Source organism: Podarcis vaucheri (genome assembly GCF_965113315.1).
Source record: "Podarcis vaucheri genome assembly, chromosome: 8".
Taxonomy (NCBI): Eukaryota; Metazoa; Chordata; class Lepidosauria; order Squamata; family Lacertidae; genus Podarcis; species Podarcis vaucheri.
In genome coordinates, this window is record NC_138766.1 from 74250877 (window position 1) to 74322965 (window position 72089).

Here is a 72089-nt window from a genome sequence, read left to right on the forward strand (position 1 = left end):
GGGCCAGCGCTGTCCGCAGACACTTCCGGGTCACGTGGCCAGCGTGACAACGCTGCTCTGGCGAGCCAGAGCCGCACACGGAACGCCGTTTACCTTCCCGCTGGCAAGCGGTACCTATTTATCTACTTGCCCCCGGGGGTGCTTTCGAACTGCTAGGTGGGCAGGCGCTGGGACCGAGCAGCGGGAGCGCACCCCGCCGCGGGGATTCGAACCGCCGACCTTTCGATCGGCAAGCCCTAGGCGCTGAGGCTTTAGCCCACAGCGCCACCCGCGTCCCTCCCAGACAATCAGAATACCACCATGCTATTTATATTCTTTATATTTCTATACTACCTTTCTACCTTCACCACAGCCCTGTAAAGTAAGCTAAGAGTCAGTGACTGTCTCAAGGTCAACCAGTGAGCTTTATTTTATTTTTTTAAAAGATATTTTAAATTGAAAATTTTTAGAATATAAACATACAACATACAAGACATGCAAAACATGCAAAAATAAACATACAAAATAATAAACAATTAAAAACACACATCAATTTTCAGTAATATAACTTCCATATCCTTATTTCCTCCGAGCTCCTCATACTTCCCTTCTTTGTATTCCAGTTCAGTTTGTTGGTTCAGCAAATCCTTACCATAGAACTTTTACCCATTTATAGTCCTTTTTCTTCATATCTCCTAAAACATTACAGCCGGAAACCACTTAATTTCTATCCAACATCTTTCTAACATTCATTGATTTTACAATATTTCTTTAAGTAGTCTTTAAATTTCTTCCAGTCTTCTTTCACCGACTCTTCTCCCTGGTCTCGGATTCTGCCAGTCCTCTCTGCTAGTTCCATGCAGTTGATCACCTTCATCTGCCATTCTTCCAGAGTGGGTAGATCTTGTGTCTTCCACACCCAGTGAGCTTTATGGCTGACTGAGAATTTGAATACTGGTCTACTCCGCTGGCAGATCAGCCCATGCAAACGCGACATGGAGGCTGGCAACATCAACCCCGCCGTGTGGGAATCCCTTGCAGACAACCACAGTGCCTGGAGACAGACAGAATGTGTATTCACAGCAGCGACCAAAGGAGGATCGACTGCCGGGAGGAGCACAGAGAGAAATGCCACGGTGCATCTGCAGCAGCACAACCAGACACCTTCATCTGACCTAGCTGCAACAAAACATGTCTCTCTCATATCAGTCTCTACCTTGGTTCTCAAACGCCTTAGTACTCAAACAACTTGGAACCCAAACACTGCAAACCCAGAAGTGTTCCGGTTTGCGAACTTTTTTCGGCAGCCGAATGTGCTCCGTTTTGAGTGTTACACTTCCAATTTGAGGGCCACACTTCCAGTTTGAGTGTTACGCTGAGGTCTGTCTGGTTTTGCTATTTATTTTGTGTTTTTGTTTTGCGGCTTTTTTTGTGACACTGCGGAACCCAGTTCAGCTACTGATTGATTGTGTGACTGCAGTACATTTTTTATTGCTTTCATTTTATGGATCAATGGTCTCATTCATGTTAAATTGCTGTTTAAGGGTTGTTTTTAAAAGTCTGGAATGGACTAATCCATTTTTCCTTACTTTCTATGGGACAGTACGCCTTGGTTTTGGAACGCTTTGGTTTTGGAACCGACTTCCAGAATGGATTAAGTTTGAGAACCAAGGTACCACTGTATGTGAAGATGTGTGTGTGTGTGTTCAGATGAAGGAAAATATCCTTTCAAATGCCCATGTTTCATATCTTAATAGTATTTAAAGTCATTATTAGTGTGATTCAATTTCAGTTTAGAACGCTGTACTTCTACATTAACAATTTTGGTTTTCTGTCTTGTGCTTTTGGTAGTGGCTCTCTTCTGCTGTTAGCATAGTAACATGAACATGAAATTTATTGGTCAGAGACCAGCTTGTGATAGCACAGTAATAAATTCCACCTTTTAATAAAGGCAAGGGTAACACGTAAAGGCTCATTCAAATGCATCATTATACGTTGTATTCATTTCGTCTCATGTAAATAATAACCCATGAACAGGTGGGTTTTACATAGACAGTTTCTCTTAGGCAGCATACAAAAGAAAACCTCTGAGAGTTCTGAGCCATTCAGAGCCTAGCACTCCACTCACCAATGAAGATGAGTTGGAATTTAAAATTAGAGGAAGTGGTCAGGCTTCAGAGTCTCCTTAGTGTTGATTTACACCTGATAGAAGATCAAAACAAATGGGATAGTCTAAATGTTCTACATCCTTTATTAAAATGGAATAACTCAAACCTGTTTTCTTAAATAATAAAAAAGGTCAGCATTAGAGTGGTATTTTTAGAAATGAGCCGCTTTTTGATAGGGAAAGTATGTTGGCAGCTTCTCGCAGTGTTTACAACAGCATTCCACTTTAATCTCATTTTTAAAAGGGGGGAAAAGAATCTTTAAATTATTACACAAGAGCGCTTTTGTTGACTACAATCAAGCAGTGATGTGAAAATTACGCAATCCAAGTTGCTTTAATGCTTATTTGGCAGTTATATAATAGGCCTGGATCCAAAGAATGGACATCTGTGTGCAGGGAGAGGAGCCACAGACATGGCTAGCGCTTGTTTAGCTGCAGCAGATCACAGCCCCAAAGAAACAAGCTGCTTTTTAAGAAGTGAGAGTAACTGATCCACAGCAGTAGTCTCACTCAGGTATGCATACTTTCCTTCTCTAGAAGGTAGAACCTGGAACATGGTTCATCCTTCCATGTTACCAAGAATAAGTGTGTAACCTTTTATTTTCTCTGACCTTTTAAAGAACTTTCAACTTTCAATATTATTATTATTACTGTTTAAAATCAGCTATGTGGTTCCTACAGTGTGCTTTCAGTGCATGTTGAGTTTCATTTCAAGAAGTGTGCATGCACACAAAAGCTGATACCCAGAACATGAAAGCTTATATCCAGAACAAACTTAGTTGGTCTCCAAGGTGCCACTGGACAATTTTTATTTATTTTGACTGTGTCAGACCAACACAGCTACCTACCTGAATTTGAAGGGAAAGATTAACTTCTGTTAAAACCTGAAACCTTCTTAAAATATGGTTAACAGAATAACTAAGAAATACAAAGGCACTAGCTGTATCGCAAGAGTGGGGAAGTTGTGGCCCTGCAGGTGCTATTGCACTTCCAACTCTGTGACTCCCCACCAGCATGGTTAGGGGTTATGAGAGCTATAAGGCAATAACAACTGGAGGGCAACATGTTCCCTACTTCTGTTGTATAATGGATGTGCATTCCACTAATCCGATGCCTTTCCTTATGAAATCAGGGTGGCTATCCTGTGATCTTCCAGTTGCAAGTACAGCTACCATTATCTTGCTTAGCTGGCCTTGCTGGCTGGAGCCGAGGCAAGCTGGAGTCCCACAACTTTATTAATGTTTGTATTTATACCCCACCTTTCTCTCAAATTCAAGGCAGCTTACAACATCCAAAAACAACACTGCAAAATACACAGTAATAAAAACACAATAGTTAAGAACAAGTTAAAATGCATTAACATGTTTAAAACCAACATTATAGTTTGCCTGGCAAGGCTACCACTGTAAAAAGAAACCCCCAGCTAAGAATTAGTCTTTCACAGCGGCCATGCACTATTTTCAGTGAGCTATCCCCAAGGTATTCCCTTGGCTAGCTATCAACAATTCAACCCCCATCAGTGTGTGTGTGTTAAGGAATGAGAGTGCAGCTTTACCACAATTGAACTACCTTTGTTGTTTTGTTGCCCATATATATATAGAGCTTTCATTCGAGAGTTTACATTATCCTGAATAATTCAGCATCCTTTGCAAATGTGGCCACCATACTGTTCACCTCCAACTCCACATAATTTATGAAGTTAAAAAACACACATGCCCCTAATATAGATCCTGGGGAAAGCTCATTTCTTAATGCAAGTCTCACTGCACAAAAATCAGCAGCTTATGGTAGTAGTCATTATAGAGTATATAAAAGAATAATTACACAGGTTGTATAGACTTCCTTGAAAGAGCAGCTCACCCCCATTCACTCTTCACACCCTTTGATTTTTATCCTGTTACCTGTGCAGTAAATAAACAAACATTGCTTATTGCCCTGGTAATTTCAGTTTCCTTTTCAAGATATAACACCACGCAGTAATCTACATGTAGATTCACCTATAATGGCAACAAATGTTTCATGATAATACTTTTTCTACCTGTTGCTGTGAAACTCTTGTGACAACTGCAACACATTAGATGTTGGCCACTGGTTTCTATAAGACAGGCTACAAGGGAACAGCAGGCATCTCTGTTGAAGGGATGTCTTAAATCAAGGGTACCATTTTTATTTATTCTTGGAAAGAATAAGACTCACACCCACTGTCCAAGTATATATAAATCTAGTGCTCATACACAGCAAATTTGATTCTTTATTAAAATAATATCGAATGGGAGCTTAGATGGTAGGTTTTTTTTAGCAATTGTACTTGGAAGTTTAAGCGATTCCTTTAAACTTTAAATTAGATTTCTACAGCTTCTCATGAATTGCTAGCTTTGCTGCCTTGAACAAAAACCTTTTACAAATCCAATTATAAAGATAGACAACCAGTCAATTAAAAGTAGCCAATTTTATTCAAATCAATATGTGCTGCAAAGTCCACATAATTGCCACCTCTTCAAAACAGTACATAATTAAAGTTCTTATCAAGTTGTCTTTCTTCCCGAGAAGTGTTTCAGTAGAAGCCAGAGTCTTGAGTAGCCCAATTAGGTGCCTTTAAAAAGAAGAAGCAAATTTGAAATTCAGGACACAAAGTGTTTGGCATTCAAAGCTAATAAAAACTAATTATTTGGAAAACATTTCTAAATCTGCTTTAGTCAGAGTAACACACATTGCTGTGGATAACTTTAGCAGTGTATACATGAATCTACTTTCCAGAACTTTAGGGCACTAGACTTTCTTCTTTGTTGTGATGTCCACCATGTGGAATGCTCTCCCAGAGACCAAGGGAGCAACGGCTGCAGGGGGTGTTTGTTGCCAGTTGAAAACACCCCTCTTCATGCAGGCTTTCCATGACCTTAATATTATTAATGCTGCTTTCTGTGATTTGTACTGATTATTGCTTCTACTGGATTTGTTACTCTCCCCCCCCCCCTCTGAATCATTTTGGTATTTCTTTCCATAAATGAAAAGTGGTATAGTAATCTTTTAATAACTAAATAAAATAAACCTATTCCATATTCCAACCCTAGAGACAAGCAAGTTATATTTAACCATCTCACTGTAATTCTTTATGAATTTCCATTTTGGAGATTTCTACTTAAATTAATAATATACTGGCAGGACAACATGGACTTACCTCAGCCCTACCGCCTAGGTTCAGTTTTTTCTCAATGTTCATAGCTAACATCTGACTCCGGAAAGACAAGCTTTTGGTCTTTTCAATCACTTGCTGATAAGGTGATACTGCATTGTTTCCCATAACAACATGACCCTACAAAAAATATATACAAACATTGCCTCAAATGCTGAAAACAGGTTTTGTACGGGATACAAAATTTACAGGGTATTATTTGCCTTCCTTATGGAAGGAAACTTATGGGCATACACATTGATGGAGATTTTATTCCCTTCATATTTACGTCATAGATGAACAGGGTTGCCGTTAACTTTCTAATACTCTTGATGTTTAGCGAATGTTACAAAATCCATCTCACCCCATTTTATACTTGGTAAGTATGCATAGGGCATATGTAAATTTTCTAGTACTGTATTTATCCTTCAACAATTTTCTGATCTGCATCTCAACCCATCTCTAAATGTACCAATTAATTTGGGACAAGAGCTGAAAACAGGTGAACACTGGGGGGGAAATCACCTACCCCTGGAGATTTGGTCTAGCACCAAATCTCTGCTTAAATGCAGGGAGTCCTAACATATGAGAATGTGGGGGGAGGGTTGGGGGGGAGGAGACAGTGAGACTAGGAAGATGCTGAAAATAATTATAAAGTGCTTATCACATCCTTGATCTTCTATGCCCTCCCCCAGCTTCAAAACCTTGCCCCACTACATTATAAGCAAATTCAGAGCAGGTTAACAAGCTGAAACATAATGCGTCTACACAAAACAAAATAATAATAGAGGCAAATCAAATATGGCCAAAATAAACAAATCCATTAATCTGAGATTGTATCTAAAATGACAACATCCATGCATAAGGCAGAAGTAGCAGCAGGCTTGGGGGAACTTATAGGTTGGCATAAGTCCAAAACCCTCAGGAAAAGCCCTGCCAAGGCGGTGGGGCAGGGCGGGAGAGAACACAAAGCAGCCCAATAAGAACTGAGCATGGTCAAGAGTTCATGAAATGCAGAGCCTGACACCCTGAGCAGCATTTTGTTGCGTGACCCAGGTATACATCTAAAATACTCATCTAAAGCCACCCACTCCATGCATCTTGGAGTGGTGTACTCTTGGTTCCTCATTTAAAAAGTGCTAAAGGTCATTTTAGTATAAAATACTGAGCTGCAGGGCCATGGGGAAGGGGGGAAGATAGCAGGAGTCAGCAAGAAGCCCTTCACTAAAATCCAGTTGGGCGACAACTGTATTAAAGGTAAAGGTACCCCTGCCCGAACGGGCCAGTCTTGACAGACTCTGGGGTTTGTGCGCCCATCTCACATCTATTGGCCGGGGGCCAGCGCTGTCCGAAGACACTTCCGGGTCACGTGGCCAGCGTGACAACGCTGCTCTGGCGAGCCAGAGCCGCACACGGAACGCCGTTTACCTTCCTGCTGGTAAGCGGTACCTATTTATCTACTTGCCCCCGGGGGTGCTTTCGAACTGCTAGGTTGGCAGGCGCTGGGACCGAGCAGCGGGAGCGCACCCCGCCACGGGGATTCGAACCGCCGACCTTTCGATCGGCAAGCCCTAGGCGCTGAGGCTTTAACCCACAGCGCCACCCGTGTCCCTTGACAACTGTATTAGGAACAACCAAAATGTCACAAAATAAGTGACCACATTTTCAAAAACATGGAACCCGTGGCCTTCCAAATAATGGGACTACCACTGCCATCATACTTGACCATTTGCCATGCTGGCAAGTACTGAAGGGAGTTGCAACAGGTTCCCCATTCCTGGGCTAAATGTTACTCAATGCAGCAGCAGCAGAGGGGGGGAAAGCCAACAAAAATACAGAATTAGCCATGAGATCTTGCAGCTAGTAATGAGTTTTAAGAGTTCCCCTTAATAAATCAGATTATGCCGTGCAATGCAATGGGAAACCTACCAATTTTGAATCTATCTTGGCATCAAGCCTTGCGTTCCGAATTAAATTCACAATCCATCGCTCAGCTTCTTCAGGGGTCATATTTAACTTATCTGCCAACATACTGAAGAAGAAGAAGAAATACACTTAATAAAGTTTGAAACATTAGAGAACATGTTAAATAACTGTAAATAATATGCCTGATAATTCCAGCATCTTTGCAAATTTTGCAGTGTTTTAGTCTGTTTTAAACACTGGTATTCTAACAGCTGACAGCAACAAGAGAGGGATACATAGAAAAGCGAAAACACCTTTTTGCACCACAGAATATTCTTGGTTAAAATTCATCCTAACACATATAAAGGCCCTTTAAATTTAGCATCAGGGAGAGAACTGGCCGACTGTTTACAATTCATAAGGTTTGATCCACTGTGGACTCATCTGCCCATTTACACTACAAAAGAAAAACAAAACAACTGAGAGGTATTCATAGAAATAAGCTGATGTTATTGTGTGAAACACTTCACTGTCCGTCTGATTCATGTTGAGAGCAGCTAATAACACGACCCTTTAGAAATGAGTGAGATTCATAGATCATTTCATGTACACTGTTAAAAAACCATGTTACACTAGTCACAATAGTTTAAATTTATGAAGGAGAAGGCCAATTATAATGGGCCAGAAATTAGAAGGAATTAGATTTGGTTAGGTAAGTAGCTAATCATTAGGACAGCAACACACACTATAAAAGGACTCTCTACACTACTTTTCATTTGCTAAATGTCTGCCTGCTTTTTGACAAAGTAAACCATTGCAGGGATGGGTCTCATGTTAATTCAATTAGTAATAAAGCACTGGGCAGATGGCATTTCTATGTGTTGCATCAGAACACTTGTTCCCAATATCTGAGAGTTAGACATAGGTTTGTAACAATATGATCACTCTTTCAAGGAGGTCACTTTATGTCCAATGTTTTCTCAGTTTCTTATTCTTTACAAGAGCCAGCCCAGATCTGCTGCTTTGTCAACAGACACTCTGCAGATGGCATTTCCTGTGGCTTTCTAATAGGTTTTGGGCTCTCTCCTTTTTGGTGCTTCATTTCCTTGAGAATTATAAACTTCAAAATTCCCCTAGCTGCTGGACTTCAGAAATGCTCACTGTTTTTAACCTGAAACCTGGCCAATATGCTACACTGGAACCTCTGTTTTAATCATTCCCTAATGCAATCTCTGTCTACATTCTACTGAAGTTTAGTTACTTTGCCTTCTGGCTGCCTGTGTTAAGACAACATACTTTTAAGTTATTAAATTTGCAGGATTATTCTCTCAGCCGTGGAACTTCCAACTACCCAGTAATTTGTTAAAAGTGTTTCCCCCTCCTCAGGTTAAAATCTTACACATGAGACATCTTGCTTTAAACTAATGGTGGTTGTGCATTGGCCAGTGAGCTCACACAGTATCACTGAAAGGGCAGGGCTGCCCTCACATCTTTCTGCTTGCCCCTTCAGATGTTCAAATTTGTTGTCTGAAGAATAATATGAAAGACCATATGGAAACAGTAACTCTGAAACCAGATTACGCATATTTATTTACGAATTTTTATCCTGGTCCCTAATATTGAGGTTCCAAACTGAACTGCTAATCAGTTTTAATTATTTTATCTCATTTTAGAAAAATATCTCATACTCCCTCAATAGTTATCAGAAAACAGTTTTAAATATATTGACCGAGCTATTTATTTTTAGGTGTGGGGTTGCATGAAAATTAGGGTTTGATCTGTGTCCCTTTGGTTTGGGGTGCTGTGCTGTTGTTGAAAACAAATTGTACCATCCATTGGGTTACAATGACTAATCAAGCAAGAAGACTCAGTCAAACGCACTTGCTCCCAGAACTGCATTGATTCATTCATATTTCTTCCCCAACAGTCATGTCTATATACACTTAATAGCTTCAATCACTGCTCTTGTCTGAAGCCAGGAACCTAGTGCAGAGGAACTGCATTTTTAAGTTTGATCCTAACAGGTCAGCATGATGTGGCAATCTTGAGAGAAGATCTGAAATTCACATGCCCAGCCTCTCACACACTGGCTGACTATAAGGGTGAAGATGAAAGAGAAAACTTTCAGGATGTGTGGTTTATGACTTCTGCAATAAAGCTCTGAAATATTTAGTAGAAGGCACCACACGAGACATGGGAATCTCTGCTCTCCCTTCCTGGTCAGGGCTACTTATATGTGCCTACTGTCACAAACAAGTACACACAAGCAAGTTAAGATGAGGAGATAGTATTTTCAAAAGTTTTGTCGGAATGATACCCTTTGGGATCATAATGGCACGGAACAAGATTTTCTTTCCATTAATTTTTCAGAACATTGAAGGCACTTAACAAGTCTCCAACATCTAAAATAATTTTAACTCACTGCTCCTGTAGGTAGCCCACGGTAATTTCAAACTTTCTGTGTTATTTTTAAAGGTATAATCAGTTGTTTCTGAAATATACTGCTTGTATATTTGATGGGTGGGCTGGTTTCTTTGCTGAATTTTAGATCTGTCAGTAGTTCTTATGGTTCCCATATGTTGTTTCAGATTACATCAATGTTTAAGGTGTCATGCAACTCTTCTTATCTAAAATGTTACTGTTGTATCTTTGTGGCATTTCTAGGATACAAACCACTGAGATTTCTTTGAAATATGAACTAGTATACAACTTATTCAAATAAATAAAACAAGGACCTGCAACTGCACAACTTCAAGGCCCTTTATCCCTCAGCTGTTCCCTATGGGCTAGAGGGAAGAACCCAGATCCCTGGATGAAAGCTAGTTACAGGACGCCATCAACCCTGGTTTAGTACGATGGCTGAATGTTGCCATACTGTTAGTTCTTTTTAGCTTACAATCCAACCACTATTGAAGCAACTCCACATTATCCGTTAATTACCAAACTAAGAGAGTTTTCCTACTGAACTTCTAGTTTTCTTACTTTATGCTGATGCACTGATGGATGCGGCAGAAAGTCTCAAATATAAAGAGACGAGCATTCTCAATGAAGTCTTCCAGACATGCCACCAAGAAGAAATCATTCACAAGAACCTGCAAGAAGCCATACAGGAATTAAAAGGGTGAGAAAAACGCCAAAGCTCTGACAATCACTCAGTTACAAATGCCAAGCCCTTAAAAATATCCTGAAAGGAAAGGTAAAATTAGGACTGGGGATTCACAGTATGAAACATACATACCCTTACCTCAATTAACCTCTTGAATTCTCCCACAGGCCACTGGGAGAAAGAAGTAAAAATACCCTTCAAAACACTGTACTGATGAGACTGAGGAAGTTTCCAGCTCGCCTAGCCCCAGACAATCTAGCATTAGGCTGCTGAGGTTGAAGATTAGATGAGCAGGATGCTAATCATGTAGCCCCAGATCTGAGCCATCTAAAGCTACTGTGTTACTGGTAGGGGCACATTTCCCCAATATTCCCAGCTCTCTCAAACATTAATTGACACTTTAAACAAGAGATTATGAATACATGGAGGTCTTTGTTTTTCGGCAATATAATGAATCTGTGGCCAACATATAGGCCCTTTGTTATTAACAAGTGTAGTATTTAACAAAACTCTTACCGATTCACATTCTCTCAGCTTTTTCTGAGCTCCATCAAAGTCGAAGTTCACATACAAACATTCTACAAACTCCGTTATTGGGTCCTTATAGGTATAGGATTCCTGTATAGTGAAGAATAGTTGTGTGATTAACTCCAAATTCTACCCCCAAACATTTGTATCAAAAATCACTTATTGCTGGAGTCCCCAACTTGGCAGCAATGGGTACCACAGAACTCATCCCAATTATAATAAGCTCTTTACAAGCTTTTGATGTTGCTCCTAAAAACAAAGTTTCAACTTGGTATAGGTGCTTCCAGGTGGCTTGTTAATTGAGCATTCATCCTGATTTGTTTGCAGAGAGATTAGATCCTATTGCGACAAATCAAGTGCTATCCCATACTTTCCAGCGGATTTTCCCATTACTTCTTGTATCATAAAAAGTCTGATCTTTTGAGGAAGCAGTTTTGTTGTGCCAGACCTCCTAATCAGTGATAATTGCACAACATGAATTTGTTGGCATGTGACTGATCCCACCCCATAATAGCAATGGTCTGGTAGGGCCCACAGCCTCTGTTCAAATACAGTCATACTTAGAAAGTAGGCTTTTTATAATTAGCAGTATGAGCAAAGTATGCCTTACCTGCTGAATAACCTTGACTAAGTCTTTCAGCACTTGCCTACGTTTCCGAACATCTTTGTTTGTTATTACTGCTGTAGTCAGATATCGAAGAATATGTGGGCACATTGTCTGAATTGCATTAAGATACCTGCACAAGCAGAACGTTTTGTAGAGTGAGAAGCAGAAATTTTGAAGGAAACGAGAATATAAGAAAACCCAGGTTCTTCACCTGCCAGAAAGTCAGAAGAGGAAAAAGCCTTGCCTACTGGAGCTCCAGCAGCTTTTTTATACTAGCAGCAGCAGCAGCAGTAGTAATTTATTACTTATTCCCCACCTATCTGGCCAGGTCTCCCCAGCCACTCTGGGCAACTTATGGGCCAACTCTGAGCCAACAGAATATTAAAAACACAATAAAACAACAAACATTAAAAGCTTCCCTAAATAGCTTTTGTTTTTCTCATCCCACAAAAAACAGGAAAAAGTAGGAAGTTGCCAGTGTCTCTTACAAGATCCTGTGCGCTGGCATTTGCCCATAAATGCCGATCCTTTTGTTTATATTTTTATCCTCGTTGAGAAAGGCCCGTTTTTACATTAAGGATGGCATTCAATTAAGTTTTACTCCCAGTAGACCCAGCAAAATTAATGGACCAACTTAGTAATGTTCATTAATTTCAATGGTCCTGCCCTGAGTAAAACTAAGTTCAATATTGTCTCCCATCAGTTAGAATCAACTGATCACAGATCAAATCAAGCTCTCGTTGTAATATTTGAACTCTGAGGCAAGTTTACCAATATAACCATCAGCAAATAATGTTTTTGAACTCTCTATAACAAGTAAGACTATTGAGCAGGAGTATACAATTTCAAGCACACATCATAAATATTTTGTTTAAGGTAGACAGCAGAATTGGTGGTAATATTTGGCTGCTTTTCAGTTTGTTGCAAATTCAGGACATTTCCTTAATGGGAATGCTATGTTATCATGTTACTTAAAATTGGTTACTCTCATAAAACATTATCAATTTCAAAGAGGTTGTGCTGTATGCTAAATGCTATAGGAATGTTTTTAGCTACTTTTACTTGTTTTTTCATGTTTTGTTTCTGTTGCCATTCCTCCACCCTAGGCTGCACTGGAAGGAAGGGCAGAATGTAAATCAAAATCATCATCTCAAACCAAATTGTGAGATGGTAAATGATATACACTAAATTCCACACAAATTTAACCTCCTAAATTGTAATATGGGGTTGCACAAAATATGAATTCAATGGCATTAGCAAAAACAGTATTCCAGAACAAATCAGGATTGACTGCAGATGGAAAATGGGTGCAAACTTAAGTGAAAACAGTTGCCATCATAATAAGAGTGCAATAAAATTCAGTCTTGAGATTAATTCACACATACTGTTTGTCTATAATGCATATAATGGCTACAGCAGATGAATCATATGTCCTTGAAAAACACTAGAAGATGGCAATGAATCAGTGCATTACCTCATGCAACACTGACATCACCACCCAACTACACTGAAATAGACTGTACTCTTAAAATTCTTTGTGGCAACTTTAAATGTAATACAATATCAGAGACATCATGCCAAGATGAAGTTACCTATGAAATAATGCCTCTTCCAAGTTTATGGTAGTTGCCACTAAAAGGATTGTACCTGTAATATTCAGCCCTTCAGTATTTGATGCATCATAGTACAGCAGAAACCTTTAAACTTGGCACATCAAGTATCGAATTGCTAATCACATAGCTAAGTTTCTACGGTAATGTAACATGAAGCACTTTCTATTAGTACCTTTCATTTTTGTCAAGAGTTATAACTTCATAAATGTAATCAAATTTCTATTCAACTCCTTAGATTTAAGAGTTTACTTCTGTTTCCTAAATGTCTGGTCCTCACATGCTTCTAGCCGGATTCTATGCATGTTTATGCTGACATACCAATTTTAAAAAGTGTAATAGTATATGGAGCTATACTGTAGCCTCAAAACCGTGGAAAGGATACAACCGTACATTTCACTTCAAAGGCATAGAACAACCTTCTAAAGTATGTAGGAATGTTTAACATCATCAGGGCAGAAAACTGGATTACTGCATTCTTACACATCCCCTTTATTTTTGTAGGTATATATCAACTCACTGAGGCTGATAGAGAAAAAGATCAATTATGTTATCTCTGCCTTTAGGATGGTTGAAGAAAACGAAGAGAGACCAGTGAATGAGCCATGTTCTCTGCTGAAGAGATTGGAGAGGAGAGCTGACGGACTGAAAAAATAGAAAGGTATTTTACTGAACAGTTTACATTTAAGGTATTTTAGTTCTTGGATCCTAAGTAAACTTATGTTGACAGGAAGGACACCCCCCCCACCCCCAGCAAAATGCCCACATTTTCCAAGATAGTCTCCACCCCTGTGAATTCAGAGGTAGCAGTGGCTACAGGGGGTGGAAGGGACAGAAAACTCTCGTGTAATTTTATCATCATCATCATCATCATTTTATTTAATAATAATTTATTTGTACCCCGCCCAACTGGCTGGGTTTCCTCAGCCACTCTGGGCGGCTTCCAACAAAATATTAAAAAATACAATAAACATCAAACATTAAAAACTTCCCAGTTATCCAGGCATAATGGTTTCTAATTTCTCTGTTCTAGCCCATTTTAACCCAAGATTTCTGAACAATCTGAATTTGATTCAATGGGAGTGCCAAAAGAAACTAGCCATATAAATTGCCACTTAGCTCTGGTGAGCAGTACATTGGTTATAAATTGTGTTGGGCTGCCCTGGGAGAGATAAAGCAACTAACTGATGATGATGATGATAGTTGAGTGGCAAAACTCATCAGTTATTTCCCCCATTGCCACAGCACTGAGCACAATTTCCTGGCTTTGGAAAGGCAGAAAGCCAATTCTATGTATTCTGGCCTCCAATTGTTAGTAGGCTAGACAACAGAGTCCCAAGTACAGGTCCTGCGTGAGCCATGAGCCACCATACTATCCAAGAAAAATCATTCAACATAGTGCCCAGCCAGTACCATAACTCTGCATACTACTGCCTCCTCTGCCTGCAAGCAATAGCAACGCGCTGCTGCAAAACTGCAGAGGCGCAGCTCATGATGCCACCCCAGGATGCCTCGGCCATCACAACAGCTTCCTGACATTACACAGTTGACAAAAGTCAGAGGCAGCATGAGTTCTGAAATGTGTAGTCGTATGGTATAGTTGAGCAACATGTTTTGCATGCAAAAGATCCCAGATTCAATCCTTAACGTCTTCAGGTCAGGCTGGTAAAGGTGCCTGTCTTAAACCCTTCAGAGCCTCTACCACTTACAAGTAGGCAACCTTTAGTTCTAGTATCCTATGGTAATACAGTGGTACCTCGGGTTACATACGCTTCAGGTTACATACGCTTCAGGTTACAGACTCCGCTAACCCAGAAATAGTACCTCGGGTTAAGAACTTTGCTTCAGGATGAGAACAGAAATCACGGGGCGGTGGCGCATTGGCAGCGGGAGGCCCCATTAGCTAAAGTGGTGCTTCAGGTTACGAACAGTTTCAGGTTAAGAACGGACCTCCAGAACAAATTAAGTACTTAATCCAAGCTACCACTGTATGAGAACAGAAATATGCCCTAAAAACACTCTTTCTACACAGATTTTAAACTTTTATTGTATCTTGCCACTTGCTACTCCCCTTCTGAAAGCCAGATTCCCATTTGTTTTAAGCAATAGGGAATCATCAACAAATCAGTTGATTTAGCTGACTTCCCAGGCACATCATGAAAAAGTTGCCTAAAAAAAAAAGACTCCAAGAGCACTGCTAACCATAACTATTTTGAGCAAAATGTGAAGTGATATTAAATATTTGCCAACATCCACCAGCTGCAATTCCTCTTCCCACACCAGCTATCTGTCAATATGTAAATAAAAATAAACTCACATTATTGTCAATTGTCTCTTTCAATCTTGTAAGGTCCTCCATGGCAGCATCCCAGTTCTGCATCAGAATTTCAGATGCCAGCTTTCCCCAGAGTGAACTCAAAGCATTTCTATCTGTTGATGGAACCTGTTTTAAATAAGTGAATCCAATTACAATAACCACAATAATTTAATACTTCTCTAGGTCAAACATTTTGATTAGAGACTTGCTGGCACCAGTAGAGAGAGAATATGCCACTGACATGCTTGTTCCACAATTTTGGGAGAATGAGCTGTGTTTCATTTAGCAAATCAGTTTTGATTTTCTAGGAAACAATCAGCAGCACTAGGCATTTCCAAGGAGATTCAGCTGGAGATTTTAAAAACCAGGAAAGCCTGGAGAATTGGCAGCCACAGCTTCTGCACAGAACTTTCAATACAAGCAATAAGGATTCCTTTGTCAACAATACTTCAGTGTAGTTTGGGGTTTCACGCACTAATTTAAAAGGGTTTAAAGCTTAACTAATAAAACCACCAGCTCTACAGAAAACCTCTGCTAATCAGAATGAGGAAAATCTATAGCAGACTACTATAGTCTAGAGTAATGGCTTGTACAGACTGCTTAACAGGGATGGCTATGGGGGTGTCATGACCCTTTCTGTAATTTCAGCTTAAGATATCATTATATAATAGAGAACTCGTAGAATTACAATATGCACCCTTACAGCTGAGCATGGGTTGTTGCAACACATTTATTCTTTCTTACTATTTATAAGACACCCTGTAACACAAGTCCACATTTGTGGCAAAAGAAAAAAATACTGTACTGAATTTCAAGTTAGGGTCAATCAGCTTTAGCTGACACAGGGCCAAACGACAAGTCATTCAGAGAACAACACTCTAGCCTCAAATCCATTACAATGGTACTTTCATAGCATGTGTTTCTCAAAAATCTCACTTATCAACAAATTTCTTCTCAAAGACAAGTAAACTAGCTTCCCTCAAAACATAAACAGTTGCATATTTAACCATTATTTTAAAACCTACAGAATATAACTAAAATTCTGAAAGACTAAAGAGAAAATACCTAAGAAATTCTTATTTTAAAAAGAAAGAAAGGTTGGATCAAGCACTGCACATTGCCAGGTCTCCAGAAACTGGATTTCCTCTGCCCTTGAAGTTTCTGAAATTTGAGCATCAACTACTGCCTCATCAGCTAGTTGTCGCTGTGCCTTGAATGCTACCTCATTATCATTATACTTCCATCCCAGTAACAAGCTTTGTCATTTAACTGAAAGCTGTGCTCAGAAAGATCAGAGAGACTAAATTTGTTGAGGATATCAAATAATGTCATTCATACACACTCCAGAACCCTCAAATAATATTAGAACCATACGTATTTTCATCCCCCCTAGCAGAGGGTGGGGAAAGATGATGACATTAGTTTGCTCAAGTTCGGGGCACAAGGTCATACATGCCATTTTTTATTCAGCTCTGCACAACTTCAGTTGGCACTGCATAGTAACATACTTTCAGGTAAGGCTATATTAGAGTAGACTAACTTCAATATGTTAGTTTACCCAACCATTAATTTCCATTTCTAAACAGAATAAAACGTTCATTCAACCAGCCACAAAAAGTTCATGGCCCTAGATCTTCTCTTACTTTATCACCACACAAAGTGACATGAATAATCAACTCTTCGTGTTGTTCTAGGTTGCTGCATTTGTGAACTATTGGTATAAGCCATTTCCAAAATACAAGACTACTACTCAAAGTCTTTTATGATAATTAAAAGGAAAGACTGACAAAATTCTCAAAAGCAACCACTAAATTCAGCATTACCATCTAATTCCTTCACTTTAGTTGTGCCTCAGCACTTTTCTGTTTCTGTAATTAATTTAGAAATTAAATGTTCTGCTATGTATTTTATTTATTTTCCTACATTTAAGCCCTGTTGCCAGCCCAAATGATACCTCAAAGCAGCTTATACAATACATACAGCAATAAAATCACAATGAAATAAAACAGTATTAAAACAGTGAAGCAATAAGCTACAGTCATGAAAAATAAATCATCCCCATCTCCATACATATTCATCAAGTACAATAGGTAAAATGAGTCTGCAACAGCTTTGTGGCTAGATCTCACTGGCTGGACTGGTGTGGTATTTGAAAGCCAAGTCAGCATCTAACTTTTCATGTTGCAGTTACAAAGACAGGACTCAAGTGAGGTAAAGACTAAGTTAATTGCAGCAGTGCCATTCTAAGGAACAGTTTTGTTTCTCTTTAGGCAGGTACACTGTTTGAATACAGCTGTGTTGAAAGAATAAGATTTCCAACTTGCTCTCAAAAATCACACACACACACACGGAACAGTAATTCTGCCAATAATTTAGAGGTTTTGCTAGAAAGTGTCTACCCTGAAAGGAGGAATTTATATTCATATTAGCAGTCTCAAAATTAAAAGCAAACTCATATGGACATTCAATTTAGGGCCCACAAACTTTTTAAAAAGTATAATCTTAAATTATTTATATATAGAAAAAACTTACCAATACTCTAAAGAAGTACAGGTATTCTGCTGCTCCTGAATAGTTGCCACATTCATACTGAAATTTTGCATACCTGTAGAGTGTATCTAGATACTCTTGCCTAAACTGCAAGACAAACAGAACAAATATCAAAAATGTTTCAAGAAATTGTTTTGGAGGTAGTTCAGTCTTGTCTAAATATGCAGCGGAATAATGTAGAGGCAAAGTTCTCAGGGCACAAAATTATTGATGGTGAGGGCTCATGAATTCTCCCCAAGTGCAAAGCCACCATAGCAGGGAGCATGGTGGAATAGAACTTATTTCTCAAATATACTAGATTAGTTTTTGTTTAACTTGCAGGAAGTCTGTTACATTGCAGAAACATTCAAAAAGTTATACTTCAACCACAACAATGAAGCCCTCATTCTGTGCATGCTTAGACAATGCTGAAATGGACACAATCTAATTAAAACTTGACTTTGTGAAAAGGTAGAATGAGATTTAATCAGACTTGGCATTAGTAATGTCAGCCAGCACTGACAACCAGAAACTGTTCCCAGGTGACTAGATTGTGACTCAGAGGCCTCAGTTTCCCCTTTTAAAAATTCATGCCCAGTTCAGTGCTGACTGAATTCTCATCACTTATCTAGCCAGTAGATGTCAAAGCCTTTAGTTGTATTTGCCAGAGGGCTTTCCAGCTTGCATGCCTTTTGAACCAATCAATACACAGGGTTGTATCTAACTAAGTCATACTCAGAGTAACTCCTTTGATTTCAATACCCAAATAGAATGGTTAACTTATGGCCAATGGAATTACTCTGCTCCCACTAAACAGACATCTCTCTCCAGCTCAGTGTGAGCCAGTGTGGTGTAGTGGTTAAGAGCGGTAGTCTCGTAATCTGGGGAACCGGGTTCGCGTCTCCGCTCCTCCACATGCAGCTACTGGGTGACCTTGGGCCAGTCACACTTCTTTGAAGTCTCTCAGCCCCACTCACCTCACAGAGTGTTTGTTGTGGGGAAGGAAGGGAAAGGAGATTGTTAGCCGCTTTGAGACTCCTGAAGGGGAGTGAAAGGCGGGATATCAAATCCAAACTCCTCCTCTTCTCACACTGTGAGACTAAGCATTAAAATAGCTGCTCACCATAAGTTTAGAACCATTACATAAAAGAGGTATATGATTTTAATATTTAACTGTGCTTTTATAACCCGCCCTGGGACCACTCAGTATAGAAGGCAGGCTACAAATACATACATCACAGAAGGACACAATCAATCACATGACCAGTTCTCACATCTGAAGTCCATTTATTTTGCATCATGCATACTTAATTTTACATATTTAGTAATTGATACCTACACCATGTTTGTCAGCTAAGTAGTCAAATAGCATCCGACCATCCCTGTAATAAAGAAGAGTTCACTGTAGTGCTATAAATCACACAAAAACATTACAGAGATAAACATTTCTGTTCACTGAAAGCAAATTCATTTTTCTACATTTCATATATGAGCAAGTGAATTAGTTTTCACTCAAGGCCAACTCCTACATTGCTGCAGCATGCATTTTTGCATGCCACCGGCTGGGTATTATTTAACTTTCAATAATATGGGCACAGGGTCCAATAATCCTCCTCTTCTTTTATGGAGAGTGTAAGGGCAATATCTCTCTGCCTTAGACAGCATCCTATTATGTCCTGTCACTTGTAATCCTTTTCCCTCCACAGTAGAAATCAGCACCTGTCACCTCTTAACCAAATACAGCCCTTTAGGGGATAGTACCTAGCTCTGCAATCCCCAAACCAGATGCTTTAAAAAAGGGTATGGAAATAGTGGCAGATGCAGCAGTGGCACTTTCTATCAGGTTACCTCACAGACATGGAATAAAGACATCACCATCATCATATGTATCCCGCCCATCTGACTGGGTTGCCCCAGCTGGGTTGCTTTTAACATAATATACAAAACAACAGAACGTAATAATAGTTAATAATTTTTTCTTTTCACTGAATACGACCTCCATTCTGGCTTTTAAAAGGTAGAAGGGGACTTACAAGCACAATCCCAATGATATCTACTCAGTAATAAGTCCAACTGAATTTGATTAAGCTTACTCCCACATAAACAGGATTAAGGAAACACCCTTAGCAAGTCCAGGTACATCGATGGAAGTTTGGGGGAAATGATGGAAGACTGCAATAAAATTTACTGCATGTGTGGCAATTAAAGAAAATTATGTGAAAATGATGTATAGATGGTACCTAACTCCAGTACGTTTAGCAAAAATGTATAAAAATAGAGAAAGTAAGTGTTGGAAATGTAAATCAACAAAAGGGACATTTTTTCATATGTGGTGGGATTGCAAAATTGCTAAGAAGTACTTGGAAATGATTTATAATGGATTGAAGATGTTCAAAATAACGTTTGTTAAAAAACCAGAAGCTTTCCAAGCTTCTGGTATTTACAGGAGTGGATATGACAAGACCGCAAAAAGATTTAAGAGTCATACCTCATGTTACATCCGTTTCATGTTACGTCCCGCAGCGCCCGGAAGTACCGGAAAGGGTTACTTCTGGGTTTTGCAGCTCAAGCATGCACAGAAGCGCAAAATGACGTCATGCGCAGAAGCCGCAAATCGCAACCCGCGTGTGCGCAGACGCATCGCTGCGGGTTGCATTCTTTTCATGTTGCGAATGGGCCTCTAGAACGGATCCCGTTCGCAACCAGAGGTACCACTGTATTTAAGTATGCAACGACTACCGCACGAATATTATTAGCACAACATTGGAAAGAAGTAGGTGTCCCAGCTAAAGAAGACTGGCAAGTGAAGTTAATGGAATATGCGGAAATGGCAAAATTGACTTTGAAATTAAGAGGAAGAGATGAAAAGGAATTTAAAGAAGATTGGGAGGACTTTAGTGCATATATACAGAAGCAATGTACACAGGTTAATACATTAGCAGGATTTTAACAAGACTTGTAAAGACATTATGCCTGGACAATAAGTAATTTTAATGATTTAAAATGGACATGCGGTATGATGATAAAAGAACCAGGGAAGGAAATGGGGGAAGTCAACTCTACTTTTTTCTATGTTTGAATATGTATTGTTGCTTTTATTTTTTGTTGGTTTTGGAAAATTAATAAAATATTTTATTTTTTTTAAAGTAAAGGTACATCTTAGATCCTAAGGCAATGGGATACGATTGTCGAAATATCTGACATAACCTTTCCCAAATGTTTCTGGCTGCAACTCTGAAGAGCCCCAGCTAACATAGCTGTGGTGGGCCTGATGAGAACTAGAGTCCAAAACATGTGGAGAGCACCAGATTGCTCTAGTCTAGAGAATGAGACATGATTAGCTAATTGGAGGTTTAAAGACTCAATTTCCCATGTGGAATACATGTCAATCTCTCTCATCTGAAAGAACTTTCAAGTTAAGAATTTCAAGCATGTTTGAATTAGGTTTCACGAATTAAAATCAACAGAACATCAGCTGCACACAGGCAGAACTATTTCCATTTCTAATCTAGACGATAAACAATCCTAGTGACTACATAGGCTACAAGCCTACATACACTTACATGGTATTTACAACTGGGAGACTTACTTCTGAGTAGGCATGCATAGGATTGCACCGAGGCTCACGCAATTAGAAGATCAAACTTGAAAAATTATCCAATTACACTCAAGTAGCAATTCTGCAAACTTTTGCAGGAATGCAACATCCAAAAGCATTACCTAGTAGACTGCATTTGCCGTGTAGTTTCTGGGTCTTCAAACATTTTGACAATAGGTTCAGTTTCTGCCTGAAGCTGTTTTAGCTGTGCAACAACTGTGGTTCTCTTTTCACGCAAAGCTGGTGAGAAAAACAGAAAAACTAAGTTAAGTCATCTATACAAAAAGTTCTGTCAGCAATAGTCAATCAAGCAAGATAATACTGTGTACCCTAGAATTCTCAAATTTTATTCACCTAGGTCCTAATCAGTTAGATACAATTGATTATTAGGTCAATAAAATCATTTGTTTAAATGTGTCTTGCTACAACTGATTGTATCTCAGCAGAGTAGCCCACAAGCTTCAAGAAAAAGATCTAAACACCCATTCTGAATGCAATGGGGAAAAGAGTATAGTGAAGTTTTCAAATGGGCTCAGACAAAACAAGCAACAGCCAGAATAAATCAGAAATACTACTTGCTTACCAAACTTTTAGAATATTTATGGTGTCTATTTTTTTGAAGGAGGAAAAAAGCTTAACTATAGCAGTTTAGATGTTTGAACACGTGACTCCAGCTCCACAATACTAATAAATATTTTAGGCCATAAACATTTTATTGAAGAGTTTGGATATAAACTCAATCTATGCATTGAGAAAATGAATGTGAACAGATTTAAGTGGGAACATTTTAGACCAGAAAAAGTGTGACAAAATCCCTCAGTGACAGATAGATCCTGGCAAATACAAGAGACATTTTCCAGGGAGCCCCAATATTCCACCAATATGCATCAAGTCTCACCTCCTACCCCACTGCATAAAGAAGAATGACTTGCCTGATAAGGAGGGCTCCAATATAGATGAACTATACCCTGTTTTAGGGAAATCTTGTCATTAAAAGAAATATAGAAGTAGAGAAGAGCCATCTGGTTAACACCACTTCTTTGTAATATTTACATAATTCTAACTGAAGGCATGTCAACTTTGACAAGTGGGGAAAGGAGTGGGACATTGTTCTAGTCCTTTTCATTCCCTACTCTTGTTATTCTCTCCACCCTTCCATTCATCACTGAGGTGACTACCTCTACCACAGCAAGAGATAGGCCAGAACTGTTTTTTCAATGTGGCCCTTCCCCACGCCCCCAAAGCAGACATAGACTCTAGGCCTTGAGGATAGACAAATGCATCTCCCTTTGTCTTTTGTCTTAGAATCTGTGTTGGGATGGGAGGAGGCATGCAAACCAGTTCCTACAGTGGGACTCAGAAGCCAAAACATTAAAATATATGAATAGAACTGAAAAAGAATTTTGGTAGAACAAAATGACATTATTTTTTAAACAAACAATTTGGATTTAGTCAACATTAAAGATCAGTATATGATAGTAACTTAAAGTCGTTGGCTTTATTATTTTTAAGGCACGAGGGCTGACTGTAGATCCTGTCACAGTTTTATTTGTAAGTAGATAGCTTACCATGAGGAATATCATCAGAATAAAGGTTTTTGTAGACATCCATAGCAAAGTCCACCATATTGGTGTCACTAAGGAGATCCAGTTTTCCTTGAAGTAGTTCCTTTTCATTGTATATCTGAAAGAAATAAAATAGTAATGGTTTTAAATATTACCTATTACTTTCTATTTAATTTAAAGTTTGTGTTTAAACATTTAGATGTCACCCTTTAGTTTGCACAATTACCAAGGTAGCTCACAAAGTGCTGAGTACAATGAAGTCAGAAGAACAAACAGAGCTCTATAATTAGACCCTGCCAATAGTAAAAATATTTAGTTCAGACCTTACCCTGCTGCCACTTAAAACTTACTTATAGCCCTTCAAGATAACAAGGTGAATGAATTCATACAGACTTTGAGAAGTATATTATTGATGGCACAAGGGGAATTTAAGAGAAATGAGATCATGCTCCAATGTTATTGGCTTATAGATTGTATGGTATATATTTCCAATCCTAACCAATCAAAATGACTGAACAAGGGTATCTGAGATCCAACAGACACCATCTGCCCCGTGGGGAGGAAGTAGAGACTGAGGGAGGGAGGTGAAAACAACATTAGACCTTTATCCAGCCAGAATGTGCCCTCCTCACCTGGCCAATTTTACATGTTATATCATTTCAGTCCTTTAAAATTCTAAACTGCCTTGGGTACCTTGGCAGAAAGACAATATATTAATGTAATGAATAAATTATTTGCTTCAAGTACCCCAAGAAAGGTTTTATCCAAAACTCAATCGTTTTTCAAGAATGATTTCTTCTACTATTTTTCCATTCAACAGACATTCCTGAAATGCCAACTAAATACTTTTAGAATGCATTGATTCTAATAATAACAGGAGTCAGTTTATTCAAAACAAGGCAGGCACAAAGTGCATCAACAGAGTTATATTTTACTGGAACAACTGGTATTCAACAAATAACTTGCAGGTATTCAAGCTAAACTAAATATAAGTACACCCTTTCTCCAAGTCAGTCAAATAAAGGACACTATTATCCAAATGTCCTTATACAGCTCTGTTCCAAATGTCTTGATACAACTCTTCTACCTTTGCATTTAATCAGCACATAGACAAATCAATATTAAAAAGTACTTGATGTCATCTGCTGTTCACATGGGAAAATGGAAAGGTTTTTCATTCGAACTACAATTGTCATCAGAATCATCTTCTCCGAACTAAAGGCTCAGAATGAGACCGTGCGGGTGGCATGTTCGCAACCAGCAGTGCTGCGTCTGCGCACACGCTTGATGTGATCTGGCGCTTCTACGCATGCGTAAAGCGTGATTTAGTGCTTCTGTGTGTGCACTGAAACCCGGAAGTAACCCGTTCTGGTACTTCCTGGTTTCGACACGTCCAAAACCCAAAAACGCACAACCCGCAAAAATCGCAACCCGAGGTATGACTGTAGTAGTCACATATTGCAGAATGTTGGGGGATGAGGTGTGCTAGGACTGAAAGGAGGTCTCAAGATGGATAAAAATCATTGGGTTCTTCTTTTAAAAATTTGATTTTTTAATTTAAATCGATTTTTAAAAATTTAAATTTGATTTTTAAAATAAAATGCTTTTGGAGGAAAAAGCTTTCTAAAGATAGTTTTCTATTTAAGTTACATTATGGTCCAAAGGCTATTCATCAGGAAATAAGGATTTGTTTTAAGTTTTTCATGTGTGCTAAAACTCAAGTCTGTTTTTTTAAAAAAAACCGTTTAACCACATCAGTTAACAAACATGGATACATATGCTATAATGTTATTGTTTTAGTTAAATTGTTTAAGTTGTTCTTAAGGAAATGATTATTTTTCTCCTTCCAATAAAGTACAGCAGAAAAGTTGTCCAAATATAAACAGTTAGCTTATTAAACCTCACACTAATTTCATAATTATTTGCTTTTGTATTTCAAATAGTATAACCAAATCAGTAATTTTTGATATGAGTGTAAAAACTACTCTGAAAATTTATCATTCCAAAAATGAAACCTTCATCTGGTTGTAAATACTAAGATTATACCAGCAAAAATTAGTCTTTCTGTAAAAAAATGATTTAAATCAAGACCTGGAAGGTTTCCAAATGAGTTTAGAGCAAAGGCAGAAATCAAAGTGGAAACTTATCTGTTTCCTAACCAACATGCCACAGCAGATCTTGTGGGCTGCATCAAGTATTGTGGTATTTCAGGAGATGCTAGTCCAGTTCCATTTGAGGAGCACTCAGGCAAACTATTGACTTGAAACACACCAGGGCATAATGCACTTCATTAGTTTCAGAGTACTCTCCAAATCATGAAAAGTAAAGCTAGCACTTTACATATATATAGCCTTTCAAGCATTCAAAAGCACTTCATGTACACTAACTGGTTGTAATCATTGCAATAACCAAGTGCGACAAATTATTTATACTTCTTACACACCACCATTCCTCCTACTCACAGGTGGCTAACAGTTCATAAAATGATACATAGATACAGAAGCCTAAAATGAGATTACAACTAAAACATACAAATTAAAAAAACAGCAGCAGCAAGCAATATACTCTCTCAGCAACAGTATGCAATTAACTAACAAACGCCAGGCAAAATAAGGTTATAAGGTGGCACCTAAATGCCATTCATTCAGGGGACAATATTATGTCCATCACATAATATTGGCATGCTTGGCAGGGGGTTGGACTCGATGGCCCTTGTGGTCTCTTCCAACTCTATGATTCTGTGATTCTGTGATTCATCACAAGGAAGTTCCATAAACAAGGAACTGTCACAGAGAAGGTACTGGCTTGTGCCACCACCCCAGAATTCTCACTCATCAGCAGCAACATCAACTCTGCAGAGCTTAACAAACAGGTCGGGCCATATTCAGGGGGGCACCTCTTCAACTATTTGGATTCTAGGTTGTATTTGGTGTTACACATCAGTACAAATACTTTGGATTGGTCTTGATGCCTAACATAGTCTGTACAAAGTTCTCAGAATAGGAGTGATATGTTTCCCCCTCACTGTCCAAGACAGCAAACTAGTGGCAGCATTCTGCACTTGCATGAGGACTCCACACTTTCTTCAAGGGCAGCCTCCTATGGAGGGTGGTGCAATAATCCAGGCTATTTTAGTTCAGGAATGGTCATAGCTGACAAACCAACCAAATATGGACTTAAACATTCCTTGACACTGAGGCCACCTTGGCCTCCAAAAATACCTTCAAATCAAGGGGTACTCTCATGTTATACACTTACTCCTTCATGATGAGTGCTACTCCATCCAGAACAGACCATCTCCCTAATTTCTAGACCAGGGAACCACTGAACTGCAGTACCACCATCCTATTAGGATTGTTTGTTTACTGGCTTTCATTCAGCCCAACACTGCCTCCAGATATTGGTCCAGCACATGTGCAACCTCTTCTCATTCAGATAAAATGAAGAGAAGCTTCAGGTGCCATCTGCATATTGAGGGCACTGCACTCCCAAATCTCTGGATGACTCCTCCCAGCTGTTTAAACAACATGTGAGACAAGATGAATCCCTAAAGGAACCCATATAAATGCCATGGGGTCAAGAAGCAGTCCTACAGAGATGAATGGAACCACTGCAACAGTGTCTCTCCAAGAAAATACTATGGGCAATGGTATCAAACACTGCTGAGAGGATGGGCAGAATCAACAGGGAAACACTCCCCTCTCTCCCAAGAAGGGTAGTGAACCAGGCTTTTTCAATGTTCTACCAGGCTTGAAGCCCAAATGAAGTGAGTCTAGATAACCTGCTTCCTCCAGACACATCTGCTAGCCACCACAGTGATCACACTTCTCAATCAACCTGCCCAAAAAAACATCTGCAACTAGACAGCAGTTATCTAAACCATCAGGGTCCAGGTCCTCATTTTATTATTTCCCCATATTCCAGATGGGGGTTTGAGTGGCATGGTTCGGACAGTTAAAAATAAACTATGGTTTAGCAAGGAGCGGCATGCTGCTGCACCCTGCTAGAAAGTGGACACCACACTCCTCCTTCCCTTCTGCTATTGCTGAGCTAGGAACAAAACAAACCTGAGACTAGTTTCCTGTTGCCTAGAGAGGAAGGAACTATGAATACTGGTTCACATGCAACAGGAAGTCAGTTTTTGGTTTGTCTTCTCCCTGGCACAGCAACGTCAGGAATTGGGGCTTCCAAGCATGTTGTTCTCACGTTAAACCATAGTTTATTTTTAACTATGGTTTAATGTGACATCCCTAAGAGGAGTTCGTGACAGAGGAGATTTGAACCAATGAGTTTGATTTGAATCCCAGCCTCTTATTTATTTCATTTAACAAAATGTATATACTACCTCATCAACAAAGCTCTAAGTGGTTTACAAAAATGATATAAAACACCAATAAAATGAAACTTTAAAAACAAGTAAACACAGACTATAAAAATATAGATAATTAGCCTCAACTAAAGAAAAAAGTCTTTTTTTTAATAGATATTTATTCAAGTTTCAGAAATTATATACAAAAGAAAAACAAACAAAACACAGACAAAAAAGAACAAGTATAATTTCAATCCCTTATTTTCTTATGCCTTATGAAATTAAGGGAGAGGACTTGCTGAATAAATATTTTGAAATTGGAATACAGAAAGGGGAGGTAGGAGGAGGTCAGCGAAGTAAAGAAAAAAGTCTTTAGCCAAGTTTTTGAAAACAATACCAACAAAGCCATCTGCCTAATATTAATAGACAGGAAGAACCAGAAAGAATATGGCACCACATTACAGGCTTGATTCCATGCAACGATAGAATGAATGTTATGGGGCACTTATAAAAGTGTCAAATCAAAGCAGTTGGATATTGTGAACTTTCAAGCCAACTGACTCCAAGCTGTGAAGGACTTTTATGTATGAACATTTTGAATTTGCTCTGAAAACTCAGAAAAGAGTGTAATATGCTGAAAGACATTCACTCCTGTCAACAATCATGCAGCAGCCTTCAGTACTAAGTGCAGTTTCTAGATCAAGCACAAGGGAAGCCCCACATAAGTGTTTGGCAGTAATCTTGACCAACGCCTACTGCAGTCGGACTATCCCAGTCCAAATCACTACATCTGTTGTGCTAGACAAAGCTGATAAAATGCACTCCTAACTACCCAAGCTACCTGGGCTTCCAGTGACTGTAACTAGAAGCACCCCCACACTGTACGATATGAGTTGTGTTATATCAGCATATTGAAGGCATATTGCACCAAATGCCCTGCTCCCAACAGCTTCATATAGATATTAAATATTACTGAGAATATAATGTATAGCTACCAGGGAACCAAGAATCACACTCCCAACAATACTTTGGGACCAGAACCACTGCAAAGCAGAACCCCTTGTTCCCAATACCACAGTCCACGAGGACTGATGGTACCAAAAGCTACAGGGAAATCAAAAAGGCAGAAGGACTTCCCCTGCCTCACTCTTAGTTAAAGTTAATCCTTCAGGACAACCAAGGCACACAGTCTGATCTGAACCAAGACTGCAATATGGCTAAAGATCCAAGTCATCCAAAATGCCATGACCTTCTCCACTCCCTGCCCCTAGAAAGGGGATAATTGTGACTGGACTCTCATCCACATTAATAAAAGTGTTCATCTTTAAGGCATCAGGTACCTTGCTTAATTTAAGTAGAATGGGAATCTGGGAGGAAGTGACTTCTACAGTGTATATGTTTGTGTGTGCGCGCCTATCTGTCTGTCTTGTCATACACGGGGGGGGGGGGATCTGTGGTGTGCGCATGCCCTTGCTTAGGAGCTTCACCCCAGCATTCAAACTCTCTTCATAAGGCAGCCTAGTACACACGATGGATCACAGCTGTCAACCTTTCCCTTTTTTTAAGGGATATTCTGAATAGGATTCCTCGCAAGAAAAGGGAAAAGTTGACAGCTATGCGATGGATGCTCCCCAATTTTCAAGCACATTTTCCACGGAAGTCGCATGTATTCAAGGGCCACGTGAAGCAGAAAAGCGGAAGCACGGTTGGGTTTGGGTTAGAATGAGAGAAGGGCCGTGCACTCTGCACATGCACAGAGAGCCCTTCTTGTTCTACAGCCAAGCCTGCGCGTCCTTCCCTTCCTTCAGTCAAAGGGCTTTTATTTTCTTTTATTTGTTTTAGTTGAACCCCGCCCTCCCTTGGCCCAGCGCCCTTCCGCCGAAGAAGCTGTTCTGACCGGGCGAGGCGCGGAAACCCGACCAGCGCGGAGAGGCCTCCTGGGCCTCGGCCTGGCCTGAGGCGGGCAAAGGGAAGCGAGGGAGGCTCCCGGAGACGCGGCCCGGCTCACCCCCTCACGGGCCCCAGTATCCCCGCGACTCGAGGGAAGCTCACCTCTTTGACGGAGAGGAACTCGAGGAGCGGGAACACCAAGTGCCGGTCCAAGAAGTGCGCGATGCGCGTCGTCAAGTCGTACTCCGCCATCTTGGGTTCCAGGCCGCGAGGGAAAGGCGGGGCTTAGGAGCGCGGCGTCAGGCACGCCGCGGGTTAAGTGCGCACGCGCGGCCCGACTCGAGCCCGCCCTTCCGTACCGGCCGCTCCCTGGCTGAGTCAGGGGTGTATGAGCGTCGTGCCGCGGGGCAACTCCTTCTGCGCACGCGCAAGATGAATTCCCGTTCCCCCACCCCCGTTTTCCAACGTACGTCATAGTTTTCCTCCTCCCCTCCCAGACCTGGCTCCGCCTCCTCCCGAGGCTGCCTCTAAGAAGGGCATCGGCGATGAGCGGGGCGTGCGCATGCGCGCCGCCGAACACATGGACCCAGACGTTCGGCTCATTTATGCGCAGGCGCAAACGAGTTTTGTTGGGATTCAGGGAGTGTTGATGCTGATGATTCTGAGTCGTCCGAGTGGCGAGTCCCATCTCACCCACCGACAATTTCCAGAGGGATAGAGAATCCTCCAAGTCTGTTGCAGCGGCAGCAGCAGGCATCTTAAATCCATAACTTTATAGTGGCAGGAGAAGCTTTCAGTCTTATGCCGTAATATATGTCCCTGACTCTTATGGTGCTACAGAACCTCTTTTGTTGATCCACGAACAGCCAGTCGAAAAAAGATGCATGCATGTGTTCTGAAATGCAAAGAGGTTGTTGTCTTTGTATCTCAATTCCACTTTACAGAAGCACACAGTGCTCATTTAGTACCTTGGCTATTTTGTGTCTACTGACTGATCAGGAAACTTATTTTCTAGGTTAGTTTTTTTATATCCAAGGTCTACCTCATCTCACGTCGTTTCCTGCCTCTAGATCAGGAGTAAAAGAACTGGATCTGTCTGGAGGCGTGGATCCTTACCTCCCCCAGCAACTCCAAACCACGCCAAGTGGCCAAACCTGAGGTCATTATTACATTAGATGATGACTTTCACAGCAGCTTCTGCCTGTTCCCATCGGCTGGGAGAGAACTCCCTTTAAGGCGTTGTGTCATCAGTTGATGAGTGCTGATAGATGCTCTGTGCTCTCAGCACCAGTTGCAGGCACAAAGGGACATCTAAGGGGATCCTTCTCCATACCCATCAGCTGATCAGAGCTGAGGGGAGTTCCTTTGAAGGTGTGCTCTCAGCACCAATCAGCTGACCAGCACTGAGAGCAACCCCACTGACTGCACTAGGGAGTTCCCCATGACAAATTTTGTCATGCAACCAGTCCAGTCAGATATTTACCTGCTCCACACCTGATGTCACATATGGCATCATGTGCTGGGCAGGTAGGTGCAGCTGGGGGAATTATTAGGCCTGCAGGTCAGAGGCTACCCCCCCCCCACTGCTCTAGGCACTCTCACATGAAGGTTGCAACCTTCCCCTAGTGTCTGGTATCTTTCCCTCATGTCTTCTCTTGTACTTGCAGGTTCCACTAAGCTATTATGGCTAATAGACCTGTCCTCCTTGCAATTGTCAGTTCTTCCCCGCAGCCATAATTTGATAGAAACTGATATGAATGTTAATAAAAATAATTTATGTGTTATTGGCCCGATGGTCCGAGTTGTAACAATGGCAGGAAATTCAATTAGTGTTATGAAGTCTTGGAGGAGTAGCTGTTTACCTCAGTTTCCTCACCCATGATAAATTACTTCAGCATCAACTTTATGGGCGGTTGTTCTGGAACAAGATGAAAACCATGTAAAATATCTGTTACCTTTGGTTAAATTCTGCAGCTGTTGTGAGTCAGTGCAAAAGATAGACAGGATAAACGGTTGCATACGCTCCCCCCCCCCAAAATTGAAGTAGGAAGGATGAGATCTCCTCCCCCGCTGCCACTTCACACCAATTTTAAAAACAGAGTATCATGATTCAGAAAATTCACCTCACTAACGTCTGTGTCATCAGAAGAGATTCAGATGTAGGGAAGGGAATAAGGCTGTGGCAGAGAGCGTTTTACTTGTGGGATTGCTGTAGGTAGGCTGACAGAGAGGAAGTGGCAGAAGGGTTCTTTAAAGTATGTGAGGCTGATCAACTCTTGTGGTGCGCATGTGGGCCACAAGACCTCTTGCAATTGTCATGTTGAAGGTGCAATTCAGTGTGTGCAACAGGAACTCTTGACTTCTGGAAAGGTTTATGATGCAATGCTAAAAGCTGCAGAGCAGAAGTAGCAAGACTTTTTCAGCCCTTCTGGTCAGTCTTCTGGGCAGAGCCGTCTTTAGCATATGCACTGCAAAGATCCGCCCAGCGATGAAACAAGCCCACGGCTCCACCGGTGGCTCTGACCACCGGTTATTTCTCTTGTGCGCTCCTTCTACAGTTGCAGCTTTGGGCTGGAGGCTCCTTCGCCGAGCCTTCACCTTGCCGACCCACCTCCGGAGCTGCTTGCCGAGGGGAGGTTTCCAAGGTTATAATTAATTTGCAGCAATTAAAGCACGGTTAAGAGAGGAGGCGCAGAACAGTGGCGAGGCTCCCCCCCCAAAAAAAATCTCCAAACAAAACAGGTGTCGGTTGGCCCTCCCTTGATCCCAGATTTCTTTTCTTAGCTGGTTGGAAACGGTTCGCTGGATGATTTTTTCTTTCGATCCCACAAACTTGAGCGGAAAAGCGGAGAGCGCCATCGCTGGCATGGCACATCTTTGGTAAATGAGTGCACAAAGTCGAAAGTCCTTTAGTGAAACAGTAGGTATACATTTTGGTAATACCTAGGTATATATGTATATTGTTTTTCTAGCTTGATCAAAATCATTTATTATTTCGTAACAGGTAGAGTTTAGGCATCTTCAGCGGCGGGCGCCTGGCACCTCCCAGAATTCGGTGCCGGGGTGCCCCGCACCCCTTGCACCTCCGGGTAAAGACGGCGCTGCTTCTGGGGGGCACAGGCCAGTGTTGGGCTGGGCCAGAGGGCAAAAGTGGGTGGAGCAATGAATGCAAATTTTGCCATTCTACACCAGACTAGGTTCTATGCATATACTTCTATTCTTCATTCAGGGTTCAAGGACTCATCCAGGCAAAACCAAGGAACTTGTGAAGCAGGGCTAGCAAGGGGTACAACCAAGGGAGAGTCCCAAGGGCCAGAGTGACTTTCTCATGCTCTGGGTCAGTGATGGATCCGGCCCACTTATGGTTTAACAGTCACTCTCTTCCTAGGAAACTCTGGGAATTGTAGCTCTGTGAGGGGAATCAAGCTCTCCTAGCAACTCTCAGCACCCGTAAACAAACTACAGTTCCCAGGATTCCTTTGGGAGAAGTCCGGACTGTTTAAGTGGTATCACAGTGCTTTAAATGTCTAGTGTGGATGTGGTCTTGGCTTCTCTCCCTCTCTTTCTCCCCGTCTCTCTTTCCCCTTTTGTCTCCTTTCCCAGTGGAGAGAGACTGCTCTTGCCAGAGGTCAAAACTGATCACTTGCAGAGAACAGCATGCAATCTTAGGGCCACAGGTTTCCCACTCCTGATATAGAGCCTAGCAAACTGTGGCAGCATAACTTCTGTCTTCTGGGCTGCAGCCCAACAAGTCAGAGCTCAAAAGTTACCCAGCCCTAGCCTAAAGGGAGTGACACAACGAGACAAGTGGGCTTTCGGGTCTTGTAGCACCTTCAAGGCTAACAAATTTATAGACCAGGGTGTATCAGATGCTAATCCATTTAACATATTACTGGATTCTGCTTTCTTTGCTGCAGCGGATGAACACTGCAGTCCTATCTTATGTCTGTTTGGAAGTCCTGTTGATTCCAGTGGGACTTTTTCTCAGGAGTCCTCATAAGAGAGCTGTTCCTGAAGGAAGAACTGTGACAGGAGAGACTCCATCAGGCAAGGCCTCCTTCCACCTGCCTTGCTCTACTCTCTAGTCCCTGCTTCTCAATGTATGTTGTATTATTTTATGTTCTGTGGCTTGCCGTTGTTTTATTGATTATAGTTTAGATATTATTTATTGTAATGGTTGAGTGGATTTCTGTTTAACTTTTATATGTTGATATTATTGTTGTTGTTGTTGTTTAGTCATTTAGTCATGTCCGACTCTTCGTGACCCCATGGACCAGAGCATCCCAGGCACTCCTGTCTTCCACTGCCTCCCGCAGTTTGGTCAAACTCATGCTGGTAGCTTTGAGAACACTGTCCAACCATCTCGTCCTCTGTCGTCCCCTTCTCCTTGTGCTCTCCATCTTTCCCAACATCAGGGTCTTTTCCAGGGAGTCTTCTCTTCTCATGAGGTGGCCAAAGTATTGGAGCCACAGCTTCAGGATCTGTCCTTCCAGTGAGCACTCAGGGCTGATTTCCTTCAGAATGGATATGTTTGATCTTCTTGCAGTCCATGGGACTCTCAAGAGTCTCCTTAGTTTATGCTATTCTAATGATTGTTGAATGTTACTTTTTTGATGTAGGTTGCCTATTTTAAAGTTATGTTTTATTCTCACATTTTTGTATTGCATTAGATTGTTATAAGATGTACATTTTTCGTTTCTTCGGCTTGTAAACCGCCTTGAGTATTGTAAGATAGAAAGACGGTATACAAATTAAAAATGATGATGATGATTGCGGTTAGGATTGCAACAACCCCTCTGACTATCATTTCTTAGTCTTGAACCACCCTCTTATGCTCAGAGCCTTTGCCGTCTGTTAAGCTCTCTCCCAATCCAATTGCAACTGATGGCTGATTTTTGCCATTCTAGCCATGAGCAATTCTAGCCAGGTCTACTCAGAAGTAAGCTCTACCGAGTTCCTTGGGGCTTACTCCCAGGTAAGTGTATCGAGTCACAGTCTCAGGCAGCCACTAATCTTTTCTTTGTGTGGGAAGAGCCATACACCTTTATTCAACAAAGCTTCAACATAATATTAGCCTTTGGCATCTCAGGATTAGCATTCCAAATGAGAGAGGAAATAATTAAAGTCTCTGTGGGTTGGAGGAGCTCTCCCTGGGAGATGGATCTCCTCAGAACTTTTCTTGGACTCAGCAAGTTTCCTTTCTGAATGGGACTGGAGGTATATAAAAGCTTAAACCCGTGAGTGACCTCTGTTGGCTTCTACACCATAGACGTCTGCATATAGGATCTGAATAGGACCCTACGTGTTTATTATTACAGAATGTTTTCATTACATCGACTGCCACTAAAGTAGACTTTAATTTCCGCGAGACAAAGATCCCTGGGTCTCTCTTTGGGGAATATATAAAATGGTTTGAAAGGAAGGCAATTAACTAAGCCATTAAATGTGCGGCTTTTTAGTTTTACGCGCACTTCACAAAAGGGAAAGGATAATTTATGGGCGGGTAATAGGATTTTGTACTTTGCCGAACATTTGTATTTTATGTCGGGTGAAGACGAACTTTTATTTCTGACAGCCTCCCTACCCGAAAATGGTACCTTGGAGAATAGCTGCTGAGTGATTCAGTGTGATCAGCCCGAAAAGGTGAGCTAACCTGAAATAGCTTTAGTGCAAAAGCCATGGGAGGCGTGTAGCTTTTCTCCAGATAAAAGAGAAGTCAGTATACATGGGGGAGAGTCCCTGCATAGTTTTCACCTCAACAGGAGAGCATTTGCAAAGATTCCCATGGTGTTAAAGAAATATTGCATTGGAAACCTGTCATCTCTGTTCATTTTCCATGGAGATTTGATGAATACTTGACTCCTACCGCATCACCATTGACAAGATTGTTCCGGAAAAGGCCGCACTGAGACCAAAACAAAGCATTCTTTAATGCATGTGCATCTACCAGAACCACAGAAATGCAAGCAAAATCCTAACTTCCATTCATTTGGGATCAGGAGCGGGATCTTGGGATCCAATACTTTAATTACTGTGATAGGGGAAAGCTCAGGCTCTCCAGGTCTCTGTATCTGGCTCTTAGGAATCAGCTAAGGTCACATCTACTCCCCAGCCACACTCCCTACAAGCCTTGCTTTGCCTCCTCCTCCATTGAAATTTGTAAAATTATACATGGCATGGAGAAAGTGGACAGAAAAAACCCAGGGGATGGCTCAGTTGGTACAGCACAAGGCTTTTAATCTGAGGGTCATGGGTTCAAGCCCTGCCTTGAGCAAAAGATTCCTGCATTGCAGGGGGTTGGATTGGATGACAATAATAATAATAATTTTATTTATACCCCGCCCTTCCTGGTTCAAAAACCGGGCTCAGGGCGGCAAACAACAAACTTAATACACTTAATTATAAAAGCAGCATAAAATACAGTATAAAAACATGAATAACAATAAAATTCAAAAATAAATTTAGGGGAAATAAGCATTAGATAATTCCCAGGGCTAGCTGGCGGAATTGGTCCTACTTGGGCCAGCGAGGAGCCCAGGGGAGAATTAGCTGTGGGGTCTCAGAGCGGGTGATCTTCATAAAAGGGGAGGGGGAGGGAAGGGAAGGGAAATAAAAGATCAGGCTGAATTCAAATTAAAGACCAGGGTCCCTTCCAATTCTATGGTTCTGCTTTATGAGATAAAGGAAAGTAGTTCACACAGCACTTAGTTAAACTATGGAACTCACTCCCACAGGACGCAGTGGTGGCCACCAACCAATTATTTTAAAAGGGGATTACACAAATTCATAGAGGAGAGGGCTATTGATGGGTGCCAGCCATGACGGCTATGCTCCGCCTCCACCATTGGAGACAGTACAGTGGTACCTTGGTTCTTGAACTTAATCCATTCCAGAAGGCCATTCGACTCCCGAAACCATTCGAAAACCAAGACGCAGCTTCTGATTGGCTGCAGGAGCTTCCTGCACTCAAGCAGAAGCCACGTCAAGCGTTCAGCTTCCGAAAAATGTTCGCAAACCGGAACACTTACTTCCGAGTTTGCGGCATTCAGGAGCCAATTGGTTTGGCAACTAAGCCATTCTAGAATCATGGTACCACTGTAATGCTTCTGAATACTTGTTGCTGGAAAGCCTCTCCCCCTTCCAGAGGGGAGGAGTTGTGAGCGGGAGCTGTTTCCCGCGTTGGCAGGGGGCGTTCCGGCCCCTGCTCAGCTGTCCCGGCTGCCGCACTGCGCCACCTAGCAGCCAGCCAATCAGGCGAAGGCTCAGGGGTGGTGTTAGCCGCTCAAATGAGGCCGCGGCAGCACTGCCCTCTCATTGCGCTGCTGGTTTTTGTCGGATCACCCACCCTCCCTCCCTTTAGTTCTTTGCTTCGTTCTTGACCTTGCTAATGGACCTGTAGTTGGTCGCCTTGATTGGCCAAGGGGCCTGGTAGGAATTTTTATCCAACTAGCAAATTGACACCAGCCATATGGTTTTTCGCCTACCTCATAGCAAATCGTCACAACGTTTTAGGTATTGGTGGTTAGGCACTGGAATGTGTTTGTATATTGGAGGGCAGGGTGTGGCCATCGCCTACCCCTCCACTTTATGGGCATTCCGTTAAAGCAGCCTTTCTCAACCTGTGTGTCCCCAGATGTTGTTGAACTACAACTCCCATCACCCCTAGCTAGCAAGGCCAGAGCTCAGGGATGATGGGAGTTGTAGTCCAACAACATCTGGGGACCCACAGGTTTAGAACAGCTGCATTAAAGGAATCCAGCGGTTGTGGATCCTGTCCGGCGCCCTTGCTGGGGGCTAGGGCCATGGCATGACCCCCGGTGACATCAGTGGGAGCTTTCACTTGTATTTGCATCAACAGGCTCCTCCCCTGGTGGTTAACCCTTGATAGACTCACCCCTCCCTGAGGGGGTGGAGTCACTTGCTGTGGTTTATCCAATGCCTAAGCCAATACCTCTCACATGCTGTAATCAATAAAATTGTGGCCTTTTTTAGCCCATTAACCTAATATACCACATCCATGAGTCTTTCTTGTCCTTAAGCGGGTGGCGGGTCCTGGACTCACAAACCATAGGAAGGGAGAGGGCTTTTGTGCTCAAAGCCTGCTTAAGGGTTTCCCATAGACATCTGTTTGGCCACTGTGGGAATAGCATCCTGTTCAAGATGAGCCATTGGCCCGATCCAACAGATTCTTCTTATGTTCTTAACAGTTCTGCTGTCTTTTCCTCTCGGAACACGGCCCTGTAGCAGCGCTGGTGCATGTTCCTATGTGTGCTCCGTCACAACCATGCAATAGCTCATCATAAAACTAAAATACAACTCCAATTTTCATTTACATCCCCATAAATAACAGGCAAAGCTAGATGGACCCCAGCAAACAGGAAGAATATATTTTAGCCTTCATCCCTTAGGCAAGAATTCAATATTATCAAACCCCCCAAAGGCTGCAGCGCCAGGAATATGTTGATAGCACTAAAAGTCTACATCTTGTAAAGCCAGTTGGAAGTCAGTTTAAAATACTCCTATTACCTTGGACCAGAGCCAGACTGGGAACCTGAGGGCTGAATAGCTTCCCAACAGAAAGCATTGCAGTCTGAGAATGATAAATTGCAAATCTTTTAAAAGTTAAACGCTCGGCCGGACGCTTTGCATGTTAATCCGTAAGTAAGGTCCCCTGAAATTAATGGGACGTGTTGCCATGTAAGTGTACATAGAGCTGAAGTCTTGATTAAGGGTTTTCCCATGGTGAGCCTGCTGCGTAAAGCCAGTCGCTCTGTGAAATAAAAGCTTGGTTTTGAGATTGCAGACAGGCACAAAACTGTCACAAGCTAGCAACGTTCTATTTTGCAAAAGCCATTAAGGCAACTTTCACTTCGAGATGTCGCGTGTCGACTTGCTGCCCACAGTGATTTTCTTTTCTTTCTTTCTTTTTTGCATCTGAGTTATAAACTTCTCTGAAAAATGGAAGTGCTGACATGGTCTGAACTCCAGTTTCCTGAAAGTGATGCTTATAATATTATTCTGGGAGTCTAATAAGTCCCATTGTGAAAGTAATTTGTCAGTCTAACCCTACTGGCAAATTTGTAAAAGGTCAACACAGACTATTTGTCAAAGTGAAATACATCAGCTGTTTCATGTTCTGCTTCCAAAATTCGAGTCATCATACCATATTAGGAATTCTCTTTCTTTCTTTCTTTCAGGAAAACTGGCTTTTTTCATGGGACAGATGGAGGGAAAGGACCTTATCTGCCTGAAATTGTTTCACTATTTGTTCTAATTCTGCTGGACTGAGTTTTGGAAAAGAAATTTTACTTTCAGATTGAGAGCCCTCTGCAAAACTTCAGTCCAAAATGGGTTGCTTGCTCTTTTTGATATATACAGTCGTGCCTTGGTACTCAGACGTTTTGGCTTCTGAACGCCGCAAACCCGGAAGTGAGTGTTCCGGTTTCCAAACGTTCTTTGGAACCTGAAGGTCCAACAGGGCTTCCACGGCTTCTGATTGGCTGCAGGAGCTTCCTGCAGCCAATTAGAAGCTGCGCTTTGGTTTCCAAATGTTTTGGAAGTCGAACGGACTTCCGGAATGGATTCTGTTCGACTTCCAAGGTACGACTGTACATACAGAGGCTGCCTATTAGTCACTGAGCCAGTTTTAAAGCCCTGAAAAAGTCTGGACCAGATTACTCAGCAAGATGTCCCCACACCCACTACTCACTGACCTGTAAGTGCATTATGATCAGCAGAAGGAATCAGGCTGTTTTTACTGCTCATTATTGGTCAACGCATAAGCAGGCTTTTTCAGTGGTGGAAACAGCGTATTGAAATACCCTCCCCACCGAAATGCAAGCGACCTTATCAGTATGGGCATTCCACTGGCTCTTTAAAACTAGTGTTCCCCTGAATTTGAACCGCTTGATCCACCTGTTTCAATTGCTCCATTTTGTTATGCTTTTTTAATTGGGCTTGTTTTAGTGTATATTTTTAATATGGCTGGGGTTTTTTAAATGTTTTGATGGAATTGTCTAGTGCTTTATGTATGGATTTTACAATTGGTTTTGTGCTTGTAAAGCACTTGGAATAAATACCAATAATACATACAACAAAGGGCTCACCTTCAGTTGCTGCCATATTCAAGTATACAGTGGTGCCTCGCAAGACGAAAAGAATCCGTTCTGTGATTCTCTTCGTCTAGCGGTTTTTTCATCTTGCGAAGCAAGCCCATTGAAGGATTAGCGGATTAGCGCTATTAGCGGCTTTTAGCTGCTTATCTGCTGATCGGATCAGCTGATAAGCGGCATAGTGGCTTAGAAAAAAAGGGGGGGAGGAAAAAACCAGCAGGAACTCGCAAGACATTGTCGTCTTGCGAAGCAAGCCCATAGGAAATTTGTTTTGCGAAGCACCTCCAAAACGGAAAACTCTTTCGTCTAGCAAGTTTTCCGTCTTGCGAAGCATTCGTCTTGCGGGGCACCACTGTATTCACATTATTCTTTACCACAGTTCTACCCCACCCTTTCTCCAAGGAGTTCAGGAGCTGTCCCAGATGATTTAATCACCCTGTTAGGCCATGGGTGGCCAACACGGTGCCAAACTACAACTCCCATCATCCCTGACCATTTGCCATGCTGACTGAGGTTGATGAGAACTGTAGTCCCACAACACCCAGAGGGTACTATGTTGTCTACATTATGCAAGAATGTCCCATCATTCAAGATCCCAGACCCAGCGTTGCTGCATGACTCATTTGATCTGCATGTGAGGAGGTTCATGATGTTTCTACAAGGGACAGGGCCTTTTCTATTGCGGTGCCTCCATGTTACAAGTCCATCTTCAAAGAAGTACATCTGGCACTTATACTACAAGCCTTTCAGTGCCACAGCCCAGGAATTTTAATTATCTCCTTGCCCCCAGGCACTTTAGCAATTTGGATTATTTGTCTGTTCTAGTTTCGATTTGGTTGTTTTATTTCGCATTTCCTTAAGTTTTATTGTTTATTCAACACCTTTGTACACAGCCCCGACTCCTTTGGCAAATGGTGGTTCACAAGTATTTTCAAGATATCAGTCTTTAAAAAACCTAAAAAACCCTGCCCCCCCAGGTATTAAAGCCAGGGGGTAAAAAATGCTTGAATAATCAAAATCCAGAGGAAAAATGCCCCAGGTATCAGAAGTTTGTGGATAGACATTTCATTCTGATTGTTATGCGGTTTACAGCTTGTGTGAAACATGCAACAACTTTTTTAACAAGGCACAATGGCAATAAGCAATGATTTAGGACATTAAGTTGAACACTGTATAGGAATTTGAAATGGACAAAATCCATTCTGTCTGCTGTGTGCTCTGTCCCTCTTCTCGGCCGTGCTATTAATGCCTTTGCCAGTTTTATCGCTATCCGCATTGATGCTTTTGGCTGCTAATTCGTATAATTTCAAAGTTTTTTCCATTAACTGCCATGTATAATTGTAATCTAGGTGGGACCATATAATAGTATTATTAGGCGAAAGGTTTGGCATCACCAAGCAATTTCCTGGAATCTGGGGCCAAAAGCGGCGAAAGCTTTGCCAAATAAATGTGCCTCTATGTAGTAATCCTGAAAATCGAAGCAAAAAATTTCACAAGCTGCTCTGAGAGGTCCTAAGGCTGAATTTAATAGGGCTACTGGTACAATGGAAATTATAGTAGTATTGTACAGATACATTTTTGTGTGTGTGACTATCCATCTTTCTTCTTTGCTTTGGGTTTAGAGGTGTAAGTAGTCTTTACTATGCTGTCTATCCACTAAAGATTGGCTGTTAGTTCTTGTCACATGTTCCAGAGACAGGGAAAGTCTCATCTCTCCTCTATGCATGTTTACATTGGTGTTTAGGACTGAAACTTGAGGCCTAATCCAGGGACGGAGAATCTGTGGCCTTTTCAGATGTTGTTGTACTCCAACTCCCATCATTCCTGTCCATTAGTTATGCTGACTAGGACTGATGGGTATTCGGAGTCCAACAACATCTGGTACGCGACAGGTCCCCCGTCCTGGGCCTAATCAAATGAGCTTGAAAGGAATATGTAATCCACTAGGGCAGTCTATATGGTGTCTAATGGCCAAGAGTCAAAGATGATGAGAATCCAACAACATCTGGAGGGCACGAGTTTGGCTGCCCCCAGTCAACTCTGACTGATGGTGGCTCGTTCCCATTACAGTGGTACCTCAGGTTAAGTACTTAATTTGTTCCGGAGGTCCGTTCTTAACCTGAAACTGTTCTTAACCTGAAGCACCACTTTAGCTAATGGGGCCTCCTCCTGCCGCCGCACCACCAGAGCACAATTTCTGTTCTCATCCTGAAGCAAAGTTATTAACCCGAGGTACTATTTCTGGGTTAGCGGAGTCTGTAACCTGAAGCGTATGTAACCCGAGGTACCACTGTATATGCTACCTAGAGATGCTCCAAACTGGCCATGTGTCAGGCTTCAGAAAATCTGCCCCCTCCCTCATGGCAGGCTTCCAATAATGGAAATACAAGAAGCTCTTACCGAGGTATTTTATTCAATATTCACAGAGAGAGATGTCTCTAGGATAATGGCGTTGCTCTGAGTAATCTCCTCCCCCCTTTTTTACTCTCAGCGGTCAGCAGCTCCACCCCTTACACGGTGGCTGCGTAAGGCCCTTTGTCTATTCGCTTTCTGCTCTCCCACTTTCACTGCCCTCCTGGTCCTAGGAGAAGGGGGGTCTGGAATGCTTTCTAATGTATCTAATGATAATGTGTCAGCCAGGTGCTCTGGCTCTGCTACTCCCCCTCGTCTTCTTCCATTATCAGCTTTGTCCTTCTGTCTCAGAGTCAAGTTGAACCACTTAACCTGACCTTTGTCTGCTACCGTTGGCCTTTGCCTCTGCTTCTCACTCAGAGCGGGGCAGGGCAGCGGGGTTCCAGCTCTCTTCTGGCCAGCAGTATTTGCGTTGCCAATCATTCTTATGAGATCAGTGCTTTGCGCTCTTTGTTTCTTGCTAATGGTCCATCTTCTCCCAGGCCAGTTCCTGAGCATGTAAAACTGGTTTGGCTTATCTTTTTGACACTGCTAGATTTTACATCTGGCAGCTTGCCTCATTGCTTTATTTCTAACATTTACTAAAGCTAAGATTTTAAGGATGTCTGGCCCTCACAAACTCATAATAGGCCCAATAACCTGTGTCTTTTGCTCAGTGAACAATACACATTTGCTTAATTTGTACAGAAGAAATGGCAGAAAGGGAATGGGGACAAAGAAGGGAATCTTTTTCAAGCCTTCACTGTAGGTGTTCTTCTGGCGATGAGTAGGAGTTCTCCCAGTAATAATATTTTTGCTAATGGAATAGCAAACTGGCACATCCTGTCGGGTCAGACTATTGAATGGGCTCAGCAAACATAGGAAGCATAGATTGTTTTTCTACAGAATTATTAATAACAAAAGCCATATAAAAATCAAATTGAATGCATTTTAGGAAGCCTCATTTTTAAACATCAATGGAAGTGTTAATCAACAGCAGCTGTTTTAATTTTGTATCTTAGTTTCATTTGTGTTCCCAGCGTGGTAGACATTGGAAAGCCTTAAGCATCCCAGCCGCTGTTATTTTATTTTTGTGTTTCCAGTTTATGTCCCGTGAACTGTGGGCTTGAGCGCCAGACAGCTCTTCCATTCAAACCTGTGGGAATTGCTTTCAAATGAATGTTTTTAAGTTTGAGCTCTTTCAGGGGACGGGATGCCATTCTGTGCACGAAAAAGTATTGCAACTTTTTCCATTGGCCCCCCTTCTATATGACTTATAACATCTTCTAGGAGGAAAATGTTATGGAAGATTATGGAAGGCAGATACATTAAAGACAGAGTCAGAAGATACATGCTTGGTTAATCCAACAAGTTACCCACTTACCTGGGATTCTTTTGTTGTTGGCATCTGTCTGTCTCGAGAAACAATAGAGTGCGCCTCCAGGGGTGCAGTCAAACAGCTGGAGAATCACAGCGCCTGCTGTGGCTGCAGAAACCAGTCATCCCCCTCACTGAGGACACCCGGGGTGACCCGCACCCCCTGCACCCCCTTCCTATGCCACTGGAAGTCCCTAACTCTTCGAGGGTTTGAAACCCATCAGCTACCCTCACCTGGTTTAGCCAGCCCATCAAAACCGTTTCCTGGGGTGTGACCGCTATCACATGCTGACAGCTTTTAGGAGCCACAGGGCAGGGTGGGGACTAAAGGTGGACAAACAACCCCAGAAGGGGTTAGTCTTTTCATAAGCTGACAATGATAGTGGCTATTCTGCAGTTAACATATAAAACTGCCATCCTGAGTCATGGCATTGGTCAAACCCTGCATTACGTGCTGGGCCCAGGAGTTAACCCAAGCAATGCGGTCCAAGTCCGGTCCCAAATCAAAGGGTTCCACAAGGAGTCAGTCCAGTAGGGCCAAGGCAGGACACGAGGCAGGAAACCAAGCAAGGTCAGGCACCAGATCTCAGACAGGTTCTCACAAACAGCAATGTTGCTCCCGCAACCTGGGGCGGGATCCGACAGCCTTTTATCTTTGTCAGGGTAACGGCCGGTCCTGATCCCCTGTGACTCCCCTCCCTGTCTCACCCGAAGGCGAGCACTCCTGCGAGTACTCAGGTCCCCCCTTCTCAGACCTTAGTCTCTGCAGCTCAGGAGATGTCGGTGGGTTATTAAACCCAGAGGCTGCCTCAGCCTCTCCTGACCCAACCAGTAGTGCAGCAGCTGTAAGTGATTGTCCAGCTGAAGGCAATGAGGTACCGTATTTTTCGCTCTATAACACGCACCAGACCATAACACGCACGTAGTTTTTAGAGGAGGAAAACAAGAAAAAAATATTCTAAATGAAATAGTGGATATATGATTTTTGTGGTTAATGCTGTGGCCACAGACATGTGATCTGACAGTGAGTTTGGAGTAGCCCAATGCAAAAATCCTGAGGATCCATGTGGATCCATGCTTTGTAACCACAGAGGAGGGAAGGAAGGGGAACCATGGATCCTCTGCTCACGACTGCAGCAGATTCCCCCCCCCCCCGCCACCCACAGGCATTCGCTCCATAACATGCACAGACATTTCCCCTTACTTTCTAGGAGGAAAAAAGTGAGTGTTATGGTGCAAACAATACGGTAATCCCCGCATCTGGAGCCAGGGCAGGCTCAGGCCCCTGACTTGGCCCAGCTGGTGCTTATTACAGGGGAACCTGTGCAGACTGGGGCTCTTCAGAATCAGGCCCCAAACTAGGTTCAGATGCCGCCTGAGGTAAAGCATCCGGTGTGGACTGAGACTCCTCTGGTTCCGAGTCCGAGTCCCAGGCCACCACACATTAGCTGTTATGACTGGCAGGGGCTTAAGCAATGGGAAATCTTTCCTCATTCCCTGCCTTGGTCCTAGTTTTCTGGAGATGCTGAGGATTGAATCTGGGATCTTCTGCATGCTGCTCTCAATGGCTGAGATACTGCCTCTTCCTTTAAACAGGGGTGGGGAACCTGTGGACTCCAACTCCCATCAGCCTCAGGCAATATGGCCAACTGTCAGGAATGATGGGAGCTGGAGTCCATGCACATCTGGAGGGCCACTAATTCCCCACCCCTGCTTTAGACAAATATCACTGACCAGCCAGCTAGTTCTGAGTTGTTTGAGAACTATCACACATAATTAGGTACAAGACGGTCAGCATTTCTGAGAACTGCTTCAGATAATTTCCATTCTAATTGTGTGTGTGTGTGTGCGCGCACACACACGTGCTTTAATGAGGTGTGTGTAATGTTTCGCTCCTGACAAAGCAAACCAAAGTCCTCTCAGTAGAGTGAAGCAACAATTATTTCTAGACATTCAGTATGATTATTTCTCTTGCCTGAAATGTTTTCAGCACAGTTTAATTTTATTCCTTGCCAAAGACTATATTTCTTTTTCACAAGGGCAGCCAATGTGCAACTGAGCTGTGGGATCCAGATCACAGATCAGCACAGACACATCGGTATCTGCACGAAGCCCAGAGATGTTAGTGTGTGGTCCTCCTACACACCGCCATTGTATCCGTCTTTGTAGATACAGTGTGCCTTGTGTCGAAGCCAGACTTTTACTGCAGTCAGATCTTGTACCTGCGGCCAAATCTGGGGATCAGTTCAGGGCCACTGCAGATAACCTGAGGGGAAATGCTGAATGGAAGAAAGTAGTCCAAGAACACAGTGCTGACTAGGTGAAAAGTGCAAGCAGGCAGAGACCAAGATGCAGGTTGCAGCTAAGAGGACAATCCAGGATCTGGGAAGAATGCAGGAAGCAGCAGGGATATTGAAGGAAGGCAACTGAAAAAATGCTTGCTTGGACATCTGTGCAGGGCGACTCTAAACTAGGTGTCTAGAGACAGCAGATGGGAGTTCTTGCTATGCTGATCTGGCAAGGACAAGAGGCCAAGCTCCTGGGATGGCTGCCCAGTCAGAAGTAGGGCTGGGCAATATCTGGTTTTCAACATTGTAATATACCACCATCTAAACATCACAACATGATGATGTCTGAAATAAGGAGGGAGCTATGTAGAGGCATTGGTTGGCTTCATGGTTTCCCCCACATTGTGATTTTTGCATAGCACCCGAGCACACAATTTTTGACATTGCCAGGTCAAAAATTATGAAACCAGTATCATGATATGGACTTGAAACTGGTTTTGGACAATATATCAGCCAGCCCTAACACACATCTTGATTCGTGATATGTTGCCAGGTCAAAAACTATGAAACCAATATCATGATATGGTCTTCAAACCGGTTTTGGAAGATATATTGATATGCTGCCCAACCCTAGTCAGGAGGGTCTAATTCAGGGATGGGGCTCTGGATGTCATCAGGCAACTCTGCATTAGACCCAGCCAGCTTGGCCAATGATCAAGAGTGATGGAAATTGGAGGTCAACAATATATTGAGGGGGACATGCTCCCTATGCCTGCTCTAATTGCTAACCTGTTGTGGGTACTGATATTAGGAATCCCTGTCCCTTGCTACACTTTCTGAGCATATATAGCTTTGACTGACTCACTAGGTTTGATTCCAGGTTCTTCCTCGGCGATTCCAGATTCTTCAGCTTTGCAGCCCATTTCTTCCGTGGCCTGCTGTGCCCGACAGGTAGCAGTAGGAGGTGCAGAGACGCAACCTTTGTTTCAATGTTAGAAACATGTCCTGTTGTGCATAAAGCAGCTCAGGGCCCAACATCTAAATAAATATGGTGTCTAATTAAGGGTTCGTTTATCCTTGGCCAGTCCGGCATGATCAAGTGTAAGCAGGTCAGACCTGCCAAGTGTCCGACTGATCTGCCTGCCACCCACTTTGAAATCTGGTCTCCAGACTTCATTCTGGTTACTTTCACTCTCGCTGAGTTTTCCTAAACAATGCTGTTGGCAAATAAGTGAGCTGTTCAAGGAGCAGCCTTGAAAGATCCTGGCGATAGTAGGATGGGGCAGGCAAGCACTCCAGTTGAGCTGTATGTGAATGGGAACAGCCATTAAGGTGCTGGAAACTGGGGCTTAGTGAAAGTCGGAGAGGAGAGAGAAACAGATGTAGGAGCTGGCAGGACCATAGTGGTCCAGAAAGCCCATTGTGGTTCAAGAAATGGATAAGGAAAGTACACCAAGATCTGTGTTTACAAGAAACAAACAAGCCACCTAGCGGTTATCAGACCAAGGACCTATTCAGTCCAGCATTCTTCAGCCAACAGTGGCAAGCCAGATACTTTTGGAGAGTAATAATCACAACGCCATTTGGTCGCTATGGCTAATGCCCACCAGTAGGCTCATATGTTGCAAATTTGCCTAATCCTGTGAAATTTCATCCAGATCTGGAGGTGGTGCCGTGTCATTTGATCAAGTCACTTCAGCGATGATCCATTGTCAGGGACTGCCAGGACACTGATGAGTGTAAACTAGGGGAAGCAGGGTTGGGAAGAGAGAGTGGCAGTGGTCTTTGGGGACCTGTACCAGCCAGGAGGCAAGAATCAGAAGCAGGGGAAGCTTCAGAGCTGGAAGAAGAGGAGGACGAAGAGGCAGGCCAGGCAAGTGAAGGGCTGAATGCTTCCCCACCCTCTCCTGTACCACTATCTCCCAGAATCAGGAAATAATTGAAGTGGGAAGAGCAGAAGCAGCTTCTACATGGGTGTAGTCTCTGGCTATATGCATGCAGCGCATAAACTGGTGGAGGGGTGTGGTTTCTAGTTGCTGCAACTTCTCCATAGAGTGCGGACCAGGGAATAGCTGCCTAGACACCAGATTGGCATGCATAGGTATCCAGAGCTGTAGAAGCGACTGTGTTACAGTATTTTTCGCTCTATAAGAAGCACTTTTCCCCTCCTAAAAAGTAAGGGGAAATGTGTGTGCATCTTATGGAGCGAATACAGGCTTCACAGCTATCCCTGAAGCCAGGAGAGTGAAAGAGATCCGTGCGCACTGATCCCTCTCGCTCTCCTGGCTTCAGGGATAGCCACACAAAGCTTCCGGAGCACAGCGGGAGGAGCGCTCCTCCCGCTGCACTCCGGAGGCTTTCCATTGCTTTTGCTGAAGCCAGGAGAGTGAGAGGGATCGGTGCGTACTGATCCCTCTCACTCTCCTGGCTTCAGGGATAGGCACCCAAAGCCTATTCAGGGCAACGGGAGGAACACTTCCCCTGCCCTGAAGAGGCTTGGCTACCCCAGAAGCCAGAACAGCAAGAGGGATTGCTGTTTTCGCTGCACAGCGATCCCTTTTGCTGTTCTGACTTCGCTTCACTGGAGAGGCGCTGCGCAGCTTTCCCTCTCTGCGCAGCTCCTCTTCAGTGCTGAAGAGGCACTGCACAGAGAGGGAAAGCTGCACAGCGCCCCTTCAGCAAAGCGGGAGGAGAAACGGAGCCCCTTCCATTTCTCCTCCTGCTTTGCTGGAGGGGCGCTGCACAGAGAGGGAGAGAATATTTTTTTTTCTTGTTCTCTTCTAAAACTAGGTGCGTCTTATGGTCGTGTGCATCTTATAGAGCGAAAAATACAGTATCTTTGACAATAAAGAGTCAACTCTCTGCGTTGTGCATTCCTTTGGCTGGGAAGTGCCCTCGGCATCCATATTTTTATAGTTATTTCAAACGGGGTTTCATGTTTTCACTTTGTAAACCAGTCTGATATTTCATGATATGATGGTTATAGAAACTAGCAAATGAACAAACCTTTTGCCCACAGTGCCAAAGCATCTGCTCACCAGCTTTGATTCAGTTCCTGTGCTTTCTTACCCAGATCATGGTAGAGTCCCCATTTATCATACTAACAAGCAAATCTAAAAATAATAATGAAACCAGTAATCCATGGATGTTAGGTCTACAAATGGCTCCATATTATGGTAGCTATGAACCACCAGCGCCCAAAATACAGAGGCAGAATGCTTCTTACTACCTGATGCTGATGACAAATAATTGGGTCAAATAACTGGGAAACACAAACACATTCATGGATTTCTTTTCAGGTTCTAGAGGTGATCATGGCTGGCCTCTGTTAGAAACACAATCCTGGGCTCTGGGCTGATATCAAGGGTCAGCATTGTTGGACATTTCTCAAGAGCCCACACCCCAGCAGGGGATCCACTGGCAAGAGCTCGCTGGCTCTCCTTCTCTTCCCCATTACAACCCGCTTGCTCTCCCACCTCTCACCCTGTCCCAGACTGTTGGCGTCCCAGCACCATGGAGAGCTCCTAATGAGCCACTTGATCCAATAAGAGTTGGAAGCAAACAGAGCCCAACTGAGCTTCTTTCTCTAATACTCATCTCCCGGGTGCCCTCTGCCCCCTTTGTTAAGAATTAGATTCTCACAAAGGACCGACCCTCTGGTTTGAGGAGGAGCACTTCTCCTGGGCTCCACAGCATGCTGCCTGGTGTGCTCCATGTAACAATGGATCAAAGTTGTGGTGTGGGAGACATTCAGTCCTCTGACTCACCGTCAAGGATGCTCCTCAGCCAAAGGAATGCACTTAGCAAATAGTTAACTGCTGCCTTTGCTCTTTCCACTTCAATTCTCTTCTGGTTCTAGAAGACAGTGGTGCAGAGAGGATGGGAAAGCACCCAGCCCTTCACTTGCCTTACCTGCCTCTTCCTTCTCTTCCTCTTGTGCTCCACCCTCCAGTTTTGACTTTTCCTCTGCCTCTGGCTCTTGCCTCCTGGCTGGTACAGGTCTCCACAAATCACAGGTCCCCTCTCCAGCGCCCTTCCTGAGTCAGACTGCCAGTTCCTGACAGGCAAACATGAGGGTCCTATGCAACCTGGTGCTGCAGCATCTGGTTCAGCGGGCTACTGCCTGCCATCTCAGATTCAGTGATCCCCTGATCTGTGGCATCAGGATCACAGCCAGGAATCTGGTCTGACTCCTTCACTGGTAGTTCTGTATGCTCAGACAGTGCCCTGGTCACTGATGGACTCTGGGAACACAACATGGGCAACACTGGTGGTGAGAAGAGAGAAGAGTAGAAACCAGTGGCTGCTTGCTTGCTTGCTTGCTTGCTGACTGGTTAAGAGCTGTAGCTCTCTAGCAACTGCTACAAGCTGCCCAAGGGAGGAGGCCAGCAGGGTGTTCCCTCACAGCTTCCATTGCCACTCAGGACAAGTGCTTGCTCATCCTCCTCCTGAGCTCAGTCGCAGTGGCATTGGCAGGGAAAATAGGGACATTCCAGGATCAAATCAGAAGCCGGGGTGGCTTTTGTAATTCTGGGACTGTCTCTGAAAATGGGAACACTTGGGGAGTATGGAATAGGCCAAATATTTTCTTGTATGGCTGCACATTCCGCTTCACTGATGGATTCAGTGCTGATTTGGGATGCCGTAAGTGAGGAGGGAGACTGGGGCCCTCATGGTTTGTGATCCCAAATACCTGTGAGAACATTTAAATAAATACACTCACTTCATTTATTTGAGTGTGTGATGGTGCAATCGTTTAAACAAATTAGGCGCCTGTGTTTATTTGATCGCCCCTCCTGTGTCCCGCTTTGAACATGTTGCTCCAGTACACTTGCTTTTTCTCTGCGAGAGACGAGAGAGAGGGAGAGAGAGAAATTAAAATGCCACCCCCTTCTCCACTGCCTAATGTTATTGTAATGCTGTAGGAGAGATTTAAAATACACAAAAAGCCAGAATATTTAAAAATTATGACTCCCACAGGGCCTGTAGCTCAACCATATAGCACATGTGTTGTATATTAAGGTGGTGGTTCACAGTTTGTTTTTGTTGGACAGTCCTTTGGGATGGAGTAGCAGGTGAGGCCTCCCACTTTCCTCTATCTTCTACAGGGGGGCAAACACTCTGGTAGCACAGAATAGAAACCAGGAGGTATGTGTGATGGTGGCTCCTTCCGGTGCTCAAGAGAGATTGTATGAGGAAGGAAAGCTGTGCATTGCCCTTCTGGGCTCCACAGCAGGAGTTCCAAGTGTGTACCTTGCTCCAACAAAGCCCTTGAGATGTCTCCAGTGCTGAATGGGCACAATGCCACCCACCCAACTGGACTTCTGTTTCCTGTTCTCACCTCCAGAGCCTGCTCATGAGGGTCTTTGAGGGTGCATGGGAGGCTGAAGGGAACAGGAGAAGAAGAGAATGTTTTCTTGGGTGCATTGAATTCTGCCTTACTAGCAGAACTGAAGCAACAGAGTGAGCAGAAGGCTTCGATGCTCCCAGGACTAGGACCCCGCCTCTCCTGGACTCTGGAACTTAAAGGAGCAACCCTCCAGGTGCATTGTCCACAGGGCAACCTGTGGGTGTGAGTCCCCAGTGTGAACGAGGCTGGTTCTTTTGGTGGGGATGTTCTACCGCCACTGTCCAAGTCCTTATGACTCTGAATACCAGTTGCTGAGAATCTCTTGCACTCAGGTCCTGCTTATGGGATCTGGCCAGCCACTGTGAGAGCAGGATTCTGTACTTGGTGGGCTTTTGGCTTGATCCAGCAGAGCAGTCAGGAATCAGGATCAAACAGCAATGGGGTTCAGAGAGCAAAGCAGATGGCAGCACAGAATCAGGACTGGAAGAGCAAGACCAGAAGCCCAAGACATACTAAAGCTCAGGAAGTCCTTGACGCTTATGTCAAGCTTGACTTCAAAAGCAAGTTATATATATTCCTCCCTGCACAGGAGGAGCCAATGGCTGGCCTGAGTGGGTAGAGCCAGGTCAGATCTGAAAGCTGCTTCCCTGCAAGACTTCAGTTCACCACAAGGGGCAGTGGCCAGCAGTTCCGGACGCCTCCACTCATATATTTGGATGAGTGCAAGAAACCCCTGTGATGGATTGCTCTGTATGCAATCATGGAACTCATTGAGGGATCACTGTATGGAAAGGAAAATGACTGTGAAAAGCTGAGCCAGTCAATCGTAAAGAAAAAGTACGAAGCGACACTAGTAAACACTATATAAGCTGCCAGCGCCAAGACTTAGATCATTGGATATCTTCCAAGGAGCGCGGGCTCATTTGTTTATTTTTGTAATGAAATACTGTACAAGAAATACGCAAAAGATTGTAAAATGAGCCTATAGCTCAGACATTGTTTATATGTGAACATAAGATATTTGGGGGCTGTTGCCATCGTTTAAAGAGAGAGGAGGAGAGACCTTGCAAAAGAGTTCTTTCCAGTGTTTAGATAATTCCTATCTGTTAAATTGATAAGATTTATTATTAAGAAAACCATAAACCATTTCTTAACTGTTTGGAGGCTTTAGGCCTTTTTTATGACCCTCCACGATAGCTCAGTAGGGTTTACTAAATAGAACTACAACAGTTTCATGAGTAATTGCTTTCCCCTCCATTTTTCTTATGTTAATGCTCCACATGTCAACTCCACAAGACTGCAGTGCTCTAGTTATACAATGAACAAGCATGGATTATTTTATTATTTTTATCTGATCGTTTTCTCCCGTTCCAAATTGTCACAATAGTGTCTAGGCATATAGTCCATAATGTCATCAAATCTGGATGTTGGTACCAAAGTTTGACCGATGGAAAGTTGACTTGCATCGAATCACACCATTGGCTCCTCTAATCAATTTCGTTGACACTGATTGGGAGCACCTCTCCATGATTTAAAGTGTAGACCCCCCCCAGCCCCCAGCCCTATCTGAAGTGCCGGGGATTGAACCGAGGGACTCAGCTAGACTGGTAAAGAAAAAAGCAATTTATATGTGTTGCATATGCAATATAACATTGTGCCCCCATATGACGATGTGGAGTCCCGTTTTTCTCTATCTGTTTTCCCTGTTTAAATTTACAATGCTTTAACCTGAAACGTTTCTTTGATGTGTCTAGATCTAGCCTAGGTTCCTTCTCATGCAACACATGAGAGACACTACTGATTTTTGACCTCGTCCGCTGTTCAAGGCTCAGTGGAAAAGACAGAAGCTACAACAATGCCACGGGGCCTGGAACAGCACTGCCTTAAAATCTCCTTGAATCATTAATTCTCTCCCACATGACTCTGCCTGCCATTTCAGATCTTTCTCAGTAGCCCTTCTGCGGTCAGGACCTGGCTACTGGAGACAGGATTCTTTTTTTAATGTGGCACTATCCAAGCTGTGGCTCTCTCTGTCTCTGAGTGACACATTGGTCTGGCAATATCTGTTAACTCTTCAATGCCCGACAAAAGTCCAACCTGTTCTCTTATGCACTCAATGGCAATTAAGCCCTCTTTTTTAATGACTCTGTTGTTTTAACAGGATTGCTTTCTTGCAGATTTTAATTAAGGATGTATATATTTTAATCTTGTAACATGATTATACTATTGTGTCTTTTAATTGCGTTTGTTTCTATTTTAAAGTTTGTGTAACTGATTTTTATGCTTTGTTTAGTACTTAGAATCCTATTTTGGCATTAGTCTAAAATAATAATAATGATAATAATAGTTTTTAAAAGATCCTTTTAATTATTTTTAGGTGCTATTTTATCTGCTGGTTCTATTCTTGTGGTTTTATTTCTGCTGTTTTGGTTGTTTGTACCTTATTGTATTTTACTGTCATAAAAAATTACTATTATTACTATTACTATTCAGTGATAAACAGTGGGAGTCATATTCAGAGTAAATAAATGGACTTAAGTTATTTGTGTCTATTGATTCATTGTGTCCACTCTGAGCATGTCTGAATGCTGGATCATTTAAGGTGGATATTTGCATCTGAACCAAAATCCAAAATCACCAATTCAGCTGGTGTGTTTTGATTCCGATAAATTATATAAAAATTATTTCTTCCTTTCCTGTTGATCAGTTGTTGTATCATGGATGTTCTTGCTACAATTAGCACGTGGTTGTTTTGCCCTTAAGGTAACCAGGTCTCAAGCCATTCTCCAATCTGGTGCCCTCAGGATGTTTTGAACCACAGCTCCCATCAGTCCCAGTCAGCATGGCTGTTGTCCAGCCTCTGTCCTGGAGAATCTGTGGCTGGCAAACCAGCCTTAGCCTTATATGTGCATCCCAGCCACTAGCCACCCTTGAAATATTTTTCACTGTCTCTGCCATACTTTTGGTAGCAGTGTTCCTCCAGGCATATATGAAGCTGAAGTGATGATTACAATAAGAGGAATTGTAAGAGGCTTTCCAGAACTGGGGTCAGGGATGACATCTCCATAAATCACTTGTAACCTTAACACAGACAGTCTTATAGGAGCTTTCCTGTCTGATGTAGAATATACATAGGTTAAAATATTCCCATCATATTTACCTTTCACTCTGAGGGTTACAGAAACCAAATTTCTGTCATCAACAATTATTAATGTTCCATTTTACCCTGCAGAGACTTTTAATAAAGCATTAAGCACAGCATTTGGACAGGCAAGGGCTAAAGGGAGAGAAGATGTGGTCCAAATATATAAAAGTGAAGGGGAGAGATATAAAATCTGAATATATAAAAGTGATGGAGAGAGAAAGAGAGAAAAAAAGAGTGTGTGTTATGTAACATCTGTGTGCCACATGTACATAAATCACAGTGGGATTCTAAACATTTCTTCCTTCACCTACATGTAACTCAGCTTTTATAGTTCATAATTGTACTAAAAACATTATTATTTTTCTAACTTTAAAGTGACATTTGATCAAGTCTAGAGGAGAATCATTGCAAGCTGACTGTGGACTTGGGACTTGTGAGACCCTCACGAAGCATCACTCTTATTTCATCACATAAAGTCTGGGAGTGAAGTAGATGAAAAACTCTGAATCTGAAGAGGACGCAAAATAAACAAGGTAATACAGCTCGTGGTCAGGAAATGTGGTCAAATGAATAAACAAGGAGGCTCAATCAAATAGTTCTCTGCTGTTAGCAGTCACCAATATTGGCATCCAGAGTACTTTACATCTAAGGAGGAATCAGCCTTTGGAGCAAGTTCTCATGCTCAGTTGATTGGACAACCCAATCAAATAGGTAGTAAAGGTAGCTTGCCTGAGATCTAGGATAACTGGGAGCATCCTGTAGGAGAACACAATTCCCTTCTTTTCAAATCCAAGCCCTTGGGAGTCAGCTAGCCCTGGCCAAGCCCTGCTCCATCTTTTATTTCACTCTAGAGAATAGAGCAAAAAGAGTCCATTCACTTGTATGGAGCAAGGGTATAGAGTTGCACTGGGGGAAAGTACACAAGTCTTCCTTTACTCCGGGTCCTGTTGTCTCATATGTCTAAAAGCTTGCCAGTCTCCACATGAGCTCACCTTTTCACCAAAATAATAATCCTAGAGACCCTTTTGCACATGAGTGGAGGCTGGTCCCCTAGGCTGAATGGGAGACTGTCTCCCTCACCTCAGTTTTGCCCTTGTAGAATTCAGCAGGAGGATGGAGACAAAACCAGCATTAGTTGGCTCTGCCTGCCATTGGTTCTGGCTTTCAAGGAGAAAACACAAGTCCTTCTCCCTTCAGCTGTAGATTGTTGACAAGATGGGTCATTGGATGAGTGTGCTTCAATGTTGGGATGGGAAAACAAAATTAGGGCAGAAGAATAGCATGAGCTGGCTAAGCCCTTAGATACACAAGAAGCCAGAGCATATTCTGGAGTGTATTGGTTCAACCCTGCCATTTGGCATACTGAAGCAGCCACCTGAGACAACAGATTCTGAGGGGTGGAGAGTAGACAATGTTGTGTGTGCCCCTTAAACTAACCTGCTGTCCTCAGATATAGTGGAAGATGCTGTCCCATTGCCAGTGTCGAAGTAAGATTCACCTGTCCACGCAGATGGCTTTGGTATGTGGAATGGGAGGCACCAAAATGTCTTGGGCCAACACAACCATGCATTCGACTCTACAGATATGGGCGCCAAGGAGCATGTTATTGCCACGGATTTGATACCCGCCTATTAAAACAAAAAAATAGCCTAGTGTGGCCCCAGGTTCAGTTGATCTGGGAGAATATCTGGATTCAAAATGGCACCCAGTGACATGGGAAAACTAATCCACTCAATTTGTAAAGGTTAATTATCCCAGGATTTGTCAGCAGATGTGTGGCTTTCACACAGAACTCTTGTTGCTGTTTAGTCATTTAGTCGTGTCCGACTCTTCGTGACCCCATGGGCCAGAGCATGCCAGGCACTTCTGTCTTCCACTGCCTCCCGCAGTTTGGTCAAACTCATGCTGGTAGCTTCGAGAACACTATCCAGCCATCTCGTCCTCTGTCGTCCCCTTCTCCTTGTGCCCTCCATCTTTCCCAACATCAGGGTCTTTTCCAGGGAGTCTTCTCTTCTCATGAGGTGGCCAAAGTATTGGAGCCTCAGCTTCACGATCTGTCCTTCCAGTGAGCACTTAGGGCTGATTTCCTTAAGAATGGAGAGGTTTGTTCTTCTTGCAGTCCATGGGACTCTCAAGAGTCTCCTCCAGCACCATAATTCAAGAGTCACCATAGTTCAAGAGTCATAATTCAAGAGTCTCCTCCAGACCATAATCCATAATTCACACAGAACTACCACTTGCAAATAGTTCACTACAGAGCCTAGATTCCCTACAGGTTTCTTTTGGGACAGAAACGCTCTTCACCTTGTTTATATGTTGTGAATGCAGGTAATGCACAGAATATTTCTGTTCCTGTTTCCCAAATCGTACAAAGTCCAATGTATTACAGACAGTAATGGGCAAATAATGCTTTCAGGACTGAGCTAATGGAAGAGGCTCGACAACTTGCCAAGGAACTTTGTGGAGTTCTGTGTACAGTTAATATGCAATAATAACAAAGGCATGGAGCCCACCAACAAATGGGATAAATCCCTAACAGTTGGAAACACAGTTGTTGAGTTTAAAATAAAATTTTAAAGTCCAGTCTTTTACATCATTTGAACCTGCTTAGTCAATATTTGCCCTTTGTCCACAACTATATGAACGTAAGCAGAGCTCTGCTGGATCAGGCCAAAGGCTCAGCTAGTCCCACCTCCTGTTCTCACAGTGGCCAATCAGTTGCCCTTAAGAAGCCTGCAAAAAGAACTTGAGTGCAACAACACCCTTCCTCCATCTGATTCCCAGGAACTGGCTGCCTTCAGCTCTAACCAGGTGGAGATTGAATTTTACCTGTAGACAGCAACTTATAATGCAAATACTTTAATGTGAGCTCACGCTTCATTTTTGAAATAGTTTTGGAGCGAGTAGAATTGGCTCAGACACCCATCCTTCAAAAGCAGACTTATTTAGTGTGCTGTGGAATGTTGGTTTCTTCCAGCAGATGCTACAGATTATGGCTTGTCTATTCCATTTACAGAACCGGGGATAATAACCTGTGAACTTCTTATAACACCTCACTTATTTGAACAATGAAGGGGTGGATCAGAGGACAGAGAGAGATGCTAGCTCTTTTGAAGGTGAGTTGTTTTTGGTCCAAATCTCTTTCTAACTGTGATAGTTGAATGTAGGGACAATAACACCCTTCACCAACCTTGTGCCCTCTGAGTTTTGGGGACTCATGATCCCTTGTCAAGAGTCAATCTGGCTGGGGTTGATGGGAGCTGTGTATTTCCAAACATTCAGAATGGGTAAGGCTCCAATGGTAGTTTTGCATAATCTCTGGTAGTTATACCATGTGATTCTATTAAGGAACACAGTGACATGAGAATCACACAGTAACCAGCAGGGAGCTTTGGATGAAACATGTTGAAATCCCTCACCACACTGAGAGCCAGTGTGGTGTAGTGGTTAAGAGCGGTAGACTCGTAATCTGGGGAACCGGGTTCGCCTCTCCGCTCCTCCACATGCAGCTGCTCGGTGACCTTGGGCTAGTCACACGTCTCTGAAGTCTCTCAGCCCCACTTACCTCAAAGAGTGTTTGTTGTGGGGGAGGAAGGGAAAGGAGAATGTTAGCCGCTTTGAGACTCCTTCGGGTAGTGATAAAGTGGGATATCAAATCCAAACTCCTTCTCTTTCTCTTGTTTTCACAAGTTGATTTCAGCCTTCGGATAAAGCCCTTGGAATCTTGTGTAAATGAACCTTTGGGTACTAAGTACATGACACAGAAAAGATGCTAATAAATAAGCAGCAGAAATGCTGTTAATAATAATAATAATAATAATAATAAAATAATAATAATAATAATAATAATAATAATAATAATAATAATAATAATAATAATAATAATAATTTATTTATACCCTGCTCATCTGGCTGGGTTTCCCCAGCCACTCTGGACGACTTCCAACAAAGTATTAAAATACAGTGGTCTACTGAACATTAAAAGCTTCCCTAAACAGGGCTGCCTTCAGATGTCTTCTAAAAGTCTGGTAGTTGTTCTTCTCTTTGACATCTGGTGGGAGGGCGTCCCACAGGGCAGGTGCTACTACTGAGAAGGCCCTCTACCTGGTTCCCTGTAACCTGGCTTCTCGCAGTGAGGGAACCGCCAGAAGGCCCTCAGCTCTGGACCTCAGTGTCCAGGCAGAACAATGGGGGTGGAGACGCTCCTTCAGGTTTACTGGACCAAGGCCGTTTAGGGCTTTAAATGTCAGCACCAACACTTTGAATTGTGCTTGGAAACATACTACAAATAACTATATAACAATAATGGTTGATGGATGTTGGGTATGTTTAGCCTGGAGAAGACAAGACAGAGAGGTCTTATGATAGTAATCTTCAAATATCTGAAGGACTGCCACATGGAAAGTGGTGCAAGCTTGTTCTCTGCATCTACAGAGGATAGGATGAACCAATGGATTCGAGTTATAAGAAAGGAGATTCCAACTAAGCATTACAAACAACTTTCTGACGCTAAGCACTGTCTGGCAGTGTAATGGACTCCCTCAGATGGTGGCAGACTCTCCTTCCTTGGAGATTTTTAAGCAGAAGTTGGATGGCAATTTGCCATGTCTTATCTAGCTGAGATTTCTGCATTGGAGAGGTTTGGACTAGATGATCCTTGAGAGTCTCCTCTACAGTTCTATGATTCTATGAACTGCGATGCAGAGGCAATTTGGTCAGCTTGCGGTTGTCAGGAAGAGCCTCATACACTCCTAAAACAGTCCCCACTGAGCCACTGCCACATGCCAGTCTGCCTTCATAACAGGAATTGCCAACTTCCGGGGACCCATAGGCACATACTGTCAGGAGTGCATGCAGGAGCCAAGCCCTGTGACCAGTAGGACTTTGCAGGACTTGGGCCTTCCTTGTTCTGAAGAAGCAAGGCGCAGCCGCACAGCTGAGGCCGCTTGGTAACTCACAGCACCCGGTGGCAAGAGCCGGGAAGGGATATAAGGTCAGCATTTCCCTTCGGCTCTTTGCCACAGCAACATGTTCCCTGCCTTGCTGCGTTTAGCTCCTTGACTCCTTGCTTCTTGATCCTCTGACCCCTGACTTTGTGACTCCTTGCTTCTTGATCCTCAGACCCTTGACTTTGTGACTTCTTTCTTCCTGACCCTCGGACCCTTGGCTTCTTGACTCCCAGCTCTCGGACCCTCGGCTTCCTAACTCCTGGCTTCTGGACTTCCGTTCCTGCTCCTACCCTGCCATCTTGCCCCCGGTCCCGACGTCCCCAGCCGGGATTTTGATCGCCCGTGAACCAGACCACGACACATATGCAACCATGGTCAACCATGACCATGACCAGAGGGGCTGAATTACACACCACACACAGACCCTGCAACCAATTCCATTAGCTACCATAGAATGCTTCTTTTGAGTCTAACTTGCAGAGGGAGGAGAGAGTACCCTGTGGGTACCAGGGAAGGCTTCTGCAGGTGCATGGGCATAGACACATGGTGACTCCTGCTCCATAATGCGCAGCACAAGAGGAGGTGGAAAGGCTGGTTAAATGCTCACAAACTTGACAAAAATAAGGGTGGTGCTTCTTTTTTTTTTACTGACTCAAAACTAGACCCACAGCTGAGCTCTTCATAACCAAATGATCCAATTTCCAAGTAGGAGAAAAATCTCCATGGCATTCTGTACAATCCCCATGAAAAAAAGTTGTTTTTTAAATAATGAAAGCCAACTAATAAAATGAGTATTTCACAGCAAAGGCCCTGCCCAGAATTCATTGGGGTAAAAGGGATGATAGTGTCTTTCCTTCATGGAAATACTGACAAATGTCTAGACTTTTTAAAGAAGGACTCCAGAGGAAGAGATAAGTAACAACTGAGCTTTCTGTTATAAAAACAAAGCTGAAATACATTTGAATGTACAAAAGAAGCAAGATGTAAGGATTTAGCAATTTAGCAATTGCTACGAGTGCTCTTTAAGGCTAAATGATGCAGATGTAGGGTTTCCCCCAGATGCAAGCATTTGGCATATTTTTTTAGTCCTTTGAAAACAGTCAAAGTACTTGAGAGAATTATGTCTATGGTTAGATCACACGAGCACCACTCTATGAGCACTGGAACTCAGATCCACTTGCAGGTCCTAGTATTCATATGCTTTGAAATGGATCTTTGGATTCATAGCAGCTAGGAATTTCCTTTTGCTAACCAATGGAAACTGAAAACCTGAAGATTCCTCAGCAGGTATGCAAAAAGCAAAGCTTGACCCATAAGGAAAATTCCAGGTTGGTGCAGAATGTCATGGCTAGAGAAGTGCAGAAAGCTGATTCTCCGTATTGATTTGTTGCACCTTGAGATCTTCATAGCAAAAAAGGACGTTTTCCAACAACAACAACAACAACAACAACAATAATAATTTATTATTTATACCCCACCCATCTGGCTGGGTTTCCATTACTAATGGTTTAGTAATGCTAATAATATTTTATTATTCATTTAATTTGTAAAATCTTGAAGTGATTAATCATCATCATCATCATCAATGAAAATGATGAATTAAGACAATTTCAAATCCAGTGCAAACTGGAATAAGAGCCTCCGCTTGAAAGGGTGGTGGTGCCAGTCTTGGGGCTGTTCAAGAGCAACTTTAGGTCATGAGACAAATGACCAATGGATACAAGGAAAACATGTTTGTAACATAAAGTAGGATTCAGTTCTGAGATTCCACCTGTGAGCGCTGAAAGCTTCCACCAGCCCCCTCATTCACTCCCACCCGCAGAAGAAGAAGAAGAAGAAGACGAAGACGAAGAAAAAGAAGAAGAAGAAGAAGAAGAAGAAGAAGAAGAAGAAGAAGAGAGAGCAAGTTATGCAGCTAAGGCTGTGCTCAGTCCTTCAAGGAGGAGTGGAAACTGAGAGACCTATCAAGTCCCAAATAAAAGCCAGACCTTTATTTTTCCAGTAATGGAAAACAGTGTTTGGCACCCACAGTGGAATTTAGGGTTATTCGCTCTAGTCCAAACCGGAAAAAAGGAATCTCCCAGAATAAATAGAAGTGAGAATTAGCCGCATAACCAGAGTAACTGGAAAGAGTAGAGCGACCTCAGGAAATAACTAGAATTTGAGCCAAAGCCCATAGAAGTGAATGGGTGTTTCCCATATAACACCACAATGTCAAAATAGATATTTCTTCCAGATTGTATCCCCAGCATTGGAACAATTAGTAAATATTCCTAATTATAAATCACTTAAGAACCTAAAAATGCAACCCCAGGGATTTTTTATTAAATCAGAGCGCTTATGCGTATATTAGTTCTTTTAAAAAAGAAAGAAAGAAAAGGAAAAAGAAAGGGCCACAATGTAAGTGGAACACTTATTTCAGATATAAACGTGAACCCAAGCAGTATTAAGTTTTGGAACAGGTCATAAATTTTTAGCTATGATTCCAGGTCTATCCAACCTTTCTAGTGTAGGGAAAATATTTGGAGAGATATAAAAGACCCTGGAATGAGCCCACTTTCTCAAGATGAGTCTTCTATATGGTAGGGAAATAAGCAAATATTTCCCACCCTCTGAAGATTTCTGCTAAAGATCCAATAGCCAGAGAAATGACATCCAGATTCAAATGGTATTTCAGATGTTATTTCTGATTCTTTGGCATTCGATCCAGAGTTTCCATCACCCGCAGTGGCTCCCATTGGAACTTGGATAACTTGCATCAGCACATTTCTGAGCGCAATTCAAAGTGTTGGTGCTATCCTTTGAAGCCCTAAATGGCTCCAGCCAGGTGTAACTGAAGTAGCGTCTCCAACCCCATCTTTCAGCTTCGACACTGAGGTCCAGCTCTGAAGCCTTCTGGCGGTTCCCAGCAAGCAGGCAACTACCTTCTTGGTAGTTGAGCCCATCCTGCGGAACACCCTCCCATCAGATGTCAAGGAGATAAACAACTATGTGACTTTTAGAAGACATCCCTGTATAGGGAAGCTTTTCATGTTTGATGTTTTACTGCGGTTTTATAAATTGTTGGAAGCTGCCCAGAGTGGCTGGGACAACCCAGTCAGATGGGTGGCATATAAACGGTGTCTCCAAAATTTTTTACACATCACTTGGGAAGACAGGTGAACTAATGCCAGTGTACTGGAAGAAGCAGAGATCACCAGTGTCGAAGCAACGATCCTTCAACATCAGCTTCATTGGACTGGTCATGTTGTTTGGATGCCTGATTATCGTCTTCCTAAGCAACTACTCTATTACAAACATAAAAATGGAAAGCGTAATGCTGGTGGTCAACAAAAGAGGTTTAAAGACTCTCTCAAGGCAAATCTAAAAAAATGTAGTGGAAACACTGATAACTGGGAAACACTGGCCTGCGAGCGCTCCAGTTGGAGAACAGCCTTTACCAAAGGTGTCATGGTCTTTGAAGATGCTCAAACTCAGGACGAAAGGGAGAAATGTGCTAAGAGGAAGGCACATTTGGCAAACCCTCACAGTGATCAACTCCTGCCAGAAAACCTATGTCCCCACTGTGGAAGGACGTGTGGATCCAGAATTGGCCTTCACAGTCACTTACGGGCTCACTGTTAAAACCGTGTTCATGAAAAACAATCTTACTCGGCTGTGAGTGATGGCCAAAAATGAATATAAATTAATTATTATTGTTATTGTTATTGTTGCTATTTTTATTTTAATAGATTTGCTGTCAGGAGACTTCTTTTACAACATCTGGATTTACGTATAAGCTAAACAAGCTATAGCTTAGGGCCCCACTCTCTTGGGGCCCCCCCACAAATTGAAAGAAAAAAACACTGGATGTACATTTCCAAAATATAAGATAAAAATAAAATAAAAATAAAACCTACATACAGGAACAGTGTTTTGTGTTGTGATGGCTCCTATGATGTAAGTAAAGGGTCCCGCCTGCTAGCCTGCTCCCTAAAATATCACTGGTTTGCTCATTTCTATATATTGTATAGGGTACCTACATTCTGCACGGACTGGTTGCATGGCAATATGTGCAAATGGTTTCAGATACCATTAGGTCCATAAAGGACCATATAGCATATTGATGCTTTTGAATTGTGGTGCTGGAGGAAACTCTTGAGAGTCCCATGGACTGCAAGAAGATCAAACCTATCCATTCTTAAGGAAATCAGCCCTAAGTGCTCACTAGAAGGACAGATCGTGAAGCTGAGGCTCCAATACTTTGGCCACCTCATGAGAAGAGAAGACTCCCTGGAAAAGACCCTGATGTTGGGAAAGATTGAGGGCACAAGGAGAAGGGGAAGATGGAGGACGAGATGGTTGGACAGTGTTCTCGAAGCTTCCAGCATCAGTTTGACCAAACTGTGGGAGGCAGTGGTAGACCGGAGTGCCTGGTGTGCTCTGGTCCATGAGGGTCACAAAGAGTCGGACACGACTAAACGACTAAACAACAACAGCATATATTCTACACAAAACACAGCAACACTTTGTTGTTGACAAAGGACAGCTGGACATATAAAGGGCCCAATTACCTTCAGTAGCTTAGGGCCTCATCAAACCTAAATCTGGCCCTGACACCGAGGTGGCCTGTTGCCTGCTGAAGTCCCATTGAAAACAGCCAGAGGCTGTATGGCAGTGTGCCAAAGTCCCACTGAAGATGGCCGGCAGTTGCCAAACGGGATGCCAAAGTCCTGTTCAAAATGGCCAGAGTCTTGCAAAGCAGCATGCCTTGTCAAATCACTTCCACAGCCATTGAGAAAAGAACACGAGATTAATCCAGAAAGCCTCCGAAAAAGGAGGATGTGGAAGCTGCTACTTGTTACATGGCTTACGCTACGCCGCATGAATCATCCTTCGCTGTATACTCGAGTAATTGTAATTGCTTTTAATAATTTTCGGCTAGAAAACTATGATAGTTGCGGACAGCTATAAATAACTGTAATGAAACACGTTATTTGTGCTGTGCCTTTGCAAGCACTTGTTTAGCTCTCTTGCCGCTAACTTGAAACATCTGCTTTCTTTAGAAGTCGAGAGGCATTCCATAGCAACAAATAGAGCTCTCAAAGTGACTCATGTACTAAATGGCAACATTTGACAAGATTCAGCAGTTGATTTCTAGCGGGGAAGGAGGCTGTGGCGAAATGGAAAATTCAGTATGTCTTCTTTAAATAATAATAATAAAAGAAAACACCCATCTGTCTCACATCATGCTTATATAACAGTACACCGCAAGCTACCACATCATATGGCAAGGGGGCATCTTTAACAATCCCCACTTCCTTTACCTCCAAATCAGATCCAGAGCACAATAAGAACATAAGAGCTCTGCTGGATCAGGCCAGAGGCCTCTGAGAGTAGAGGAAGAAAACGGCCTTTGTGGCTAGTGGCTATTGATAGCAGGATCTTCCATGAATTTTCAAGGACCGCCTCTTTGCATATGGACCTATCCGGACCCTGAAATCATATTTTGAGGCCCTTCTCCGTGTGCCTTTTTCTTGAGAGGTCCAGAGGGTGGCAATGTGAGAAGAGGCCTGTTCTGCAATGGCTCTCTGTTTTTGGAATGCTGTCCCCAGGGAAGTTCAGCTGGTGGCTTCATTATACACCTTTAGGAACCAGGCAAAAGCGTTCCTCTTTGACCAGGCCTTTGGCTGATTGGCATCCAATGCCCTTTAAAAATGTGGGGGGGGGGGTTATTGGGTGGGGGTATAAATTAGTATTAGTATTATTAGTATTATATTTTTAAAGCCATCTTCAGCTCATCCGCTTTTGCTTGACCCATATATTTACCATTTTGAATACCAGTTAATTTCACCGGGTCCAAGAGCTTTTCTTCATTGTTCTGTGGCTTTGCCTTACAATATAATAATAATAATAATAATAATAATAATAATAATAATAATACCCTGCCCATCTGACTGGGTATCTTTTCTTACCCGACAAATTAAAACTTTGTTAAGCAAAATCTCTCTTTGGATGTTCCACATATCTGATTATGATCCAATTCAGTGGGTTAGATTGGATTTTCCCAAGGCATAGCCACAGAACAAGGAGAAAGGCTTGCAGACTTGGAGGAATTAATCAGTACACAACATGATCAAAATATGGGTCAGGCAAAAAATGCAGATAAGCATCTTGTAGAAGCATGTTCTTTACATGCCGTGTGAACAAGTGCTTTATTGCCTGCCCTGAATCTGTCAACATGCAGCTACGCTGGATAACACTATGTTCTAGTATCTGGTATATGCAGAAAGAAATGGATATACAGTGGTACTTCGGGTTAAGAACTTAATTCGTTCTGGAGGTCTATTCTTAACCTGAAACTGTTCTTAACCTGAAGCACCACTTTAGCTAATGGGGCCTCCAGCTGCTGCTGCGCCGCTGCACGATTTCTGTTCTCATCCTGAAGCAAAGTACTTAACCTGAGATAATATTTCTGGGTTAGCGGAGTCTGTAACCTGAAGCGTATGTAACCCGAGGTACCACTGTACTGTAATAGTTGGGAATTGTTTGCATTTTTAGTGGCACTGGGGAGGGATGCTCTGCCCATTGAGATTAAGGAGCAAGAAGGAAATGGGGGGACAGACCTATGTGGATAAGCTCAACATCAGGATTTCCAGAAAATTTCATCCTTAATCACAATTCCCCCCCCATCTCATTTGTATATCACAAAAATAGCACAATAAATGTGGAAAATATCTACAACATATGTTTCATTGTTAGTGGTCAGTGTACAAATTCTTGGTTCATGAATTGGTTTAAAGAATTAGGAAGGGGAAGAGAGGGAGTGGGGAGTGGTGTGTTATGCTTCTATTCTTCTACTTAGTGTATGTGTGGGGTTTTGTGTCAGTGTTACTTGTATGGGTTCTCTTACTATTCACTTGTAGTAATCACGAAATATTTTAATCAATGTCATTCTTACAAAATCACACGGGCAGGATGATTTATAAGTTGTATCTTTTAAAAAATAAAAATGTTGTGTTAGGAAACCGGAATTTCTGCAGCGTCACACCTGACAATCTCTGCACAAACTCACTGGCTTGTGTTTACTGAGCTAGCAGTTTTCAGTGTGACGAAGACTTTAAATCCCACCATTGACCTGAGCTTTTATTTCAAACCGTTTGCCCATGCTGTCGTGGCACCTGGTAGACGGACAAATATTTGCAAGAAAACCACTTGCTTGGAACAGTCAGGCCTGGGCTGCCCCCCACCCCCACCCCGCTCCTTGGTGGGTCCTTGCCAGCATTCGGAGGACATAGTACAATATGTTTCTATGTGAGTCATTTGCAGTGACATAGATGTGCTCTTGTGCAAAGCTCAAAAGCAGCTTTAAGTGTGCCAAGATGGGAATCGTGGTCTTGTTCTTTAAGAAGAGACATTTTTAGGCTGGAAAGTTTTACATTGGCTATCTGTGTGTGATAGGGTCTGTGTACCAAAGACCTCTCAGATTTATAAGGGGGGGGGAATGAGGGTGATCTGTGCTGAACTCTTCCTCCCTTTCCCCTGGCGATCTATTGCCCGTGACCACCTTTGCTCATTCCTGGTACCAGAGTTGAACTGATGACAAAAAGGGAAGAGCTATAACCACTGATGGAGGTGGAATTTTTATTCAGTTCACACTTAAAGGCAAATCTACCGAATTCACACTTTATGAGAAGCAAAACAACGACAACACCCCTCGAAATTTGCATTTATCCGAATTTGGCAATGCAGCTCTCCGGCCAAGTGGTGTGTACAAAAATGCACCTAAGAGAGTAACACTTCTGCATGAATACGTAGTGAAAATAACATGCAAAGATGGATTCTTTGCAGAGGAAATTGCTTTGCAAAAGTGTGGGCTTTAGGCAAAATTGCATCAAAACAAATATTAGGTTTTTTTTTGTTTGTTTAAATTTTAGTATTTTATATAAATGTATGAAAAGCAAAGGCAACAAGAACAACAACCACAGTTATTTATACTCTGCCCATCTGGCTAGGTTTCCCCAGCCACTCTAGGTGGCTCCCAGAATTTATAACACGATAAAACATCAAACATTAAAAACTTCCCTAAACAAGGGCTGCTTTCAGATGTCTTCTAAAAGTCATATAGTTATTTATTTCCTTGACATCTGATGGGAGGGCGTTCCACAGGGCAGGTGCCACAACCAAGAAGGCCCTCTGCCTGGTTCCCTGTAACCTTACTTCTCGCAGTGGGGGAACTGCCAGAAGGCCCTTGGCTCTGGCTCTGGACCCAGGAGATGGAGTGACTCCAACTAGTCCAGCATTCTGTTCTCACTGTGATGCCTATAGGAACCCCACAAGCAGGACCCAAACACAACATCACTCTCCCTTTCCTCCATTTGCCTCCAGCAAATGGTATTCAGAAGCATTACTGCCTCTGACAGTGGAAGCAGAGACTAGCCCTTGTAGCCATTGATAGCCCTCACCTCCACAGATAGCCTCCTACCAGTTTTCTGTGCATTCAGCCAATGAGTGAAGCCACAGTCGTGCTTGACACGTGCTACAAAGAAATTTTAGAGTTACACATCATCTGCTCATAGTCTTCCACGCTGTTTAAATTATAGTAATCATTTCAAAATTGCACCTATTCATATAAATTAGCACATGCAAATCTGCATCTCATTTTGCCCTCTTTTTTGGTAATGTGGCCACCCCAGAGCCACTGGCACCCTTTATCAATGGCTACGACTGCCCAGAATCATGCAGAGCCCATGGTTACAGTGAAAATGTAAAGGTAAAGTGAAAGGGGGGGTGCGGGTGGTGCTGTGGTCTAAACCACTGAGCCTCTTGGGCTTGCCGATCAGAAGCAGTTCAAAAGCACGCCAGTGCAAGTAGATAAATAGATACTGCTGTGGTGGGAAGGTAAACGGTGTTTCCACGCACTCTGGTTTCCGTCTGTCAGCATCGCCCTTGAGCCAGTGCCACTAACTGGACTCATCCGCTTCAGCCCCAACTGGGATAGGCGAGCTGGGTAGCACTTCCAGAGACCACCTTCTGCACAGGAACAGGTCAAAGTGCTGTGGACTCACAGCTTAGAGTTGTGAGCACCAGATTCACTCCAACAAAAAGACAGTCAATGCACAGCAGAGTCTAGCAGAGTATACAAACAACTCGGAGAGCAGCTCTGTAGAATATCTTCTTTATTCCATAACTACAACTATAATACAACTATATACAGAGCTTAAATAGGTCTAAGCATAAATAAATGCTGCACTGCACTGAGTGTCTGCAGCTGCTCTTAGCAGCAACCTTATCTCTACACACGATCTCTAACACTCAGTCTCTCTCTCTCTCCGACACTGACTCTTTGATGTGGTGCTGGAGCAGAATAAGTAGAGAGCAGAACACGCCTCCTCCTCTCTGGAGAATCAGCAGACTCCTCAGGAGATTCTTGGATATGGGAGGGGTGAAATCTCCTCACCGTCATGGTGTTCCGTTGCACTAGAAGCGGTTTAGTCATGCTGGCCACATGATCTGGAAAGCTGCCTGTGGACAAATGCTGGCTGAAAGCGAGATGAGCAACGCAACCCCATAGTCTGGACCTAACCGTCCAGGGGTCCTTTACTTTACCTTTTACTGTGAAAAGGTAATGAAACAATGTTTGCCTCTTCTTAGACCCTGCCACTGTTATATAACAGAGTGAGGCAGGTGCATCAGGTGGGAGATGTTAGGGAATGCAACAAGTGGTTACTGCTGGAGCCTGGGCAGTACCCCCTAAGATAGTCTCCTACTCTCAGGTGCAGTAGAGCAATGTTCTTCAATCTTGGCTCCCCAGATGTTGTTGGACTGCAACGCCCATCATCCCTGACTCCTGGCTAAACTGGCAGGTGATGATGGGCATTGTAGTCTAACAATGTCTTGGGACCCATGGTTGATGAGCGCTGCAGTAGAGGGTACTGCTCCACCACCAATGTTAAAATAATGATCTATTCCTGGTCCAGTACATGAAACAAGGGCATGATCTCTCGTCTTTTAGCCCAGGCAGCAAAATTTATTGGGCCAATGCTAGCAGACCTGTTGACAAAGTAAGAATGCTGATATTCTACCAGATAGATAGGTATCTTGAGTATTACTTTCTAAATCCTATAGTGGCCAGGAGCTTGGCACACACATCTGACAGCTGTTTTAGAGCTAGGAACTCACAGTATAGGTAACATCTGGCATGGCTGACACTGGCAGTGGAAAAATCCAGTTTATCTTTGGGGACTGCTGGAAGGGATTTGCAGTAATTAAGGCCTGATCCTGCAGGAGGAGTTCACCAGGGCCTAAGGGTCTGCCTGAACAGCTCTTTTATCAAGGTCACAGGCATGTGTTGCCAATGGCAGTGTGCATTAGGGAGGCATAGCTGAAGATAAGGCAGCTTTCAGCAACCTGGTGCCCCTCATATGTTTGTTGGATGACAATTCCCATCAGCCCCAGCCGGAATGACAGTCCAAAACATACACTGGGCACCACTTCAATGAAGGCTGCTTTATGGGGATAGCTCAGTTGCTCAAAGCTGACCTGCCGAAGGAGAAAACAATGAAAAGCAACAGGAAAAGGTCACAACTCCAGCTTTTCAATGATGAGGACCAAAGTAGGTCTTGAAAGATATATATGGTGATACATATCACAGCTGATCAGATTTCACTTACTTGGTATCTATAACATTACAATCCCATTAGTCTTCTATTCACACATAACGCCTGCCAATTCAATATTTGAAATATTTCTAAGACTGGGGAAAAATATATCTATATAACCAACCTTAATATTTTTGTACAGATTGTCCTGTTCTTTCTCCTCCATTAATGGCAGCTGGAAAGCAACAGAAACGTATTCAGGGCTGGTTCCAGAATAATGGTTTCCCTCTGTGCGTGTGTTCTGGAAGGAGTCCCACGGAGGAATACATGGGGGGAATGCATGTTGCATCGGAGCAGAACATTTGCAGACATCTTGCTGAGATCCACGAGCAGGACTGGCAAACAAGGTCACCGGGGAGATTTCCCAAATTTCAGGGCTATTTGAGGGGAATTTGCTTGCTTGAGTGCTTTTTATGTGTGGAATCCAGCCTAGCGCTAAGTGAACATTCCATCGGCGCAAGCATTTCTGCTTGCGCTACAGAATGCTTCCCACCTCCCCCTCCTAAATGTGCCCCCAAACCTCCAAAGCAGATGTTGGAAGGATAGTGGAAGAGGTCCCATTGTGCAAGTGGAAACTTTTGAGCGGACGGGACAGGTTAGTTGAATATGTGTTTTCAGAAAGGCATGTCTCAATAGCACAGTTTTTAGGAGAGGTCTAAAAGAAGGCAGGTGTGATTCCTGCTGAACCTCTACCAGCAGGGAGTTCCACAAGGGAGGACCTGCCACACTAAAGCATCAGTCCAACAGAAGCTCAGGGACATTGGGAACCACAAGCAGTGCTCAGTGATCGAGGCAGAGCATAAGGCATCAAATGGTCTTTAATGCACACTGGGCCTAAGCCATTTAGGGCTTTGTGAATTCATGCAAGAACCTTGAACCTGGTCTGGTAGAAAACTGGTAACAATTTCAGCTTTCTCAGCTGCATTCTGATCTAGCTGCATCTTCTAGACCAGATACAAGGACCCCCCCCCCCCAAGCACGTCACAGTAATCAAATTTTCTGATGTGAGAGACTGCCATTGCTGCTGGCATACTCACTTTGGTTGGGTATCTCTTGTTATCTAATAGGCTTGCAATAGTTACTCTACAGAAGCAAGAAATGAGAGGATATTTATATATTTCAACCAAGCTGGAAACCTTGTGTGAGATTATTTTGAGTTGAGGAAAAGCTGTGGCTTAGGGGGGAAAAGTAATCTAAGAAAATTTGGATTTGCTTAGCCAGCTCTCTTTTGTTTACATACTGGGTCTTGTAAGTAAGAAGTGAAATAGAAGATAAATGGCTACTTTTTAACCAAATAATTGTTATTACAAAACCCTTAATTCATCTGCTGCACACATGGGCAAAATCAGGATTTAATTTTTTAAATTTTATTTTCATGCTTAAAGTAATATTTTACTTTTAATGTAAAATATATTATGCTATGCCCTGTTCACAAGAGCCTTAAAATATCCAGTGCTCTATACTATTGGAAACTGGTGGGGTTTAACTTGGAGAAGCCACAGTCAGTGGAAGGTTGGGTGGTCTGGAGCTTATTGGACACCCAGATATTATATGGTTTCCAGAAAGACTGTGGTTTAATTGTGGCCATTTCATTTTGATTCCGAACACTGAACCATTATTACACATACATATTTTACGGGAGAGGTAATTGCAACTCCATTGGCCTCAACATGATATAATTAAAAGATTCTGGCATTTGCAATTATCCTGCACACATCTGCAGCTTTGTATACTTTACACCTCTATGAGTTATACATAACCCGCCCACCCCTAATTGAGATTAACAAGGAGATGGTATTGTCACACACACACACCTATTGGAGGTTAGCAAGGAGACCATGTTGTCAGTCATTATGCCTCACACATTTTTCAATGCAATGTTAACCTTGTTTATTGAGAAATAAATCCCACTGAGCATCGTAGGGCTTGCTCCCAGGTAAGGCGGCAGTCCTATAGGCAAGAAGCTGGCATAAAGCAAACTCAGTAGAAGTTAAGCTGCCATAAAGTACATTGTATCCAAACTGCATTCAGGAGCAAGGATACTTCTGGTTGAGCTGGCCTAAGCCTGGCAGAGGGAAAAACAAGCTATTAAAATGGTGTTTGGGTTATACTACTCTTTTTGCCAGCTTAACTCATGCTGGGGTTGCCAGGCCATGTGATGGATCTAAATGGGCTTAGGATCCAGCCTATTCCCCCCCCTCCATCTCTGGTCCTGGCTCTATCCTGCCCCCTTTTCAGGGCTGACACCAGCTTAAGATCTGTCAGGCATGGGTTTGGGAACATGCCCTTGCTGAGATACTGTGTTTGTTGTTGTTTAGTCATTTAGTCGTGTCTGACTCTTTGTGACCCCATGGACCAGAGCACGCCAGGCACTTCTGTCTTCCACTGCCTCCCGCAGTTTGGTCAAACTCATGCTGGTAGCTTCAGGAACACTGTCCAAACATGTCATCCTCTGTCGTCCCCTTCTCCTTGTGCCCTCCATCTTTCCCAGCATCAGGGTCTTTTCCAGGGAGTCTTCTCTTCTCATGAGGTGGCCAAAGTATTGGAGTCTCAGC

The 72089-nt window shown here is 42.8% G+C and overlaps 1 protein-coding gene and 1 long non-coding RNA gene across 5 annotated transcripts in view; one reads left to right on the top strand and one right to left on the bottom strand.

The window, feature by feature from the left end:
• Positions 1 to 4576: 4576 nt before the first annotated feature.
• EIF3E (eukaryotic translation initiation factor 3 subunit E) lies at positions 4577 to 29603 on the bottom strand. Its single transcript, XM_082235770.1, has 13 exons — positions 29445 to 29603; positions 23087 to 23201; positions 21641 to 21758; positions 19260 to 19302; positions 17924 to 18028; positions 15392 to 15517; positions 13595 to 13719; positions 11468 to 11594; positions 10846 to 10947; positions 10206 to 10315; positions 7248 to 7350; positions 5325 to 5459; positions 4577 to 4739 (listed from the first exon to the last, which is right to left on the bottom strand). Exons 1-13 carry the CDS (start codon positions 29532 to 29534, stop codon positions 4701 to 4703), a joined length of 1338 nt encoding a protein of 445 aa, XP_082091896.1. The 5' UTR covers positions 29535 to 29603; the 3' UTR covers positions 4577 to 4700.
• A 27160-nt stretch (positions 29604 to 56763) lies between these two features.
• The window catches only part of LOC309539635, a 19924-nt gene continuing 4598 nt past the window's right edge, over positions 56764 to 72089 (top strand). For all 4 annotated transcript variants that reach the window (XR_014222887.1, XR_014222888.1, XR_014222889.1 and 1 more), the window contains exon 1: positions 56764 to 57061. This is a non-coding gene — a long non-coding RNA (uncharacterized lncRNA). The remainder of the gene's footprint in view (positions 57062 to 72089) is intronic.

Excerpts from the sequence above, each read along its gene's own strand:
- EIF3E (XM_082235770.1), bottom strand. The coding sequence starts at position 29,534 with ATGGCGGAGTACGACTTGACGACGCGCATCGCGCACTTCTTGGACCGG. Across the intron at positions 18,029-19,259 it reads ACTTAGCTGACAAACATGGT|TTTAGGCAAGAGTATCTAGA; the intron begins GTAGGTATCAAT and ends TTTGTCTTGCAG. Across the intron at positions 7,351-10,205 it reads CATCAGTGCATCAGCATAAA|TATGTTGGCAGATAAGTTAA; the intron begins GTAAGAAAACTA and ends CTTCTTCTTCAG.